Here is a 72,089-nt window from a genome sequence, read left to right on the forward strand (position 1 = left end):
TTTTGCAATTTTAGTAAGCCTAAAAGCGCCCCCCCCCTGCAAGATCTTGATAAGTCACTAACGTATTTTGCGGTTAAACAATCGTACAATACATTTTAATACAATTGATTGTTTTGATAAGTGGTAACGCTGAATGATCCACCAATCTAGTGTAAATTCTTCCGATTTTAGTCTCGAAAAAAGCGCCCCCCCCCCCCCGCCAACACACAATCTAGGAAAAGCTGGAAAGCGGTTTTGCCGCTCACTGCTTCTTAAGATTATATGTTTTACAGTTAATAATCAAGGTAGAAAACAGTTAAATCAGTATGTAAAGGCTCTTAGCCATTACATTGCTTAACTTAAACTGTTTATAATTCAAAACTGCAGCATAAAACCAGCTTTAAAAAAAAAATTTCCACCCCTTTTGGCGCCCCCCTAGGGTCGGCGCCCGGGGCGGCCGCCCCCCCCGCCCCCCCCCCTAGCTACGCCTCTGCAGGGGTATTATAACTGTACGTGTGTGTATTGCGATCAAAGACTTAATTTTAACATAACCGATGTATTATTTTATCAATTTTCAAACACTAAGAGGAGGGGTGAGGGTATGTGACTAAGTCACTAAATGCAATGGTTGAAATAAAAAAAAATATCCCGGTTCTTAAGTTGGAGTTTAAATAAACCTTTTGTGTCAATACAAGTTTTCTGTTACCACATGACTTTGAAAAATAACATATCATATAAAAGTGGCGTTCCATGTGGGGTGCAGGGGTGCGTACAGTACCAGGTGACACCTGCCTAAAAGACTCCCATCCAAAATACAGTGCTACGAAAAGCGATACAGTTAAAGTCCTAAGAAATCTGTTTTAGACGCACATTAATATTGTGTAGGCCTATACAAAATACTTGGTAACTAGCAATAATTTAAGTATCGTTAACTTTTTTTTTTCAAGTTATAGGTAAGTTGCAGAGCAAAGAAATAAAAAAATATGGACAGCATAGATACAACAAACGAACTTGAAACAGTACAATTTTTATTTCTCTATAATAAATATATTACCGTCAATGAATGTCATTGTAAAATCCAAGTAATGAAAGGATGTCATATAAAATATACGAATACATCTTTCACTACTGGTGTTTGTTCTCACATCATGTAATAAAATTATATTGTGGTAAATACATAAGACAATAAATGTTGATATTAGCTTGGGGACTTTACATTGAATATAAATAACAATAAACAAGACAATTTAGGAATTTGAATGTTATGAAGATACATAAAGATACAAGTAAAGCTCAGCAAACGATATCATTGTATACGTTTTAAAAAGTTTTTAAAACAATGTGTGATAAAAAAAACATAATGTCATAGACGATAGCAATCTGCTTGTCCATGTATTCAATGGAATATATAGATACCATATTTGTAATGAACATTTTAAGTAAGATTCGCCTATCTGTTACAAATAGACATGTTTATACAACGACAACGATGTAAATTAAGTCTATATACACTATATATATATATATATATATATATATATATATATATATATATATATATATATATATTCTTAAACATATACACAATGACAACACATATTTTAAATTTACATATTTAATTTTGATCCTTTCCCCAATCATACTTAACCGATATATTTAGGAATTTTTGTTATGGTACATTAAGTATTTTTAAAAATCATTATGTAACAATAATTATGCTTTATTCACAAAAATCATTTAAAATTTACATCAGGTTTCACTTCCCTTTTTTTTAATTCTAAATGAAAACAAAAATAATTTCTATGTTAAAGCAATGTTACATAATTTTAGAACATTAATTTAAAAAGTAGCACAAAAATCACGGAAAAAATATAAAATAAATTTAAATTAATTGATTAGATTGATGTAATTAGTAAAGCAAATTACATTAAGAATGTAATATTTGACCAGAACTGGTTGCATTTTTTAGAAATTCTTTCGGTACTTGGTCGAAATGGAAGAAGGCGTTGCCCCACGTGGCTGTAGCAAAAACAAGAATCGGCACACAAATAATGTTGAGGAACAAACCACTGGACACCTGAGAAAAACAATTACATTCAAGGTAGATTTTAATTTTGCACTTCGAAAACTAAATTTAGATTAAAATTTGATGTTGTCGAAGGTGATTAGACCCCCCCTCAATTTTTTATCGCCCGTCATCCCCCCCCCCCCCGCCACGGCAATAGCCCGTGACTATTACCCCCTGTATATTAACCCCCCTCCCCCTCCCCCCAAATAAAAAATTGAGGTGCACATTATTCTCCAACCCCTCCCAACAGTCCCTGTCGATTACAAATCGACCATAAACCTAATCCTGAGATTAAACGTAACCCTAACCTGCAAGTAATATTGGCGATTGGGTAGGGATGGGGTTGGGGTAATTTTTTAATAAGAAGGGTTGTAATAGTAAATGATAATTAAGGGATAATATTCTTTTCCCATTAAATATATGGCTGGTCTAGTCAAAGGGAAGTGACTCTAGAAAGAACAACACGGTTACCTACCATGTCTATAACACTACAAGGAAAGTTTATCAAGGGAGGCTATTCAGTTATCCTATCTTACCATGTCTATAACACGGACTGTGCCACTAGCGAAGACGATGGCGTTGGGTGGTGTTGCCACGGGCAACATGAAGGCGAATGACGTAGCAATGGCGGCAGGATACATGAAAAACAGAGGATTCACTCCTAGACTGATGGACTGAAATTAAAATTTATAATCCCTTTAAAAAATATTTAACTAAAATAGTTTCGATTACAGAACACTATTTTTATAGTTTATATTACAGAATAATATAAAAAATGAATGTAAAATAACATATAATTTATAAAGTACTAGCTGCATACCCGTGCTCCGTCACGGTAAATCTTTTTTAAATGTACCAACTTGGGAACAGAACAAAACTAACCTCAACACAAACACAATACAAACACAACACAAACACGACACAAACGTAACACAAAATAAGTTTAATGCTTGGACGAAAACACCGATTTATACTTTATAATTTATAAGTATCATTTCTTTTTCGTGTGAAGTTAAAAATACTTGCTATTGTTGTAACTATCTCTATTGTCAACATTTGTTAATGGTGTGACTATCACATACTACAACCGTCACTTTTGTAACTATCACTAAGCATCAGTCAACATTTATTTATTTTGTAATTATCATTGTTGTCAACATTTGATTATGCTGTAATTATAGCTCACCATTTGTGAAAGGATGGGCATCATTAACGTGGCTATAGCCGTGTTGCTGGTGACCTCAGTAGCGAAACACACGATGTAGGAGATGATGAGCAGGACAACCCACTGGTTGAGTGACTGGAACACCATCAGCTGCTCACCCAACCAGGTAGCCAGACCGGAAACCTGGGGAACAATACTCAAATCTAAAGGCATACGGAAATGACAGAGTTGATGAGAATACTTCCAGAGAATTAGATCTTTTACTTACATGTGAAATTTCATTTATCTATCTGAAATAGTACCCCTTCCCCCCCCCCCCCCCCCAATGAAATGGAATTTATATAGAAAATATATACTTTTACCAGTGTCCGTCCCCTCAGAAAATGTTGAGCGCCCCCCCCCCCCCCGAACATATCAAGCCCCCCCCCCCCTTCCCCCCTTCTCCCCCGAAGAAAAAAGTCTGGAAGAAACACTGGTGTTTATTGTTTGGAATTATATTTTCATCCACCGCCACCCGCGCCCTAATGTTGACTTACCGTGGCAGCCTGGGCGATAGCGTAACCACCCCCCAGTAGGAGGTACAGGGACCAGGGCATTTTTTCATGGACGTGACTCCACTTCAGCAGGGGCGTCACCTTCGTGTAGGTGTCTGTGGGTGTAAACATTGTTTACCTTCACCAAAAGTTTACTGTAAGTGAAGGAGAGGTCCCCATAGTTTTAATTAATGATAAGTTAGCGTTGCAACAATATTTCACATTTCATTCCAGATCTTATGCATATCTATCCCGCTGACTCAAAAATTAACGGGCATTTCTGTCCTGTTGACTCAATAATTAAACGACCCTTCTTTCCTATTTGCTCCTAAATTAAGGACATTTCAACCTTTTGACTTAAAATAAACGGTCATTCCTGTTCTGTTGACGCCAAAATTGATGAGCACATCTGTCCCCATGATTCCACCAGCACAGTTGTATCAGAGTATTGCACAACAGAAGGATCACATTTCATAAACTCACTGTACAGAGCCTACGTCTTCAATGAGAACATTGTCAGTATACCTTCATGTCACAAACTGTGACTAGTATTTTTAACGTGTATAAATAAAACGAAAAATGACATCATTTGACCTACTGGTTCCGCCTCTCCGTGAGTAAATGTTCGGCAGCGATGACGGTAAAACAAACATGAGAATACCAAACAAGATGGACGGGGTGGAGTCACTCAATCTAAGGAAAATAAAATGGAATTTATATAGAAAATATACTTTAACAGTGTCCGCCCCTCCGGAAACGTTAGTCCGTACCCTCCCCCCGAAAATTTCAAGTGCCCCCCCCCCCCACCTCAGGGGAAAAAAGTCTTGAAGAAACACTGTTGACGTAAGTTTTGTATTTGCAATTATTTTTGAGTGAGCATTTTCGCCAGTATTATTGTCAATAATTTTCATTGTTAGTAATCTTCATTGTTAGCAATCTTCATTGTTAGCAATATTCATTGTTAGCAATATTCATTGTCAGCAATTTTCATTGTCAGCAATTTTCATTGTCAGCAATTTTCATTGACAGCAATTTTCATTGTTAGCAATCTTCATTGTCAGCAATTTTCATTGTTAGCAATCTTCATTGTCAGCAATCTTCATTGTTAGCAATCTTCATTGTCAGCAATTTTCATTGTCAGCAATTTTCATTGTCAGCAATTTTCATTGTTATCAATTTTCATTGTTAGCAATCTTCATTGTCATCAATTTTCATTAGCGACTTGTACTGTAAAACCTTCGACTTACCCAGGAGGGAACCAATCCGCCCAACCACCAGCTCCACCAAGATCACGAGTGATCCAAGCAACAACAAGCAGTACGAACGTTACCAACACTGTACCTTGGGCATATCTGTTTTGTTAGAGTAACACATTTGGTGAGCTGAATCGAATTTAAGACAGCTGAGAATGCTGAATTGCTTTATTACTGATTTAATAAACACATCTTAAACTTATATTGGAAAATAATAAACATAACCTTAGCGTCTAGATTAAAAATCTATTTAGGTTATAAAAGATCTCACGTGATAGGTCCCAAGTTGTTGTACTCATCTCTGATCATGGCGTTGACCTTCTCCAGTTTTTTCTTGTTGGCTTCTGGAGCACAGCAACAACACAGGCACCCTCCTCTGTACAGACACACAGGGGACAGTTGAGTTTGGTTAGATCTTTCAAATGTTTGTACTACAACAACACAGACACACAGGGGACAGTTGAGTTTGGTTAGATCTTTCAAATGTTTGTACTACAACAACACAGGGGACAGTTTAGTTTGGTTAGATCTTTCAAATGTTTGTACTACAACAACACAGACACACAGGGGACAGTTTAGTTTGGTTAGATCTTTCAAATGTTTGTACTACAACAACACAGACACACAGGGGACAGTTTAGTTTGGTTAGATCTTTCAAATGTTTGTACTACAACAACACAGACACATAGGGGACAGTTGAGTTTGGTTAGATCTTTCAAATGTTTGTACTACAACAACACAGACACACAGGGGACAGTTGAGTTTGGTTAGATCTTTCAAATGTTTGTACTACAACAACACAGACACACAGGGGACAGTTGAGTTTGGTTAGATCTTTCAAATGTTTGTACTACAACAACACAGACACACAGGGAACAGTTTAGTTTGGTTAGATCTTTCAAATGTTTGTACTACAACAACACAGGGGACAGTTGAGTTTGGTTAGATCTTTCAAATGTTTGTACTACAACAACACAGACACACAGGGGACAGTTTAGTTTGGTTAGATCTTTCAAATGTTTGTACTACAACAACACAGACACACAGGGGACAGTTTAGTTTGGTTAGATCTTTCAAATGTTTGTACTACAACAACACAGACACATAGGGGACAGTTGAGTTTGGTTAGATCTTTCAAATGTTTGTACTACAACAACACAGACACACAGGGGACAGTTGAGTTTGGTTAGATCTTTCAAATGTTTGTACTACAACAACACAGACACACAGGGGACAGTTGAGTTTGGTTAGATCTTTCAAATGTTTGTACTACAACAACACAGACACACAGGGAACAGTTTAGTTTGGTTAGATCTTTCAAATGTTTGTACTACAACAACACAGGGGACAGTTGAGTTTGGTTAGATCTTTCAAATGTTTGTACTACAATAACACAGGGGGCAGTTTAGTTTGGTTAGATCTTTCAAATGTTTGTACTACAACAACACAGGGGACAGTTGAGTTTGGTTAGATCTTTCAAATGTTTGTACTACAACAACACAGACACACAGGGGACAGTTGAGTTTGGTTAGATCTTTCACATGTTTGTACTACAACAACACAGGGGACAGTTGAGTTTGGTTAGATCTTTCAAATGTTTGTACTACAACAACACAGACATACAGGGGACAGTTGAGTTTGGTTAGATCTTTCAAATGTTTGTACTACAACAACACAGACACACAGGGGACAGTTTAGTTTGGTTAGATCTTTCAAATGTTTGTACTACAACAACACAGGGGACAGTTTAGTTTGGTTAGATCTTTCAAATGTTTGTACTACAACAACAGAGGGGACAGTTTAGTTTGGTTAGATCTTTCAAATGTTTGTACTACAACAACACAGGGGACAGTTGAGTTTGGTTAGATCTTTCAAATGTTTGTACTACAACAACACAGACACACAGGGGACAGTTGAGTTTGGTTAGATCTTTCAAATGTTTGTACTACAACAACACAGACACACAGGGGACAGTTTAGTTTGGTTAGATCTTTCAAATGTTTGTACTACAACAACACAGACACACAGGGGACAGTTTAGTTGGGTTAGATCTTTCAAATGTTTGTACTACAACAACACAGACACACAGGGGACAGTTTAGTTTGGTTAGATCTTTCAAATGTTTGTACTACAACAACACAGACACACAGGGGACAGTTGAGTTAGGTTAGATCTTTCAAATGTTTGTACTACAACAACACAGGGGACAGTTTAGTTTGGTTAGATCTTTCAAATGTTTGTACTACAACAACACAAACACACAGGGGACAGTTTAGTTTGGTTAGATCTTTCAAATGTTTGTACTACAACAACACAGACATACAAGGGACAGTTTAGTTTGGTTAGATCTTTCAAATGTTTGTACTACAACAACACAGACACACAGGGGACAGTTGAGTTTGGTTAGATCTTTCAAATGTTTGTACTACAACAACACAGGCACACAGGGGACAGTTGAGTTTGGTTAGATCTTTCAAATGTTTGTACTACAACAACACAGGGGACAGTTGAGTTTGGTTAGATCTTTCAAATGTTTGTACTACAACAACACAGACACACAGGGGACAGTTTAGTTTGGTTAGATCTTTCAAATGTTTGTACTACAACAACACAAACACACAGGGGACAGTTTAGTTTGGTTAGATCTTTCAAATGTTTGTACTACAACAACACAGACACACATGGGACAGTTAAGTTTGGTTAGATCTTTCAAATGTTTGTACTACAACAACACAGGGGACAGTTTAGTTTGGTTAGATCTTTCAAATGTTTGTATTACAACAACACAGACACACAGGGGACAGTTTAGTTTGGTTAAATCTTTCAAATGTTTGTACTACAACAACACAGACACACAGGGGACAGTTTAGTTTGGTTAGATCTTTCAAATGTTTGTACTACAACAACACAGACACACAGGGGACAGTTTAGTTTGGTTAGATCTTTCAAATGTTTGTACTACAACAACACAGACACACAGGGGACAGTTTAGTTTGGTTAGATCTTTCAAATGTTTGTACTACAACAACACAGACACACAGGGGACAGTTTAGTTTGGTTAGATCTTTCAAATGTTTGTACTACAACAACACAGATACATAGGGGACAGTTTAGTTTGGTTAGATCTTTCAAATGTTTGTACTACAACAACACAGACACACATGGGACAGTTAAGTTTGGTTAGATCTTTCAAATGTTTGTACTACAACAACACAGGGGACAGTTTAGTTTGGTTAGATCTTTCAAATGTTTGTATTACAACAACACAGACACACAGGGGACAGTTTAGTTTGGTTAAATCTTTCAAATGTTTGTACTACAACAACACAGACACACAGGGGACAGTTTAGTTTGGTTAGATCTTTCAAATGTTTGTACTACAACAACACAGACACACAGGGGACAGTTTAGTTTGGTTAGATCTTTCAAATGTTTGTACTACAACAACACAGACACACAGGGGACAGTTTAGTTTGGTTAGATCTTTCAAATGTTTGTACTACAACAACACAGACACACAGGGGACAGTTTAGTTTGGTTAGATCTTTCAAATGTTTGTACTACAACAACACAGATACATAGGGGACAGTTTAGTTTGGTTAGATCTTTCAAATGTTTGTACTACAACAACACAGACACACAGGGGACAGTTTAGTTTGGTTAGATCTTTCAAATGTTTGTACTACAACAACACAGACACATACAGCAGGGGACAGTTTAGTTTGGTTAGATCTTTCAAATGTTTGTACTACAACAACACAGACACATACAGCAGGGGACAGTTTAGTTTGGTTAGATCTTTCAAATATTTGTACTACAACAACACAGGGGACAGTTTAGTTTGGTTAGATCTTTCAAATGTTTGTACTACAACAACACAGACACACAGGGGACAGTTTAGTTTGGTTAGATCTTTCTAATGTTTGTACTACAACAACACAGACACATAGGGGACAGTTTAGTTTGGTTAGATCTTTCAAATGTTTGTACTACAACAACACAGACACATAGGGGACAGTTTAGTTTGGTTAGATCTTTCTAATGTTTGTACTATAACAACACAGACACACAGGGGACAGTTGAGTTTGGTTAGATCTTTCAAATGTTTGTACTACAACAACACAGACACACAGGGGACAGTTTAGTTTGGTTAGATCTTTCAAATGTTTGTACTACAACAACACAGACACATAGGGGACAGTTTAGTTTGGTTAGATCTTTCAAATGTTTGTACTACAACAACACAGACACATAGGGGACAGTTGAGTTTGGTTAGATCTTTCAAATGTTTGTACTATAACAACACAGGGGACAGTTTAGTTTGGTTAGATCTTTCAAATGTTTGTACTACAACAACACTGACACACAGGGGACAGTTTAGTTTGGTTAGATCTTTCAAATGTTTGTACTACAACAACACAGACACACAGGGGACAGTTTAGTTTGGTTAGATCTTTCAAATGTTTGTACTACAACAACACAGACACACATGGGACAGTTAAGTTTGGTTAGATCTTTAATATGTTTGTACTACAACAACACAGACACACAGTGGACAGTTTAGTTTGGTTAGATTTTTCAAATGTTTGTACTACAACAATACAGACACACAGGGGACAGTTTAGTTTGGTTAGATCTTTCAAATGTTTGTACTACAACAACACAGACACACAGGGGACAGTTTAGTTTGGTTAGATCTTTCAAATGTTTGTACTACAACAACACAGACACACAGGGGACAGTTTAGTTTGGTTAGATCTTTCAAATGTTTGTACTACAACAACACAGACACATAGGGGACAGTTTAGTTTGGTTAGATCTTTCAAATGTTTGTACTACAACAACACAGACACACAGGGGACAGTTTAGTTTGGTTAGATCTTTCAAATGTTTGTACTACAACAACACAGACACACATGGGACAGTTAAGTTTGGTTAGATCTTTCAAATGTTTGTACTACAACAACACAGGGGACAGTTTAGTTTGGTTAGATCTTTCAAATGTTTGTATTACAACAACACAGACACACAGGGGACAGTTTAGTTTGGTTAAATCTTTCAAATGTTTGTACTACAACAACACAGACACACAGGGGACAGTTTAGTTTGGTTAGATCTTTCAAATGTTTGTACTACAACAACACAGACACACAGGGGACAGTTTAGTTTGGTTAGATCTTTCAAATGTTTGTACTACAACAACACAGACACACAGGGGACAGTTTAGTTTGGTTAGATCTTTCAAATGTTTGTACTACAACAACACAGACACACAGGGGACAGTTTAGTTTGGTTAGATCTTTCAAATGTTTGTACTACAACAACACAGATACATAGGGGACAGTTTAGTTTGGTTAGATCTTTCAAATGTTTGTACTACAACAACACAGACACACAGGGGACAGTTTAGTTTGGTTAGATCTTTCAAATGTTTGTACTACAACAACACAGACACATACAGCAGGGGACAGTTTAGTTTGGTTAGATCTTTCAAATGTTTGTACTACAACAACACAGACACATACAGCAGGGGACAGTTTAGTTTGGTTAGATCTTTCAAATATTTGTACTACAACAACACAGGGGACAGTTTAGTTTGGTTAGATCTTTCAAATGTTTGTACTACAACAACACAGACACACAGGGGACAGTTTAGTTTGGTTAGATCTTTCTAATGTTTGTACTACAACAACACAGACACATAGGGGACAGTTTAGTTTGGTTAGATCTTTCAAATGTTTGTACTACAACAACACAGACACATAGGGGACAGTTTAGTTTGGTTAGATCTTTCTAATGTTTGTACTATAACAACACAGACACACAGGGGACAGTTGAGTTTGGTTAGATCTTTCAAATGTTTGTACTACAACAACACAGACACACAGGGGACAGTTTAGTTTGGTTAGATCTTTCAAATGTTTGTACTACAACAACACAGACACATAGGGGACAGTTTAGTTTGGTTAGATCTTTCAAATGTTTGTACTACAACAACACAGACACATAGGGGACAGTTGAGTTTAGTTAGATCTTTCAAATGTTTGTACTATAACAACACAGGGGACAGTTTAGTTTGGTTAGATCTTTCAAATGTTTGTACTACAACAACACTGACACACAGGGGACAGTTTAGTTTGGTTAGATCTTTCAAATGTTTGTACTACAACAACACAGACACACAGGGGACAGTTTAGTTTGGTTAGATCTTTCAAATGTTTGTACTACAACAACACAGACACACATGGGACAGTTAAGTTTGGTTAGATCTTTAATATGTTTGTACTACAACAACACAGACACACAGTGGACAGTTTAGTTTGGTTAGATTTTTCAAATGTTTGTACTACAACAATACAGACACACAGGGGACAGTTTAGTTTGGTTAGATCTTTCAAATGTTTGTACTACAACAACACAGACACACAGGGGACAGTTTAGTTTGGTTAGATCTTTCAAATGTTTGTACTACAACAACACAGACACACAGGGGACAGTTTAGTTTGGTTAGATCTTTCAAATGTTTGTACTACAACAACACAGACACATAGGGGACAGTTTAGTTTGGTTAGATCTTTCAAATGTTTGTACTACAACAACACAGACACACAGGGGACAGTTGAATTTGGTTAGATTTTTCACATTTTTCTTATGTTAGCGTTTGTTGGTTGTTTTTGTAATAAACCAGCAACCCAAACATCTATTTGGAAGTTAAAAACCACAAACGCGACTTACTTGCACCTGAGGAACACCACCACCATCCACGCCCACATGGCAAGCACCACCAGTAACGACAGCGGCAGTCCATAGATCAACCACGTACTAAAGGTGACAGGTGATTTAAGCCCAACGTCCCCAAAGACTCTATAAGAAAAAAATATTTTCATTTATAGCAAGATATACTTGTATACCATCTAGTGTCAATTCTATATTATAATATTGTTTGTCTACAGATAGCTGTCACCGTTAGTATATCGGTTTTGATTTTGGATTTGATTATGTTGTGGGTATGGGACGGGTCTATCGGTAGAGAGCTGGACAGTTAACCCGTAAGTCACGAGTTCGAATCCGGGTTCTAGTCAGTAGACCGTCCCTGAGTCCACCCAACTCTGATGGGTACCTAACTCACGTTAGGAAAGTAAAGGCGGTTGGGCTTAGAGCTGACCACACTATCTCTTCATAAGCCGAGGTTACAGAAACAAGTGAACTCTACACTTGCCCCATAGACCGTCAGGTTTGAAAGGGAAACTACTTTATGTTGTGGATGGTGATTGTTGTGTTCAGTGCATTATGTTTTGAGCATTGTTACTAATATTTGTTTTAGCTCTGCATTGCTCTGCATTTTTATAGAATTTGTTCATCTGTTTCTTGTATATTCTTCCTACACATTTGGCATGTTATATTGATGATTATATTTTCCTTTATGATTGTTGATATAGGTGTTGTATGGTAGATAAATCTGTATCCTACTTCTCTTTCTTTAGGTGTGATGTGTTTACTGTGTAATTTTCTAAAGGTTTCACCAATGTCAGTTGTGTTTTGTTCTCTGGCCCATTTTATTCTTTGTATAGTTGTTGTAATTATTGTTTGACCAGAGTGTTATAATATTTTCTTTGTGTTTCCCCCCATAATGACGTTTTTAGTTTTGAAAATTGCTAGAGTGTCTGTGTAAAATTGACGTAAATCTGATCCTTCATAATGTCGTGTGGTTTGTCGCATTCGGGCAAGTGTCCATTCGGGCGTTTGTCGCATTCGGTCAAATGTCTATTCGGGCGTTTGTCGCATTCGGGCAAGTGTCCATTCGGGAAATCGGCCTTGAGGTAAACGACATTCGGGCAGGTGTTTTTCAGAAATCTGCCGTAGACTCGATACTAGATGTTCCTTCCTGGGATGCTGTAGTGTTGGTCTCAGTGATTTATATTTACTCAGGGGCGTAGCGAGGGGGGGGGGGGGGCGGGGGGTGCGGACCGCACCGGGTGACACCATTTAGGGGGGTGACACCAAGGCAAAAAATAGCAAAATATATAGAGAAAAACTTGAGGGGGGGTGCAAATCGAAAGTTTGAGGGGGGGGGGGGGTGCAAATCAAAAACTTGAGGGGGGGGTGCAAATCGAAAGTTTGAGGGGGGGGGGTGCAAATTGAAAACATGAAAGTTTGTCCCCGGGAAGGGTCGCAACGCCTCTGGGGGGTGACACCATTAAGTGCCGCACCGGGTGACACCCGACCTCGCTACGCCACTGTATTTACTATGTAGGGTTCTACTTTCCTGACTAGTGTTTTTGTCAATATTTTATAGTCGCTGTTTAGTAGGAATAGGGGTCTATAATTTCATCAACCTAGCTGTAACGGTACTCAAGTTATCGTGTTTACACACACAGACACAGACACACAGACATACGGACAAGATTGCAAAATTATGCTTTTCCGTGTCAGTGAGGTGTAAAACGTCGAGATTTTTAAAAATTTCTCGATTTTTTTTAACGATTACAAGACTTTCTCTATTCTTCGTATATACGAGAAAGTAAAAATATTAATTATTATTAGTTCTTTATTTTTTTATTTTTTTTTTTTTTTTTTATTTATATTATCTATTATGCATCACGTGGAGGCCTTTTAGACTTGAATTAATGACGCAATAGAGAATTCAGCTATCAATACATAAAGTGTAAAACAATCTAATGCTTTTATATTTAAGCTAGAGACAAATAATAATACAAATATCTATGAAATACGTATATTTTGTAAAAAATGTATAATCATATTAATAGCAGTATAATGATTTATAATAATTTTTATTTATACATTTTCTTCTTATTTTTATCAATATTTTACTATTTAGGAGACTACTAATAAAGGTTATTTCCCTTAGATGTTTTAAATGTATTTAACGTTAATTAAAACGGTGGTTCTTAACTTGGGTTCAATCAAACCCTAGGGGTTCAATTGATCAACCACAAGGGTTCGGTGGAGTTCCTTACATTAAAGATTTGGTAAGTGCGCACATGAAGCGGGTGGGGTACGGTAACTCCCCCCCCCCCTCCCAAATGGTAAGAACCAATGATCTAGAATGTAAATAAAAACGGCTACTATCATTTATTTTTCATTCAAATAGATAAAGTTTTAAAATTTTAACATCAGCATTTTTAAAACGACGCGACATTAAAGAAAATCTATATTTGGTTGTATTAAAATAGGTCGCGATTCGTGTAGACCTATATGTGGAATTGTATGTGTGGGGGGGGGGGGGGGGAGGGGGGAGTGTGTACACAGCCAAAAGTTATATATAGAGATGTTGTGGCCCAAGGAGATGTTACGTCATGTTACAGGGGTAGGAGGTGCTTAAAAAAGGGATTTATACATTACTCCCCTCCCGTTAATTACCCCAGGTTATTTTTACCAACTCTATACCCCTAGTTCAATTACCCCTTTTCAAGGACCCCCACCTTCCAGAACATTACCTGGACTGAAAAAATGCAGCAGCAAATTACCTATCCACTGACAGTTAGCCATAGTGCTGACCACATTATACCTTCATATGCCGAAATCAGTAAACATATGAACTCTACTTCATCTGCCCGATGGATCGCTACTTCTAAAGAGGAATCTATACTTTTTACTTTCTCGTATACGAAGTATAGAGGAAGTATTGTAATCGTGCAAAAAATCTAAATTAAGATTTTCACAAATCTCGACGTTTAACATCCTGAGTCGGAAAAACATAGTTTTGCAATCGTGTCCGCATGTCTATGTGTGTATGTGCATGTGTGTCTCTGAATGCAATAACTTGAGTACCGTTACAGCTAGGTTGATGAAACTTCATATAAAAGTATTATATCAAATTTGCAGTTCAGTTTAAACTTTTCAGCAATTTCCGGTAACCGGGAGTGTAACTAGTTCTACTTTTGGTTTTTAAAAAATCTATAACTTGAGTACTGTTTTAGATAGATAGACGGAATTTAACATATAAAAGTATTATATCAAATTTGCAGTTCAGTTTAAACTTTTCAGCAATTTCCGGTAACCGGGAGTGTAACTAGTTCTACTTTTGGTTTTTAAAAAATCTATAACTTGAGTACTGTTTTAGATAGATAGACGGAATTTAACATATAAGTAAAATATCTAATTCTCTGCCTTCTGTCAAATTTTGAGTAATTTCTTATGACTGAATTTAGTACTTTACGCTTTTTACGATTTCTAAAAAAAAAAAACAACCGCATATAAAGTACTAATATTCCGCACTATTATACACATATTATTTGCTGTTCACTGTGTGCGCAATTTTTCGTTTCTACGAGATTCTTTTCTACTTTTAAAAGTTTAATTTATTAAAAATTAATTAAAAAATCATTTCTATATCCAGAGTTGCCATCCCCCGTAGTGTTTTATAAGTAGGCCTATTTTCGAGAAAGTTTAGGGGAGATCTCTTTCACTTTATCTAAACGAGTTTCTATTCTATTGAAAAAAAAAGGTTAAGTAATTAAAAATTGATTAAAAATCATGTCTATATCCCGAGTTGCTTGCTATCCTCCGTAGTATTTTATAAATAGGTCTATTCTATAAAGTTTAGGGGAGATCACTCCCGCTTTATTTTTACTTACTTCTGTGCCGCTGCAAACAGGACAAGGTTCGGCCCAGTTCCCGTCAGGCTGGCGATACCTCCGATGTTGGCGGCGTACGCTGCCGTCAGAGACAACGCCTTGCTCAGTCTCAGAAACTCAGCGTCGGCCCGTTCCTGATCTCGTTTATGCTTGAGTGCGTCAGGTGATTTGGGGTCACTGGGGGATAAAAATAGATTTTAGTGCGAGCTCTTCATAAAGAGAGGGGTGAAATTATATATCTAACCCCCGCACCTCACCTGTGTAAATTTCCGTTAGTGATGGCTTTCTTGGACTTCTCGTTGATGTCCATGTCCTTGAACTGCTGCAGCAAGGCCTGAACGATGGTCATCATCATGGCCGTCGTGGCCGTGTTGGAGATCCACATGGACAGGAACCACGTAACCAGCATTATACCAAACAGCAGACTTCAAAGAGAAAAGATAGATTAATTAAATTTTTTTACAAATTAAAAATAAAAGGCGTGGTCGAGTTGGTAAAGCTTATGGTGGATAAACCGAAATGTCTCGAGTTCGAACCCTCGGGCAGATGAAGCTTGATAGCTAGAGACAACAACTTTTCTAGGAGAGACTCCAAAATCAAACAACTGCTGCCTTGTTTGCTCTTGGTTGGACAAAGGCTATGGAAGCAAAAAAAGAAAAGCAGGCTGAAATTGGAGTCTACGACCTGTATGACGCATGACATGTTGACACTTATACTTAATTGTGTTAGTGGGAGTTCCTTCCAACACTAAAATTAAGAACGAAGAAGAAGAAAGGTAACTTTTGTAAAGATGAAAAGGTTAGTATATTGTTCATAATTTTAAAACCATTAGGTGGACGAAATAGGTCTAATCTGTTGATAAAAAACAATTGTAATTTTCGAATTAGTAAATTTCTGCTCATTACATCTATTATTTTAAAGATTCATCAACGTTGGTTTGAGATAAGTAAAGTAAAAATTTCCCTGATCAGATGTAACCATCCATATGGTAGGTGAAGTAGAGTTCATTTGCTTTTTGACCTCGCAATACGGAGAGATGGTGTTGTCAGCACTTTGCCCAACCGCCTTTACTTTCCCCAACGTTAAGTCAGGTACCCATCAGAGCTGGGTGGGCTCAGTGACGTCCTACAGACTCAAGACTGGACTGAGATCCGAACCGGAGACCTTCACGTTGTTAGATTACTCAGGATACATTTTCTCGCATGTTACTTATTCTAACGTTAGCCTTTGGTCGAAACACGACACATTATGTACATTTTTTAAGACATTAGTTCTTTTTTTTTTTGTTGAAAAAAATTGGTCCGTGTTGAATAAACATTGGTTTGTAAGTGTGACTAATGCAGCAATTTAAAAAAAAATGAAACCCACCATTTGGGCTCGGCACCGACTATCTTCAACACCATCAGTGCTATTCTCTTGTGGACGTTCCAGACCTCGATTGCTATGGCAACCAGAAGACCGCCTATAAACAACATGGACGTGTCCTGTTAGGAAAGCAAATAGAGTGAACGTCCATGCTGTCTAAGTTTTGTATTAAAGGTAGATAATAAAATAAGTGACCGCCCTTGTTGTATTAGAGGCATATAGTAGGATAGAGTGACTGCCATTGTTGTATTAGATTCTGATTGACCGACCTTGTATTGTAGGCAGATAATAGATTAGAGAGACCGCCCTTGTAAATAAGGTTGTATTAGAGGCAGATAATCAAACAGAAAAAAAATGACACAAATTGTTTTTGAACATGTAATATCGACTGTTATCATTTTACGATTTATAGATTCAAAAAAGTAAATAATAAATTAAGTGTCTTTAGAACAGCGGTTTCTTGTGAACTGATGGCAAGTCTTAACAACAAAACAAAGTAATCTCCAAGCCTACATTGAAGTAAGCAGCTGACGTGTCTTTGGCTGACATGACCCCCATTGCAGGTAACAGGACGACAGGTGCCAATGACGTCACGGCGATGGGCAGCGCCTCTGTGATCCAGAAGACCGCCATGACAGCTATGACGTAACCGCATCTTGCCTGTCTCTGGTGCTGTAGGTGTGGGTTTAAAACGTTGACATTAGAAAGGTTGACATTAGAAAGGTTGACATTAGAAAGGTTGACATTAGAAAGGTTGACATTAGAAAGGTTGACATTAGAAAGGTTGACATTAGAAAGGTTGACATTTGAAAGGTTGACATTAGAAAGGTTGACTTTAGAAAGGTTGACTTTAGAAAGGTTGACATTAGAAAGGTTGACATTAGAAAGGTTGACATTTGAAAGGTTGACATTAGAAAGGTTGACATTAGAAAGATTGCCGTTAGAAAGGTTGACATTAGAAAGGTTGACATTTGAAAGGTTGACATTAGAAAGGTTGACATTAGAAAAGTTGGCATTAGAAAGGTTGACATTAGAAAGGTTGACATTAGAAAGAATGACATTAGAGAGGTTGACATTAGAAAGGTTGACATTAGAAAGGTTGACATTAGAAAGGTTGACATTAGAAAGGTTGACATTAGAAAGGTTGACATTAGAAAGGTTGACATTAGAAAGGTTGACATTAGAAAGGTTGACATTAGAAAGGTTGACATTAGGAAAGTTGACATTAGAAAGGTTGACATTAGAAAGGTTGACATTAGAAAGGTTGACATTAGGAAGGTTGACATCAGAAAGGTTGACATTAGAAAGGTTGACATTAGAAAGGTTGACATTAGAAAGGTTGACATTAGGAAAGTTGACATTAGAAAGGTTGACATTAGAAAGGTTGACATTAGAAAGGTTGACATTAGAAAGGTTGACATTAGAAAAGTTGACATTAGAAAGGTTGACATTAGAAAGGTTGACATTAGAAAAGTTGACATTAGAGAAGTTGACAATAGAAAAGTTGACATTAGAAAAGTTGACATTAGAAAGGTGGACATTAGAAAGGTTGACATTTGAAAGGTTGCCATTAGAAAGGTTGACATTAGAAAGGTTGACATTAGAAAGGTTGACATTAGAAAGGTTGACATTAGAAAGGTTGACATTAGAGTGGATGACATTAGAGAAGTTGACATTAGAGAAGTTGACATTAGAAAGGTTGACATTAGAAAGGTTGACATTAGAAAGGTTGACATTAGAAAGGTTGACATTAGAAAGTTTGACATTAGAGTGGATGACATTAGAGAAGTTGACATTAGAAAGGTTGACATTAGAAAGGTTGACATTAGAAAGGTGGACATTAGAGTGGATGACATTAGAGAAGTTGACATTAGAGAAGTTGACATTAGAAAGGTTGACATTAGAAAGGTTGACATTAGAAAGGTTGACATTAGAAAGGTTGACATTAGAAAGGTTGACATTAGAAAGGTTGACATTAGAAAGGTTGACATTAGAAAGAATGACATTAGAAAGGTTGACATTAGAAAGGTTGACATTAGAAAAGTTGACATTAGAAAGGTTGACATTAGAAAGGTTGACATTAGAAAGGTTGACATTAGAAAGGTTGACATTAAAAAAGTTGACTTAAGAAAGGTTGAGATTTGAAAGGTTGACATTAGGAAGGTTGACATTTGAAAGGTTGACATTAGAAAGCTTGACAATAGAAAGGTTGACATTAGAAAGGTTGACATTAGAAAGGTTGACATTAGAAAGGTTGACATTAGAAAGGTTGACATTAGAAAGGTTGACATTAGAAAGGTTGACATTAGAAAGGTCGAAATTAGAAAAGTTGACATTAGAAACGTTGACATTAGAAAGGTTGACATTAGAAAGGTTGACATTAGAAAGGTTGACATTAGAAAGGTTGACATTAGAAAGGTTGACATTATAAAGGTTGGCTTTAGAAAGGTTGACATTAGAAAGGTTGACATTAGAAAGTTTGACATTAGAAAGGTTGACATTAGAAAGAATGACATTAGAAAGGTTGACATTAGAAAGGTTGACATTAGAAAAGTTGACATTAGAAAGGTTGACATTAGAAAGGTTGACATTTGAAAGGTTGACATTAGAAAGGTTGACATTAAAAAAGTTGACTTAAGAAAGGTTGAGATTTGAAAGGTTGACATTAGGAAGGTTGACATTTGAAAGGTTGACATTAGAAAGCTTGACAATAGAAAGGTTGACATTAGAAAGGTTGACATTAGAAAGGTTGACATTAGAAAGGTTGACATTAGAAAGGTTGACATTAGAAAGGTTGACATTAGAAAGGTTGACATTAGAAAGGTCGAAATTAGAAAAGTTGACATTAGAAACGTTGACATTAGAAAGGTTGACATTAGAAAGGTTGACATTAGAAAGGTTGACATTAAAAAGGTTGACATTAGAAAGGTTGACATTAGAAAGGTCGAAATTAGAAAAGTTGACATTAGAAACGTTGACATTAGAAAGGTTGACATTAGAAAGGTTGACATTAGAAAGGTTGACATTAGAAAGGTTGACATTAGAAAGGTTGACATTATAAAGGTTGGCTTTAGAAAGGTTGACATTAGAAAGGTTGACATTAGAAAGTTTGACATTAGAAAGGTTGACATTAGAAAGAATGACATTAGAAAGGTTGAGATTAGAAAGGTTGACATTAGAAAAGTTGACATTAGAAAGGTTGACATTAGAAAGGTTGACATTAGAAAGGTTGACATTAGAAAGGTTGACATTAAAAAAGTTGACTTAAGAAAGGTTGAGATTTGAAAGGTTGACATTAGGAAGGTTGACATTTGAAAGGTTGACATTAGAAAGCTTGACAATAGAAAGGTTGACATTAGAAAGGTTGACATTAGAAAGGTTGACATTAGAAAGGTTGACATTAGAAAGGTTGACATTAGAAAGGTTGACATTAGAAAGGTTGACATAAGGAAGGTTGACATAAGAAAGGTTGATGTAAAAGTTTAATTGGAAAAAAAAATCTACATTAAAAATGATGACATTAGAAAAGTTTACAGTAAAGATTAAGAATGTCAGTAGTTTAGATAGCTAATACGCCTTGAGTACTTTGATATAGACCGTTGATAGAAACAAAATTTCACACAAATCTGCTCATGAAAGGTCCACTAATTAAATCAATTAGATAGTTACCTTATCATCCACAGATAGAAATATGGGTAGAAAGACGAGGGGCGTGGCTATGATGACCACGAGGTACCACCAGGAGGTCACGTGCTTTAGCAGTGAGACCTGCTCCACAGGTGATGACTCAACGGTCACTTCACTGTCCATGTTGTTGCTTGTGCTCACGCTGGGGCTAGGGTTGAGAGAAGGAAAAACATGTTGATAATACTTTAATTCAGACTTTATTGCAGATTAAAATAATTAACGCTTAGATTTATACTGTAGATAATTCTTGTAATTCTTGACCAACATTTTTTTCCTTAATCGGACGGCGTGGCCTAGTCATTGAAAGCTAACCCGAATTGAGTTTCTTACAGGCACCTCTTCGGGGGGGGGGGGGGGGGGCTCTGTCTCCCCCCCCCCCCGAAGAAAGTATACCGCCCCCCCCCCCCTCCAAATGGAATTTATATAGACAATAAATACTTTTAACAGTGTCGTCGACCCCCCCCCCCCCCCCACCCCGAAAATTTTAGTCCGTTCCCCCGAAAATTTCAAGTGCAAGAAACACTGAATCTCGAGTTCGAATCCGTGTTTAAGACAGTAGAATGTCCCTGAGTCAACCCAGCTCTCATGGGTTCCCCTCTAAAGGGAAAAGGCTAGTGTGCAACTTGTATTTTATGTGCGCGGTGTTTTAAAATCTTATGCAAGGATATACGTTTTTTACAAAATGACTGCGCGGGATATCCAAAACTACTGCGCGGCCGCGCTACCGCGCAGCTTAGAGGGAACACTGTTAACTAGCTGCTTTTATTCTAGACATATATACAATTATAAACGCGGTGTTAAGGGATAGAGGGGGGTCAAATTATTTCCCCCAATGTGCATTATCGGGGGTGGGGGCACTTGACATTTACAGGGGGGGGCGGACACAGTTAAAAGTATAAATTCCATTTCATACAGGGGAGGGGGGGGGGGGGTGGAGGGGGGGGGGGTATAGTATTTCTTCGGGGCTTCCCCGAAGAGATGTCTGGAAGAAACTCAGCAAGTGATGTGGTACGTATTGTAGACCAATACGATGTTAGCTTCTAATCTAGTCCATCGACTGGTTCTTTATTGAACTCTGAACCTCAAAGCTGACACAGTAGATATTAGAGTTGTGATTTCCCATTGGCTGTTCGCAGTGAGAGAGTAATACATTCTTATATCTACTTGTTGAGGAAGGCTGTTTGAGAAAAAAACTGTTGTGACGTCATTTCCGTTTGTCAACTTAAAATACGAGTGTTTTTTCCATTGGTTAGTTATAAGTTATAAAACAAAAGTCGTAACATACACTATGAGGTTATGTTAATAAGTTTAAATCATGCATGATATGCATAATAAATAAACTTTAATCCGCAATAATTAATAATACAACGAATTACATTATTGTTTTATAGGTTTTGACGATTTGAGATGTTGAAAAATAAGAATTATTTTGCATTGAATATCACTTTACATAAAATATAACATAAGGGAAATAACCTATTATCGTCATCTCAATTGTAGTTACAGTTAAACACATTTTTATTGTTTTATATATAAAAGAGTAATATTAATTATGAATTATTACTGATAACAAGTTAGATGAGACTATCTGTTTACTTTATATAATTCATAGATGTTAGACGTATCAACGTACTCTAGTTAAAACAAGAAAACATTATCTATTTTATATTCTGTTCTTGTACAGAAATGAGCATAAATTGTATCTAATATTCACATCATAATTCCTCCCTTTATCCTCTTTTCACGTTCGTAGGACTGATTAAGTCAGTCAGTCTTAAAAAAAAAAATTCCCCCTCTACCCCCTGTCCCCTCAGCCCACCACGCTGATAAAAAAAAATCCATTGAATCATCATTTAATTACACATTTGCATTTTCAGTTTCAGGTTTTTTTTTTTTATATATTTAGACGTTTTGTATTAGATCTAAGTATAAGTAAACCATCTTAAATGAATGAAAGTAGGTTTCAAGTAAGAAAGAAATATTACTATTGTAAATCTGTGTCAGTCCTCACAAGCCGGTGATGAAAACTGTAATACTAAAGCGAACACACACAACTGACGCTGTAAATTACATGTCTGAGGCCAATAAAAAAAAAAAAAAAAAAAAAAAAAAAAAGTTCGTAGGACTGATTTTTAATAGTTATAAGTGTGTGTCGAATGAACGACGACACAAATACACACAAACAGATGCACACACTCGCATATATATATATATATATATATATATATATATATATATATATATATATATATATATATATATATATATATATATATATATATATATAATTAGTACAACTGAATTTAACAGAGAAAATAAAATGGTCAGCATCTTAACAATTACAACTCACCCTGTTTCTGTTTTCTCTCCCCTCCCATTGGAAGCCGGAGCAACCTTTCCCACCGCCTCCGGCTTGGAGTCGGGCTCCAACTCCCCAACAGGATACTCCTGCTGTGTGACGGGCGGGCGGGGCATGTAGGAGGTGAGAGACACAGGTGAAGGCCATCTCGGTGAGCTGGACTTGAGGGGCTCGTCGTTGGCTTCCATGGCAACAGGGTCAAGGTGAGTTGCGGGACTTGTCACGGGTTATTTATAGCACGGGTCTGACGTTTCATCACGTGACTAGCATCAATGGACAGACGCCATATTGGAGGAAGCTCAAAAACTTTATTTCTGGAGAAGAAAGTTGTGAAAAAAATCAGAATTCGCGACTTATGGGTCAGCAGCCTAGGGCCCTACCATTAGACCACGCTATCCCATGCACCGACTATACAGACAATGAAATATATTTAAAAAATTACAATTACATGTATATGAAAAGTAAACCCGTGATAGTTAATTAATATCATTTAGTAGACGCCGTTACAGTGTGTGACCTGTATCCAGAGGCGCAAATAGGGGAGGGTGGGTGGGGCGCAAACCCTAGGGTGGGGGAGCCAAACACGGTAGAAAAAAACCTCAATTTGAGCTGCATTCATATTTCAATGTACGCAATCGAAGTCGAGAAAATAGACTGGGAAATGGCTTTACAGAATGATTTCAATGTTTTCTACATCAATAGTGTGATAAACAAAAAAAAAAATGATTGTGGCTGGTAAACATCGCCACTATTTAAAAAAAAAAGGGGTGGGGGGGGGGGGGGGTTCAACGTGAATAAATATATCAACATGGGAGGCGCAACAGTGATAGTTTGCCCAGAGAGCCGTAATGGGTCGCTACACCTATGCCTGTATCAGCCGATATTGATTGCTTTAGCACCTGGACCAGGTATAGGAGAAGACAACCATGCACTCGCATATTATTTATACTTTGTTTTTTTTTTTTGGATATCGCCGACACGTTATTAATTAAATATTAATTAGAACATTAGAGTTCAGCTTACACGACTTTAAAAGTCGGTGCATATCAGCGTGTAAGTGTAAGTAATGTTAAAACTAACACGGGGTGTAGTGAGTCACATTGATCCTCACACACACACACACATACACACACACAAACACACACACACGTATGCATGGATAGATGCACACATAAGCGCGCGCACACATACTCACGCACGTACACATACACACACACACAGATTAACACACACACACACACACACTTATCGCACTCATTCTTATTACCAGCCAGAACGTCACTGTGATACATATCTACCGAAAAGCATCTACCATCCCCCCCTTCCCCCCCCCCCCCCCCCCGAAGGAAATATAATTTATTTAGAAAATATATAGTTTTACCAGTGTCCACCCTCGGAAAATTTAGTCCTCTAAACTTTTCAAGTGACCCCCCCCCTCAATCTCGGAAAATAGAGTAAAAGAAATACTGGCCCCCCCACCCCCTCTCCCCTTCCCGTAATAAGCTTGTCCTCGTTTATGGACAGCCACTTGGCAGAAAGCCAAAACGTAATTTTATAATTACTTGTCACGTTGGACAATAATCAAATTTTTAATTAAGGTCAACATGACCTGTGTGGTGCGCCACGATCGTTGTCTGTTGTCGTTGTTGTATCCGTCATTCACTGGGAGTGATGTTGTACTGCTCGACAGTGGTACAACGTTCTTGTTGTACCGATCATTCACTGGGAGTGATGTTGTACTGCTCGACAGTGGTACAACGTTCTTGTTGTACCGATCATTCACTGGGAGTGATGTTGTACTGCTCGACAGTGGTACAACATTCTTGTTGTACCGATCATTCACTGGGAGTGATGTTGTACTGCTCGACAGTGGTACAACGTTCTTGTTGTACCGATCATTCACTGGGAGTGATGTTGTACTGCTCGACATTGGTACAACGTTCTTGTTGTATCAATCATTCACTGGTACAGTGATACAAGTACGCCAAATACATACCAACTAATCTTCCAGCCTTTATAAGTAAACTATCACTTTAATTCATTTACACCAACAACCTACCATGTGTAACAAAATACATCATGTACATAAACGACAACCCCTATATACAACAACTATTCTAAGCACCAACACCTACCATTTCTTCACAGAACACAGGTAGCTCCTGTCTACGAAACACTGTGCCATTTAAACAACCACACCGCTCTTGTGAAACTCGTATTGTCTTTCACAGTTGAGATCTGTAATTCAATTACTAGCTGCTTTAAAAGTACATTGCTACGGGCCACCGAAGCTAAACGCTCCACGAGAGCCCCCGTGTCATTATTGTTACTGTTATTGTTTTTTTGCATTGTTTTGTTATTCTAGTGTTTAGAAAGATACACAGTGTAACATATTTCCCTACATACATACACACATACCGGCGAATGACAGATGGTGCAAAATTAGAATACCATGACGTCATAATTCCATAACGCAGAAACAAAAACGGTAAATCCGATATAATAAAGGGCTTATTTTGTCTGACACGTATGTAAGTAACTCGAATTATTTTATAAAGATTTTGTATAGGAAAGCTGTAATCTCTTTGATAAAATAGGTCTTTAGATTTTATTGTATTATATTTTCTTTATTAGTTTGTTATATTTAAAAAAAAAAAAAGATTTTTTATTTACTAAGCAATACTTTTAAAATACTGTTTTATACATGTAATGATAATATATCTTTATATATATAAATGAAAGTATGTATATGGGTCTGTTTGTCTGTCCTTTATGCACTACAACACCGTTCATCCGATCACCATGAAACTTTGAGGTGTTGTTGGGAATATTCCTGGGAAATTAAAATTTCGGAGGGGCGGCGCCCCGGTAGGATGCGATTTTTTTCGAAATATACGGTATAAGGAAATAAAAGCTTGATGCGGCTTGACACCGTTCATGCGAGTGCCGTAAAACTTTGGGGAGTTGATGAGAATACTCATGGGAAGGTTTCTACGAAAATAAAATTTAAATTTTCCATTGCGCTCCGCACACGGGGTCAGGGGTACTACTTGATTCAATGGTACAAGTGCAACAGGCGCATACGCCGGCGCCTCGGCAGTTGAATGACCATGAGCACCCCGGGCTCCGCTTGAGCACTGTGGCGCCTACGTTCGTATTATAGGGAGCTCCGGCGCCCCAAAACGGAGACGATTTGTGGCCTTGGCCTCCCCAGAAAGCACTATGATGTCTACGTTCGTTTAAAAGGGTCTGATAACCGAAGGATACGATGGGGGTACTATAATAATTCACTAAATCGAATAAGGCGCGCCCGCAAGTGCACTGGTGGTCGGGTGACCCGGAGCACCCGGGACTCCATGTGAGCACTATTGCCTTACATTAGATTTAAATAGCACATTACAATAGGGACACAGTGGCACTCGACAGTCGATGATTAAACAGATCCAAGGGCCGTAACCGTCTCTCTTGCCGTAGTGTCACCGGTTGCTCCCGAGAGAACCCACTGACCTTTGACCCTTGGGCGGTGGCTGAGGTGTGTCCTACCTCACTGTTACAGAGCGTGATTAACGTACACTTAAGGTTTTCCTACAGCACGCCCTAGACATCTGGACGGTAATGTGGACAGTCCCACGCCCTGACAGATATGATACTAGAAACACAGCGCCCTCTATGTTTACATTTAATTAACTCAATTCTTGAAAGCAATGTCACACGTCTAATAATACACGATTTGTAATACGTTAAGTGTCGTCAGACTACTTCTAAAATAACTATTAGAGCCCCCCCCCGAATGACGCAATGCTCGTTTGTTTTTACATGATTTAATCAGAAGATCGGAAATTGAGTTCACGCGTCTAAAAATAGGGCCTACACGATTAGTAATGCATTGATGAAATATTAAAATATTGCATGAGCCTTTCGATTGAGACCGCAGCAACGCGCGGGACAGGTACGCTAGTAATATATAACTAATAACTTTCTGGTTAAAATGAAATTATTACCAAGATGAGTTCTTGTGTTTTTAAAAAATATCTTTAGTTTTTAATAAATAGCCACTGCCAAACTTATTTTGTTATCAAAGTATCACACAGATAACCTTTAATTCAAATGGTATACGGAGTGGGAATATAAAGAAAAAGAATATTTAAAGTATTATTTTTATTTAAACCATGCCTGTCGCCACATATACTGTAGAAAATGTCCCCCATTGTTGAAATGTGAGTGTTGCATATTAACACATGGTACATGGTCCATGTTGGTCTGAAAACAGGAATTCTCATGTGTGGTTAATGTTAAATGTTCAAATGACTTTTCCAAACAGTTTCATAAGGAGACCATTTCAAAATTGCTATGGTTATCTTCAATATCGATGCCGAGATAACGGTTGAACGGCAGTCGTGCGTAATAAAACATTAGATAATCGTTGGATGGTACCGCACTTTAGTGTGTATATATATATATATATATATATATATATATATATATATATATATATATATATATATATATATATATATATATATATATATATATATATATATATATATATATATATATATATCATTGCCATTTTAACGTTGGAATGTGTGCCTCTGTTAGTTAAGTACCCCTTCGAACCTGACGGTCCTTTCGGCAGGTAGAGTTCAAATATTACAGTGACCTCAGCTTGTGAAAAAGAGTATCGTCAGCTGGGTGGATTAAGGCACAATAAAATCGTTTCATTTTTAAACCATTTTTTCCCATCAAAAAGTATCCTTAGTAACTGAGCTGAAAAACTGGTGAATCTCACGAAGCAATCAATTTTTATGCCTGTCTTACGCCAAGCTTTGCAGCTAGTCTAAGTGAGAATCTTCAACAAATCAGGATCGAAAATCACTACATCAATTAGTTTGATTAAGAAATAAAAAAAATATTTCTTACAACACTACATTTTTAAAAGTTCACCAGCGAAAGTGAACTTCTATTCAAGGCATTGACCTCCTTAGTCTTGTATCGCATATTAGCTTTTACTTAAAAACAGGTAATAATTTTAATAATTGTTCCAATATGAAAGAAAACCGTTCAGATCCTAATTTTATTGTGGCGGAGCATGAAGTAGATGTAGAGAGGTTTCTACACATCAAAGACTCACGTATCATGTTGACTGTGTTACAAGGTGGACGGCACATGGGTATAGGGGGGGGGGATTTTTGTATCACACACTACTTGTGTTAAGGGTGGTGTTAAGAAGTTTGCAACTGGTGTGGTTTTTGTGTACAGATGTTATAGGTGAGCCTGGGGTTGGGGGGGGGGGGTATTATTGTGAATAGAGTGCTGTTGTAGTGTGTAGGGTATGCGAGAGTGGGGTTGTTATGGTTAGTGGTAGCTGTTAAACTGTGTTGGAGGTCAGGGGTGTGGTCAGTGTGTTGAGCGATGGCTGTGTTGGAGGTCAGGGGTGGGGTCAGTGTGTTGAGCGGTGGTTGTGTTGGAGGTCAGGGTCGGGGTCAGTGTGTTGAGTGGTGGCTATGTTGGAGGTCAGGGGTGGGGTCAGTGTGTTGAGTGGTGGCTATGTTGGAGGTCAGGGGTGGGGTCAGTGTGTTGAGCGATGGTTGTGTTGGAGGTCAGGGGTGGGGTCAGTGTGTTGAGCGGTGGCTGTGTTGGAGGTCAGGGGTGGGGTCAGTGTGTTGAGCGGTGGCTATATGAGTTGTGGGTAAGGTGTGTGTGTGAGTGGGTGTCATATTTGTCAATGGTGTATCTTATTGAGTATGGGTGAGGTGGGGTGGGTTATATATGGTGTGTGGATGGCTGTTATGATGGTTGTGGGAGGGGGAGTGGCTTATATAATACGGCAGTGGTGAGTAAGCCCATAGAAAGTACAGAATTGTCACGGAGGGTGCCTTAGTTTTTGCTGAATACTAAAAAGTGGGCAGCAAATACGGGCATATAATGACTGATAATGACAGTTTTTAAATTCACAAAAAGTAAGTAAATAAATGTAACTTAAATTTTTAACCTAACAACGAAAGCGTTGGTGGCATAATGTTATGGTTCATGTGAGTAAGGGGGGGGGGGGCAATAACTATTGCTCTCGTAAAAACATTTTCTTAGTTGTGACCTTAACGCTTCAGCTGGCGGAGTTTTCAGGCGGGTTCAAGTCAGTAGACATTTCTCTTTACAAGCCGGACATGACTGACCGGAGGATTTTTCCTCAAGACCTAAGCGGTGTCTCTGATTGGTCAGTTGAAGTAGACCATACCGACCACTCTAAACCTACCCTAACTAATCAAGATAACGACAGCGATATGTCTCTTCTAGTAGAGAGAGTACAAACTTGAGTGAAGAAAGTTGAAGGTTAGTCTTGTTTTCATGCTCGATATCCTGGTTTCCATAGTAAGGATAGAGAGGCGGGGTTGAGTGTGTATTTACTAATAATATAAACTAATCAGCCGTACACAATTTATTTCTTAAATTATAACAATTCAAAACGGAACAGAAAATTTTAAAACTGAATTATATTCTCCAAATATAATAAGTGTATGACTAAAAAATAAAATATTGATGGTACATACTCCGTTGAATTTAAACCATTAATCTAAAATAAATGTGTAAAAACCCAACGTGTTTTTATAATGTTAAAAGTTTGGTATAATTAAGAAGTCATCGTTACGAGTAGCATAAAACACGCAATGAAGTGAAAAATGTTGCAAACTTTAATCAAATCTAAATATTGCGTCGAACTGATAAAGTCAATGCATCCTCTTGAGTATGTTTATTTTCTTCTTGGTACCATCAGTGTTTCATTAAGACTTTTTTCTCCGGGGAGAGGGGGGGGGGGCATATTTTTCAGGGACAGGACGGGATATAAATTCCATTTCGTTCGGAGTGGGGTGGGGGGAAAGGGGTCGGGAAGCTTCCTTCGGGGGGACAACCCCCTCTCCCCTCACGAAGAGATGCCTGAAAGAAACTCTGGGTGCCGGGTGCATGTCCAACTATGCTACATGCACGTATTCTCGCCAGTTCTGTAACTGCTTGTCGTAATGAGGATTCATGTCCTCTACATTGAAAAATCGAACCTTCTTCACGCTGAATTTGTAGCTACATTTCGTAGTTTTCTAAACTAAAAATAGTTTTAGAAAAGTGTGCACCCTTCTACCCTAATTATTACTTATATACATACTATGCATATATACACCGTATTTAATACCTATATATATATATATATATATATATATATATATATATATATATATATATATATATATAATCATATACATAAACGTATGAAAAGGCAGGATGTATGCATTGTTGTAAACACGGAAAACACTTTTCCTAGAAACACCAAACAAAAAGTGTTTTGAACACAAAACCACTTCTGTTGAAAATCCGTATTTAGAGATCAGAAATAACCTATGAATAAAAAGCTTATCCATGCTACAAGGCTAAACGAACCTACCTGTGTTATGCTATAGCCTGGTGTCTCATTCAGTCTACGTTTGTTCAAATATTCCTAAGTATTCTATGTCAATGTTTTGTTCAGTGAAAACAACACTCAATACGCCATCCTGCTTTGATAAGCTTCAAGTTAACAGTCCTATTAAGTCAATAAATAACATTTGGAAATTATCACTCATGTCTCACTGACAAAAGCTGTTCGCCTAAAATCAACAACTTGTTTGTTTCACTGTACCTAAAATCTACACTTTCAACTGTCCTGCTCCCCCACCCCTCTTGTCCCTACTCTCCGCCCCCCCCCCCCCACCCCAAAAATCTAAAGGTAAATTTCTGTCGTATCCTGTTAAAGAACAAACACGTCCTATTTTCAGATTTAAAAAAAAAAAATAGCTTTGGCGTCTTTTATTAATGTCAGTCGTCTGTCAGTCGTCTATCAGTCACTGGCTTCTCCTGCCTTTCACTGACACACAACTGTCAGTTATAAGCAGTCAGCTGTCCTCAGCGGCATATTACTCTCTCCCTGTAGCAGAATACATCAACATTCTAGGGGGCGTAGGTTTATCAACTTTCTAGGGGCCGGACTTTTATCAACTTTCTAGGGCCCGGACTTTTATCAACTTTCTAGGTGGCCGGACTTATATCAACTTTCTAGGGCCCGGACTTTTATCAACTTTCTAGGTGGCCGGACTTATATCAACTTTCTAGGGTTCGGACTTATATCAACTTTCTAGGGGCCGGACTTTTATCAACTTTCTAGGGCCCGGACTTTTATCAACTTTCTAGGGGCCGGATTTTTATTAACTTTCTAGGGGCCGGACTTTTATCAACTTTCTAGGGGCCGGACTTTTATCAACTTTCTAGGGCCCGGACTTATATCAACTTTCTAGGGCCCGGACTTTTATCAACTTTCTAGGGCCCGGACTTATATTAACTTTCTAGGGCCCGGACTTTTATCAACTTTCTAGGGCCCGGACTTTTATCAACTTTCTAGGGGCCGGACTTTTATTAACTTTCTAGGGGCCGGAATTTTATCAACTTTCTAGGGGTCGGACTTTTATTAACTTTCTAGGGGCCGGACTTTTATTAACTTTCTAGGGGTCGGACTTTTATCAACTTTCTAGGGGGCCGGATTTTTATCAACTTTCTAGGGGCCGGATTTTTATCAACTTTCTAGGGGGCCGGATTTTTATCAACTTTCTAGGGGGCCGGATTTTTATAACCTTTCTAGGGGGCCGGATTTTTATCAACTTTCTAGGGGGCCGGATTTTTATCAACTTTCTAGGGGGCCGGATTTTTATCAACTTTCTAGGGGGCCGGATTTTTATCAACTTTCTAGGGGGCCGGATTTTTATCAACTTTCTAGGGGGCCGGATTTTTATCAACTTTCTAGGGGGCCGGATTTTTATCAACTTTCTAGGGGGCCGGATTTTTATCAACTTTCTAGGGGCCGGATTTTTATCAACTTTCTAGGGGGCCGGATTTTTATCAACTTTCTAGGGGGCCGGATTTTTATCAACTTTCTAGGGGGCCGGATTTTTATCAACTTTCTAGGGGGCCGGAGTTTTATCAACTTTCTAGGGGGCCGGATTTTTATCAACTTTCTAGGGGGCCGGATTTTTATCAACTTTGTAGGGGGCCGGATTTTTATCAACTTTCTAGGGGGCCGGATTTTTATCAACTTTCTAGGGGCCGGATTTTTATCAACTTTCTAGGGGGCCGGATTTTTATCAACTTTCTAGGGGGCCGGATTTTTATCAACTTTCTTGGGGGCCGGATTTTTATCAACTTTCTAGGGGGCCGGATTTTTATCAACTTTCTAGGGGGCCGGATTTTTATCAACTTTCTAGGGGCCGGATTTTTATCAACTTTCTAGGGGGCCGGATTTTTATCAACTTTCTAGGGGGCCGGATTTTTATCGACTTTCTAGGGGGACGGACATATCAACTTTCTAGGGGCCGGACTTTTGGCAAAAATTAAAAATTCAGAATCTGATTTTCCCCCTCCCCCTTTTTAAAAAGATCACATTGATAGAAACATACTTTTTAGTTTACCCACCCACCCCCCGATTGTGCTATTCTTTTATATTTGATGAGGGGGGGGGGGTTAATGTTAGTTGGAGATGATTTCGATATTTTTCCACCCATTTATGTTCATTAATGACGAAACGGCTAAAGAAAAGGCTAAAAAAACTATACTACGTAAACTATCACAGGATCTAGAGCAAGCTATACACTAATAATTTTCTTATAGTCGGCCTATACGTCAGTGCTAGTATGTTATTTGGTCACTTGGGCCAGTTGGGTAAGGGGGGGAGGGGGAGGTCAGTGGGGTCAGGCAACAGATGGGTCAGTGGGGTCAGGTAAAAGGTGGGTCAGTGGGGTCAGGCAACAGGTGGGTCAGTGGGGTCAGGTTAAAGGTGGGTCAGTGGGGTCAGGCAACAGATGGGTCAGTGGGGTCAGGTAAAAGGTGGGTCAGTGTGGTCAGGCAACAGATGGGTCAGTGGGGTCAGGTAACAGGTGGGTCAGTGGGGTCAGGTAACAGGTGGGTCAGTGGGGTCAGGCAACAGGTGGGTCAGTGGGGTCAGGCAACAGATGGGTCAGTGGGGTCAGGTAAAAGGTGGGTCAGTGGGGTCAGGCAACAGGTGGGTCAGTGGGGTCAGGTTAAAGGTGGGTCAGTGGGGTCAGGCAACAGATGGGTCAGTGGGGTCAGGTAAAAGGTGGGTCAGTGTGGTCAGGCAACAGATGGGTCAGTGGGGTCAGGTAAAAGGTGGGTCAGTGGGGTCAGGCAACAGGTGGGTCAGTGGGGTCAGGCAACAGGTGAGTCAGTGGGGTCAACAACAGGTGGGTCAGAGGGGTCAGGCAACAGGTGAGTCAGTGGGGTCAGGCAACAGTTGGATCAGTGGGGTCAGGTAACAGGTGGGTCAGTGTGGTCAGGTAACAGGTGGGTCATTGGGGGTCAGTGGGTTCAGGCAACAGGTGGGTCAGTGGGGTCAGGCAATAGGTGGGTCAGTGGGGTCAGGCAACAGGTGGGTCAGTGGGGTCAGGCAATATGTGGGTCAGTGGGGTCAGGCAACAGGTGGGTCAGTGGGGTCAGGCAATAGGTGGGTCAGTGGGGTCAGGCAACAGGTGGGTCAGTGGGGTCAGGCAATAGGTGGGTCAGTGGGGTCAGGCAACAGGGGGGTCAGTGGGGTCAGTGGGGTCGGGCAACAGGTGGGTCAGTGGGGTCAGGCAACAGGTGGGTCAGTGGGGTCAGGCAACAGGTGGGTCAGTGTGGTCAAGCAACAGGTGGGTCATTGGGGTCAGTGGGGTCAGTGGGGTCAGGCAACAGGTGGGTCAGTGTGGTCAAGCAACAGGTGGGTCATTGGGGTCAGTGGGGTCAGTGGGGTCAGGCAACAGGTGGGTCAGTGGGGTCAGGCAACAGGTGGATCAGTGGGGTCAGGCAACAGGTGGGTCAGTGGGGTCAACAACAGGTGGGTCAATGGGGTCAGGCAACAGGTGGGTTAGTGGGGTCAGGCAACAGGTGGGTCAGTGGGGTCAGGCAACAGGTGGGTCAATGGGGTCAGGCAACAGGTGGGTCAATGGGGTCAGGCAACAGTTGAGTCAGTGGGGTCATGAGGGTCAGGTGACAGCCGGCCAGATGGGTAATTTTGTCATTTTGTCAGTTTTGTCAAGTGGGTCAGGCGGGTCAGGGGACAATTGGGTCAGTTGGGTTAGGTTGGTGTGATAGATCAGGTGGGTCAGTATTTCAGTTGGGTCAAGTGGATCAGATGGGTCAAGGGGGTGGGGGGGGGTCAGTTTGTCAGTTGGGCCAAGTGGATCAGATGGGTCAGTGGGTCAGTGGTCAGGAGGTCAGGTGAAAGGCGTATCAGATTGATCAGTCCGGGTCAGATTGTGTTCTATAAAGTAATACTTGCTTTAGTGAGATACCATCATATCTAACACGCTATACTAACCAATAAAACACACAAATAGATCATCAATGTACCAAACACGTAACAAACAGAAGCACTTCAACTTTGAGAAACCACAGGTAATAATTGATGACCTTCACACCAAAGAAATCACAGGTAATAATAGATGACCTTTCCAAAGAAATCAATCACTGGTAAGTATACTAACCTATACTGGTGCTTGAATTAAGAAAATAATTTATAAAATAATTAACTAGATCTGTAAGTTTTGCCGACTGAAATTTCTATGTGTATAATAAAATCAAAAACGTACACCAAAATCTACGCGCATGATACATCACTCAATATTTCGAGAAGGATATAAAACCCGTGCACTCTAACATATAGGGCCTCCATGTCTGAAACATAATTATACAAAATAATTTTTGTGTATGTATTAACCCGATCCGGTTCAAGGTTAGCCCAACCAAACACATGACGTCATCGGTACACAGAAATCTGATACGTGTACACAGGCAGCATGTCGCATACGATCCAATTGCACGTTACTCTCTACACACAGAAGACCGTTTTAAATTAACAGAGAAATATTAAAAAACATAATCACGATATTTTTAACAAAAGAAAACAAAACAAAATACCTTCAGCTTCGCGCGAAGAAAACCACGAATATTACAACCACACTCGTGAAACAAAACAATGTTTTGATTACTAATTTTCCTTTTTTCCTAGCATGCACGCGATTATATTCGTAACAAAACTGTTTATAATTTTTTAAAAGTTGAGACCTGTGGGTGAAAGGGGAAAATGAGAGAATGCTCTCAATTATATACAAAAAGGAATTGTTTAACTAACCAAACGCTTAATTAAAGAACCAACAGTAGGTTAAACCCCCTTTTAACCGGCTAATAAAGTTTGATTAACCGAACCGCTAGTACAGGGACGGTCAACTTTAGACTGTGTGTATAATAGATAGGTGCTAAACAAAGGGCGGTTACCTGCTCATTCAAAGGGAGATAATCGTTACGTGCTTACGGCAAGGGAGATGACTCTATTTGGTTGAACAAAGTCAGAAGGATTGACAAATTTGAGGCTTCGTTTTGTTTTGATTTGAAATCTTTAATTTTTTGTATAAGAAAAAAATATCTCCAGTTAAGTCAAGTTTGAGACTTAAATAATTTTTTTTATCAAAGCACAATATTCCCTAGCTTGTCTTTTAATACTCGAAAGTAGTTCATAGTGTGTATGGCGGGTGATGCCGATCTACTAAAGTACAATCTTATTTTAAAGTAGATTAACGATTAGTTGACAATTAGATAAACGATTAAAGTTGATTGAAGATTTGTAGATTAAAGTAGATTTTTATTAAACCCACAGGAAATCAAGGGTTGTCCATACAACAATAAAAAAAAAATGAATCAGATTTTTTTCAACACGTTATTTCAAAAAATTACCCATCAACCCCCTTTAAAAAATAGCCAACTCTTTCCCACACAACTCACAGTTTATGATATCGTCAGATTTAAACTAAGTTTAGATTTCAGTCAAACTTATTTTAACAAAAAATTGTAGTCTTTCTACGCACAGTGGCGTAGCCAGGATCGTATCATGGGGGGGGGGTAAATTTTTTCCAGCATTATATATATAGGCCTATATATATATATATATATATATATATATATATATATATATATATATATATATATATATATATATATATATATATATATATATATATATATATATATATATATATATATATATATATATATATATATATATATATAAACCCCTGCCTACGCCACTGCAACAGCAACAAGCGGGTCACCAGATGATCCTAACATTTTTCTCTACAATCTTACTAAACAAACTCCGTACAGACAAAATGTTGACAGAGTCTAACGTTTACTTTTTGGGTCTCAGCTTTACTTTACTTACGCTGCAAACTTATGCAAGCACAGAAACGTATAAATAGATTATAAAAAATTAAATAAATATATTTAGCAGGACGAAACCACATATCAGGAAGTGATTTAAATATCATTAAGTCACTGGATTGTTGTTGAGCTTGTTTCTGTAGGCGGATTTAATTTTTATAAATTTAATTTAATTTTTTTTAAAAACAAAAACAATCGAAAAGTGTGCAGATTTTGAGTCGCAAATAGAAGTCGAATGTAAATGGTGTTTGTGAGGAAAATATAAAGGGGTATTAGTTACCGGCCCTTGTAGAACCAATAGTTACCGGCCCAAGTTGAACCTCCAGTTACCGGTCCTACTCGTACCATGAGTAACCGGCCTTAGTTAAACCGAGAGTTACCGGCCCTAATTTAACTGCCAATTGGCACCACCCGCCAGTTACATGCCCTAGTTCACCCCCCTGTTACCGGCTTAAGCTCAACCAAGAGTAACCAGCCCTAGGTGAACCGAGACTTATCGGCCTTAGTTAAGCCGCCAGTTACCGGCCCTAGTTGAACCAAGAGTCTTAAAATCATCACCAGCTACTGTAGACTCCACACGTTATGAATTCCCTGCGTGTCTGAGGGTATCAGCATCGTCAACGTATACTGTTCATGTCGTTACTTGGACGAGTTAATTAACTTAATTAAACTTAATTAAATAAGTCACGAGGCCCTCAGCAAAAGACTGGATTAGACATGCGCAGACACGCACAAACAAAAGCACAAACACACATACACATACCTGCGCTCAATGGACAGGTTTATAACAGTTTAGCCAGGGACAGCTTTATAACAGCTTAGTCATGAACGGCTTTATAACAGCTTAGTCATTAAGAGCTTTATAACAGTTTAGTCATGGACTGCTTTATAACAGTTTAGTCATGAAGAGCTTTATAACAGTTTAGTCATGGACAGCTTTATAACAGTTTAGTCATGGACAGCTATATAACAGTTTAGTCATGAAGAGCTTTATAACAGTTTAGTCATGGACAGCTTTATAACAGTTTAGTCATGGAGAGCTTTATAACAGTTTAGTCATGGACAGCTTTATAACAGTTTAGTCATGGACAGCTTTATAACAGTTTAGTCATGAAGAGCTTTATAACAGTTTAGTCATGGACAGCTTTATAACAGTTTAGTCATGGACAGCTTTATAACAGTTTAGTCATGGACAACTTTATAACAGTTTAGTCATGGACAGCTTTATAACAGTTTAGTCATGGACAACTTATAACAGTTTAGTCATGGACAGCTTTATAACAGTTTAGTCATGGACAGCTTTATAACAGTTTAGTAATAGACAGCTTTATAACAGTTTAATAATAGACAGCTTTATAACAGTTTAGTCATGAAGAGCTTTATAACAGTTTAGTCATGAAGAGCTTTATAACAATTTAGTCATGAAGAGCTTAAAACAGTTTAGTCATGGAGAGCTTTATAACAGTTTAGTCACGTTGTAACGTTAACCTATCTATCAGCCAAATAGAAGGAGAACGTCCCCGGATTCTTTTTTCGGGGTCATATGCAAATGCCTTACGGCCTAAGTGGATGAACACTTAACACAACGACCCACTAGGGCTCGAATTTAATGTCTAGGGAAGCTAGTGATACTATTGTAATTAACACTCATCCAATCTACATACGACCTTTTAATCAGCGAACACAGTTGTGGCAGAACACAAAGATGAACTAGATAAAATATTTAATGTATAAAATATCAAAAACCCAACTTACAAAATGCAGGAAAAAACACTATCACAGATTTCTACACTGTCTAAAGAACAGCTACAGGCCACACAACACTGCTGTAGCTTCAAGACTTACTTAGCGACAAGTAATATTAAACTAGAAGACTAAATCAACTGAAGAAAGCAAGGCACACACAGGTCTTAAGTACTCTCACGTTCAAATGGTCAGAGTCTATAGCCGGACAATATGGACGACTGCCTGATCAAGGTAAAACAGCCTCGTAGTCTGCGAGGTCAAGATAAACTGCCTGGGGTTGCGAGTGTGCAGTGCAATTAAAGACTTCTGTGACAGGGGAGGTTATCCTCAACTCATGTCGCCATTGGTTGGGATAATCATCTGATCAGAATCATTCAATCAGATTTTAATGGAAAATTTCTATGTCTCAAACACCTTAATAAGTCAGTGGAAAAACCCCAGGTGTTACACCATCATTCCATATAAGGAATTATACAATGTCAAAATAAAAATGACTCGACCTAAGTAGGTCACATCCCCTCCCTTTTTGGAAGTGACAGATAGGTTCCACAAAAACATACATAAGGAACCAATCTGGCAATGAAATAACAAAAATGTTTTACAAATGTAGGCAATCAAAATCATAACACCAGATGAAAATATCCCTGAACATAAAAGGGAAGTAACTCCACCTTTTACAATTGGTGAAAGGGGAGTAACCCTTCAAAAAGTAATTATACTCCAAAATCCCTCAAAAAAGGGTATTACAATATTTCCATGTGGATATTAAAAGTGGTAAACCCGCCAGGGTAAGACCTTTATTTCAATGACTAGCTACAATATCAATAGAGTCATATGAGACATATTATTGTAAAAGATTACATATAATCAAAAACCACCTTTAATTAAGGTTCACCTGAAAATAAACAAAATATTCAACAGGATTGGAATTTTGAAAAATTCTAACTCACACCACTCATTTTCATATGAGTGACACTCAAACAAAACCTGTTTATGGTCCTAATGAACCACAAAGCGTGTCACATGATCAATGTGTGTAACAAGATTTTACATCCTTGACAAACAATCAGCCACAACATTATTACTACCCTTAATGTGTGAAATTTCCAGATTAAAATTTTGGAAATATAAGCACCATCTCAATATTCTTTGATTTGTCTGTCCTAACTTAGAGGTAAATTTCAGGGGATCATGGTCAGAAAACACTCTGACTGGATTGGTTGAAGAAGAGACATAGACTTCAAAATGTTGTAATGACAAAACCAAAGCTAAAGCTTCTTTTTCAATAGTAGAATAATTCTTTTGGTTCTCATTTAACTTCCTGGAAAAAAAGGCAATGGGATGGTCAATTCCCATGTTGTCTTCTTGAAATAGGACTGAGCCAATGGCTAAGTTGCTAGCATCAATGGCAAGTTTAAAGGGCTTGCTGAAATTTGGTGCAGCCATAACAGGAGCATTTGATAAAAATGACTTAATGGTTAAAAAAGCTTCTTGACATTTATTTGACCATTTAAACTCAACACCCTTTTTCAATAATGCAGTAAGAGGTTCAGCAATAGCTGAAAAGTTTTGACAGAACCGCCTATAGTAACCAGCCATCCCAAGGAACTTTTTGATCTCTTTACAATTTTTGGGTGGTGGTAACCTTACAATAGCATCTACTTTAGCTTCAATGGGCCGAACTTGGTTCGTTCCCACTTGATAACCCAAATAGGTAATTGAAGCTTTACAGAAATCACTTTTATGTAAGTTTACAGTAAAATTAACTTCAGACAATTTTCTAAAAAGGTTAGTCAATTGAACAATATGTTCTTCAAAAGTATGAGAAAATACAACTATATCATCTATGTAGGCCTCACATTGGTCTATGTCAGCAATGACAGAGTTAATGACCCTCTGGAAAGTTTGACCAGCATTTCGCATACCAAAGGGCATGCGTTTGTATCTATAAAAACCATTAGGGGTTACAAAAGCAGATATTTCTTTTGCACGGTCAGATAAGGGGATTTGCCAGTATCCTGAAAGTAAATCAATTTGGGAAATTATCTTAGCCTGACCAACTTTATCAATAACGTCTTCTATCCGAGGTAATGGATAGGAATCAGCTTTGGTGAGCGCATTCACCTTCCTAAAGTCGGTCACAAACCTGAAAGATCCACCGTCTTTCGGGACTAGGAGACATGGGGAACTCCAGTTGCTGAAACTGGGCTCAATGATATCATTCTTGAGCATATAATCAATTTCATCTTTTATCAAAGCAGCTTTTTCCGGGTTAACTCTATAGGGGTGTTGTTTAATGGGTTTTGCGTCACCAACGTCTACATCATGAGGTGGAACCTTCGCTTCTTTGGGGACAAATGCATAAGGTGGACATTCAAATTATCTAAAAAGGAAGAATTTACCAATTTTGGGGGTTTCAATTTATCATGTATCACATCATCAGAAACATTTGAACATACAGGTAAATTAATTTTAGCTGTGGATTGAAAATTGTTACAATTATCATAATATTTTTTCAGTGAGTTAACATGATACACTGTCTGTTTCTTTCTTCTGTCGGGCGTATTGACAACATAGTTCAAATCACTTAATTTTGAATGCACTGTAAAGGGTCCACAATATCTCAAGGATAACGCATTGTTCAGATTAGGCACTAACACAAGAACTTTGTCGCCTGGATTGAATGTTCGTTTACAAGAACTCTTATCATACAGTCCTTTCATTCTCACTTGGGCCTTTCTTAAGTTCTTGTGAGCCATTTCGCACACGGCTTTCAGTCGAACGTGAAAATCGTCGAAGTTTTCCACTGGATGATCACTGGTACCTGTCCAACGTTCGTGTATCAGCTTCAGGGGGCCACGGACAGAATGTCCAAACACAAGTTGAAAAGGCGAGTAGCCTAAAGAGTCCTGGACACAGTCCCTCGCGGCGAAAATAATCCAAGGAACAGACTCATCCCATTGGGTGTTACTATTAGCGAATGTCCTTAGCATGGTTTTGAGGGTTTGGTGGAACCTCTCAAGTACGCCTTGAGACTGAGGGTGGTAGGCTGAGCTGGTGATGTGGGTAACGCCTAGCTTGGCTAGCGCTTCCTGAAAATGGTGACTGGTGAAGTTGCTGCCTTGATCTGTTTGCACGATTCTAGGTAATCCAAAGGTAGTGAAGAACCGGGTCATGGCTCTGACTACAGTCTTTGCCTTAATGTTCCGTAAGGGAATCGCCTCGGGAAAACGGGTACTTGAACACATAAAGGTAAGTAGGTACTCGTTGCCCGCCTTGGTTTTAGGCAAGGGACCTACACAGTCCATGACGATTTTAGAAAAGGGTTCTTCTAATACAGGAATCGGACTCAAAGGGGCCTTATGAATTGTCTGGTTTGGCTTTCCGGCCAACTGACAGTTCGTGCAACTTCTGCAGTAACGCGATACATCTTTTCTCATTTTGGGCCAAAAGAACAGTTCTTTGATCTTCGCCGTCGTTTTAGTGACTCCTGGGTGCGCTGACATTGGATGGTCATGTGCCAGCTTAAGTATTTCATGCCGATAAGGTGGAGGGACCCACAGCTGGTTTTTACCCAACCATGGTTCGGCTGGTGAGGCATTCACTGGTGTAGCGCGACGAAAGAAGAGGCCGTTCTCGGAGAAATATTCTCCATCGTCAGATGATAGAGATTTTTCGACCGTTGCTTTGAGTTCCGCGTCGACTTGTTGAGCTTTAATGATGTCTTCCTGAGATATTCTCAGGGGTAAGCCCAGGCTTGTGTTTTCTGGAAGCATAGACTCCAGTTTGGGAGTCGAATTTCTTGACGATGATGGTAGATGTGGTTCAGACGTTGTGTCAGCCAATTGTTTGGTCTGGCTTCTTGTCACCGCACATGCAGGATACAGTTCATTATCATTATCTGGAACTGTTGACAAAGGGTCTGAAACCGTACAGGGGTATACTTTGCTTCCCGCAAGGTCATTCCCAAGAAGTAGGTGTACTCCTGGGACTGGAATACTATCTATTACACCTAAAATGACCTCACCTTCGACGAGATGATGTTTCAGGGCGAACTTGTGTAGAGGGACGACAGTAGATTTTGTCCCTACTCCCTGGATAATGGAAATCCTTCCGGTGTTCGTCTCTGGTGAAATGTCCATTGAACTTTTCAAAAGGAGTGATTGTGACGCTCCTGTGTCTCTTAGGACGGTGATATTCTTCTGAGACAACGGATCACCTGGTTTGCTAATGATGGCTTCGGCAATAAAAGATGAAAAGTCAACTTTTCTCGATCCCTCGAGATCGGTAGACTCGGAACAAACTTGATGGTGGCGAGAACAGTCAAAATGTGACTGCACATAATGTGTGGAGACTTGACTACCTTCTTGCGGACACTTAGGGTTAGAGTCCTTTTGAATTCTAGAGTTCATAGTTGAACTGGCTGCTTGAGGGGATAGAGCATAGTGCGCAGAAGTACGCACCACCTCTCTGTTATATTGACGACGTTTGTAACAGTCCTTGACATGGTGACCAGGCCTTTTGCAGAACTGGCATACTGCTCGACGATTGAGAGTTGATCTTGGTTTCTCTCTGGACTGTGATGTCTTCAAATGTTGGCCAACAGGAGGATTGCTGCCAAAAAGGGGAAGCACGGGGTTGAGGCGGTTTCCTGACACTGGTGGTTTCTTATGCACCAACATATATGTGTCAGCCGACTCAGCAGCCTTCTGGATGTCAGTTATCTTGTTATCCAGAATGTGTAGTCGTATCTCTTCAGGCAGGGACGATAGGAATTCTTCCCTTAGGATAAGTGACCTGAGTTTCTCAAACTCAGAAACTCCCTCCGAGTGTAGCCACCTTGAGAATATTTTCTCCTTTTCAAAGAGAAATTCCACATATGATTGTGTGGGTAACTTGCGGAGTGTTCGGAATTTTGTCCGATAGGCCTCGGGCGTCAGTGCGTAGGCCTTTAAAATGGCAGTCTTGACCAAACTATAGTTATTTTGAACGTCGTGAGAGAGTGCCTGGTATGTTTTTGCAGCTTTCCCAGTAAGGACAGAGCTCAATAAAGCAGTAATGGAAGTTTCGGGCCATTCACATGTCTTCGCTAAACTCTCAAACGAGTTAAAGAAAACGACCAAATCTGTTTCATCAAATTTAGGAACTAATTTCCCAAATTTGGCAATCACTTGCCCTACCGACAACTTTTTTGGATCTACCAGAGAAGTGACATCACTAACTTGACCAAACTCTAATTCCAACCTCCTCTTATCTAAAGCAATTTTAGCCTCTAACTCCTGTCTCTCTAGAGCAACTTTTTCCTTCTCTAAAGCAATTCTAGCTTCTAATTCTACCTTCTCTAGAGTTTTCTCCTCGCGGAGCAACACACCAGCCAACAAACTTTCATCAAATACTCCTTCATTAATGAAATGAACAACAATTTTATCTCTCAACACCTCTGACTTCTGCGTAACAGAATAATCCAATTTCAATTCCTTAACAACACTAACCAAAACTTTTCTACTCAACTTTTCTACATCTTCAACAGTAGGATTAGCCAAAAAAGACTCCATAACACTAACTTGAAAATCACAACAAGCCTAGATCCTTTAAATTAATACACAGCGTTGGGCCGTGTACTTGACCTCTAAATGTAGGACGACACGTCTGCTTATTTGACCTAGATAACTCTAGCCTGAGCGCGCGTTGTAAGAACACTGCGCTACTGGATATAAAAACAACTAAATCCAACTAACCTTAGTATTCAACTGATATAACCAACAACTGGAACGACAGATTAAATCCCGGACGGGCCCCCACTTTGTAACGTTAACCTATCTATCAGCCAAATAGAAGGAGAACGTCCCCGGATTCTTTTTTCGGGGTCATATGCAAATGCCTTACGGCCTAAGTGGATGAACACTTAACACAACGACCCACTAGGGCTCGAATTTAATGTCTAGGGAAGCTAGTGATACTATTGTAATTAACACTCATCCAATCTACATACGACCTTTTAATCAGCGAACACAGTTGTGGCAGAACACAAAGATGAACTAGATAAAATATTTAATGTATAAAATATCAAAAACCCAACTTACAAAATGCAGGAAAAAACACTATCACAGATTTCTACACTGTCTAAAGAACAGCTACAGGCCACACAACACTGCTGTAGCTTCAAGACTTACTTAGCGACAAGTAATATTAAACTAGAAGACTAAATCAACTGAAGAAAGCAAGGCACACACAGGTCTTAAGTACTCTCACGTTCAAATGGTCAGAGTCTATAGCCGGACAATATGGACGACTGCCTGATCAAGGTAAAACAGCCTCGTAGTCTGCGAGGTCAAGATAAACTGCCTGGGGTTGCGAGTGTGCAGTGCAATTAAAGACTTCTGTGACAGGGGAGGTTATCCTCAACTCATGTCGCCATTGGTTGGGATAATCATCTGATCAGAATCATTCAATCAGATTTTAATGGAAAATTTCTATGTCTCAAACACCTTAATAAGTCAGTGGAAAAACCCCAGGTGTTACACCATCATTCCATATAAGGAATTATACAATGTCAAAATAAAAATGACTCGACCTAAGTAGGTCACAACGTACAAGTAAGAATCAACAACATGAGTGGAACTTGATCTTTTTGTACCAGAGTTCTTATAGAAAAACATCAACCTTGCACTACAAGGAGGGCTTAATGCAAGGGCCTGTGCAACGGGCATTCACTCTATTCAAAGTTTCATCATTTTAGCTACATCGAGCTAATCTATTTATAATACAAACACTTGGTGCGTGTGGGACAAAAATAATTATGTATGAATAATAAAGATATATATATATATATATATATATATATATATATATATATATATATATATATATATATATATATATATATAAGTATATATAGCTGTATATTGATGAATAATGTGCTTAATGACATATCTACAATAAGTAATGAATTGCCCTTACAATACATTCATTCCACAATTGTCTGATTATTGTCCTTTTCCTATCTAAAAACTCCATTCACGAGAGGCGGATCTATAACAACCCTAAACACGGGAGGTTGTTCTATAACAACCCGACACAATCGAAATGTAAATAAACTTCAATTCCAAAAATGCTAAAACAAAAAGGCGGGGAACCTTGTCCTTGATTGAACTTTACCCATTAACTTTTATTATCTACACCCCCCCCCCCCCACCCACCCCCAAACAACGGTCTAATTTTACTCGACTATGGAGGTCGTTGTGACAGGTAAGTCAAGGCCAAGAAACCGCTATTTGATCGGCTAGGAACTTCTTGGTTTAGAAAAGGGCCGGTAACCAAACAAGGGCACGTAACTCTATAGATAGTTGGCTGTGTTAAATCAGAGTAGTCCATTTCAATATTTGATCCTATTGTCGCCATAGAAATGACTTCCCCAACTCTTAAAAAAAATCCTTGACGCTTTTGTTCACACATTTCAATTTTAGCTCTCTGTGTTTTAATAAACGTAATTAGAGAAATTTCTTTCACAGAAATAAATAAAACAAACTTGCTTTTATTAAATACGGAATTTTCAAATTGTTTGTAATGATTTTTGCTTTTCTTACATTCTTTAAACGCATTTTTTAAAACTGTTTTCACCACTAAAATATTAATTTCATAAATTGTAAAGTTACTGTATTTTAAAATGTATTTATATTTTGTTAAAACATTAAAACACATTATTTGTCACTCCCCCCTTTTTTTCATTCAATTTTTCATATCAATACATATATAATTGTATTTTTAAAAATAGGAACAAAGCGTTAAATGCGATTATGTTTTCTTTCATACGCGTATATTACGAAAGATTATCAAGAATCTTATTTGTAAGTAAAACAAAATATTGTAGGTCTAGCGTAGAACATTAAATAAATCTATAGAATTTACATAAAATTGAAACAACTATTTGATAAATTATCTTTATTACTTGTCACGTTATCTTAGACCCGTCTACTGTACAACAAAACACATCTAGTTACATAATTAATCTAGTTATCATTTAATTAAAAAACCAGACAATAATTTTCTATATTTATCATCTTGTAATGCCTGTCATTGTGCATTAAATGTCATTAAATTAAATTATTGTGTTTGGTTTTCGTCGTCTGACATTTTCTTTTGCTACTTATCTCCCTTTATGTTACAATCGGTTAAACTAGTTTGGGGTCATCCATTTATGACGTCCACAAAAAATTTGCATTTTAGACCCTCCCCCCCCCCCCTCGTGTGGACGTCATAAATGGATGACACCTTTACCTACAGTTGATGGTGTATCACAAGATGGGCAGGTAATTACCAAAACAATAATAACAATACCATTTTGTTACATAAAAACAATAACACTTGTTACATGTAAATAAAACTTCATATAAACGTAGATGTTCATCTTTAGATATTATGGAATGCCTCTAATTAAACAAACAACAAATAAGAAAGTCAATAGCGTTTCTTTTAGCGGTTATAAAAACTTATTTTTCAAAACTATAAATAAATAATTGACAAGAATAAAATTCTATATTTGGGTGTGTTAAAAAGCCTCCAAATATGTCTAAAAAATGGTGGCCTTATTATACACATGCTTGAGTACTATGTCATGTGATCTGTTGTTGTTTATATCCTACATGGAATTGAGATCACGTGATTTGTTGTTTAACATTGTACATAGATTTTTAGATCCTGGTTGGTGTATACAGCTACACAGGTATTGTTGTAGACTTGAAAACACGGCCAAGTGTTAAAACGACCAGAAATGTTAGCGCTCAGGGTAGCAAGTTTTGTATCTGATGGATGAGTTGTATCATGATCTGTTGTAAATTTTGGTAAGAACTTGATTATTTGTTGGATAATATTTTTTAACAATCATTATTTATATATATAAATAAAAATAAATAAATAAATAAATAATATATATATATATATATATATATATATATATATATATATATATATATATATATATATATATATATATATATATATATGTATGTATATATATATATATATATATATATATATATATATATATATATATATATATATATATATATATATATATATATATATATATATATGAACCTCAAGAGTGGTTGCCTGCAATGTGCTGGTTGTCTCAAGGTTTATCCCGAGCTGGTTGACACATTATGGTTTAGCGTTGTCACTTGCTGGTTGACCAAATGTTTGCACTTAAATAGTTTTTCAATTTTTTTTTTATTTTCTTTTTTTTTTTTTCAAGCTTTTATTCAAATTGCCTTCTTGTGCTTTTGTATTTCTTGCCTAGATCTTAGTGGTGTGCCGGAACGGGCGAGCGAAATTTTGACCCTTTCTAACGGACCTATTTCTTTAAAACTTGGCACGTAGGTAGAAATCCGATGACAAAGTACAGGTCACTTTATTATCTAGTGATTACTGCTTCTAAAATTTAAGAAGCGACCCATGCTTTTCTTTATAGTTATTTATATAGTCGTGCATTTCTATACATTTAAGGACAATTTTCTATATAAGTACATTATGTATATGCTTGTTACAAATTTTTTTTATAAATGTTTAAAAAAAATGTGTCTACTCTTACCAAATTCGCATATTAAATAGAAATCTATAATGGTTTCAACAAGATGGTTTTCTACGTTTTAGTTTGATATATGGGTTATATTTTAAGGTGGCTTAAAAGCTTGAATTACGTCCATTAAATTGAATCTAACACGTATATTGACGCGTGATGCACTTACTCTGAAAGTTGATACTCATAAAAGACCACAACAAGAAAATAGAATTTTTAACACATACATAATACGTCTAAAACATGAAAATAGACTTTTTAATAACATACATAATACGTCTAAAACAAGAAAATAGACTTTTTAACAACATACATAATACGTCTAAAACAAGAAAATAGACTTTTTAATAAGCTATACAATATATCACGTTAACAAGAAAATAGACATTTTAACAAGTTACACAATAACACGGCCACAACAAGTAAATAGACATTTTAGAAAGCTACACAATTACACGTAATCAGGAAAATAGACATTTTAACAACATACAAAACACGTCTAAAACAAGAAAATAGACATGTTACTCAATAACTCGCCCATAAGAAAATAGACTTTTTAAAACGTAACACAATAACACGTCCATAAGAAAATAGACTTTTATCATGTCCACAATACGAAAATAGACATTTTAACAAGCCACACAATAACAGGTCAACAAGAAAATAGACATTTCAGCTACTGAACTAATTTCAGTTCATATCACGGAGTTTTTTACCCAGTTACCCACCCCCCTATGCCAAATAAACAGTAACTATCCCACCTCTTATACTTTAAGATCTGTGTCCAAGTAGCAACTAAAACCACGTGACATTTTAAAAAGATCTAATTACTTGCACCCGCTAAAATTAATTGGTTACGTGTTTATCTTAATATTTTAATTAACCCACAAAGCCCTGTATGACGTATGTTACACCTAGGCCGTCTCTTGTAGTGTGAAACAAAACATTTGATGCAGCTCCGTTTGGAATGTAAGTTTTGATAATTGGTATTTATATTTGTAAATTTTGATAATTGATATTTACATGTATACGTTTTGATAATTGGCATTTATATTTTTTAGATTTGATAATTGATATTTACATTTGTTAGATTTGATAATTCATATTTACGTATGTTAGTTTTGACAATTGATATTTACATTTATTAGCATTGATAATTGATAATTGTAAAACTGGATTTTAAATTTGTAAGTTATGATGATTGATTAATTTTTTTAAGTTATTGTTTTTAATTATATATAATAATTGAAGTTAAAATCATTAATGTTTACTTTTGTTATGTTTAAATATTGATAGTTTGATTTCAGAATTTTAAATGCGTAAGTTTCGATACCTGATGTTTACATTTTCTAAATACAAAACAAACTACCCTTTTGGACCTAAATATCAATAAAGCAGATGAAGTATTTTTTTTTCCGGAAATGAAAATGTTTACATTTACAGGTTTTGTCGATACATATTTACATAGGTACTTTGTTATACGCAGAGTAAATCAAAGAATACCAACAAGCAGCATCTCGGTGGTGTATTCCGTGTGGACGGGGTATGGGTGGATGAGATTACCACTCATCAATTCAAAGTTCACGTCTTCTATACGTCCCTCACGTGAACTCTTCAAATTTTACTCTCAACTCGTGCCCCGACCACCCACCCCCAACCACGGACTCTTAGTATATTGTCGAGAACACTCCCCTCCCCACACATATACATACATACGCACACGCTCAACCGTTGAGAAACCTACCCCCACCTCACACACATACAAACTAACAAAGTTCCTGTTCAGAACCCTCAACCCACACACATACATACATACACATACATATACACATACACACAAAGCTCCTGTAAACCGCTGAGCTAACCCTCAACCCACACACATACATACATACAAACAACTTTACTGTACTATGCAGAGATAAACTTACCCCCACACATACACTTCCTTCCTGCCAAAACAATCTTTACCACCAATCCCCCCCGCCCTTTACACACATACACACATAAACTTCCTGCCAAAACAATCCTGACCCCCCCCCCCCCCACACACACACTTCACACACACACATACACACAGACTTCCTGTAAACTGGTGAGATGGAACAAGTCCACAACCCCAGATCACAACAAACGGAAGAACACAGCGAGAGCCTTCTGAGGGACTCGACCTTGGAGATGACAGATCTAAAGGTCAATGGTTCTAGAGGAAGTGACGTCAGAACTTTGTCTGACGCAAGGTAAGATATTAACGGAAAACCCCGGGGGATATCCGGCTACAGGTTAACCTTAAAACAGGACAAAAACTTTTAAGATATCCGCATTTAGATTAGAAATAGATTCTTACCAAAATACAATCGTTGGACATCTTAGGGGTCATCCATAAACGACGTCACACATTTTTGACGATTTTTACCTTCCCCCTCTCCCTTTCCTCACACATCGTCACAAAAACTCAGAACCCACTAAAATGACGTCACACCTCAGCCTACAACCCCCAAAAAATTGCAGTTGAATTTTTCTTAAAATACGATATTTTTTCCAAAATCTTGTCTGATCTCTGTCGAAATAGAGTATTTTAATCAATTCCTATTGCAATTTATTAAAACAGTTTTCTAAAACGCGAAATAACAGCTAAAATTCCTTTTTTAACATTGCTTTTTTATAATGCAAAAGTGTGACGTCTCACCATCTGAACACTCCCCCCCCTACTCCCCCTCATCGCACACCGTCACAAAATTACGGACACCCCTCCCTCTTTGAGTGTGACGTCATTTACGGATAATCTCTTATGCTTTTCCAAGTAGAATGCGTAAATATATAACTTATAAATGGGCTATCCTAATCAACTTATCAAAATGGAATGTAGAATATGAATGCAATATAACCATCATTGCGAGCACGAACTTTTCGGGCTGATCAATTGTTCTAATGACGTCACTCAGTACTCGCAGCCTTGAACATAGTGATGACAACACTGTCCACATATAAGCAGAATCTGAAGAGTCTTGAAAGAATTTCGAAAGAATTCTTAATTGTTTTATGGTCGAGTCGGTAAAGCTCATGGTTGCTCAACCGAAAAGTCTCGAGTTCGATCGAACCCTCGGGCAGATGAGGCTCATTAGCTGGGGACTGCACTCTTCTAGGAGAGACAACTCCAAAATCATACAACTGCTGCCTTGTAGTTTGTTCTTGGTTGGACAAAGGCTATGGAAGCAAATCCAAAAAGAAAAGCAGGCTGAAATCGGACTCAATGGACTCAATGGCGCATAACCAGTTGACACTTTGGAGGCGTGGTCGAGTCGGCAAAAAGGTCATGGTTGTTAAAATTCGAAAAAAGTCTCGAGTTCAAACCCTCTGACAGATTAGGTTCGATCCATTCCTACACTAAAAATTAAGAACGAAGAAGAAGCAACATTTCAAACGACCAAAAGAAAGAAAGCCATAATGATAGAAACTTGAGTCTATCATGTAAGAATTGCATAGCTTGTTTTTTTTAAATCTTTCAACACTTTTATTAACTGTTAATTTTTTACTACTTGAAATCCAGCCAAAATTCAGTTACCAAAATAGACAGTGGCATGGACGTGACGTCATCAGACGTGGAAAAAATCTCATTGGTCAAACATCTTCTGTCTTTCTGGTACCTCGTGATCATCGTAGCCACGCCCCTCGTCTTTCTGCCCATATTTCTCTACGTGGACGATGAGGTGATTCGATTTTATCAAAAGAAACGTTTTTAACTGTGGTTGTTAACATTGTATAGTCACAACGTTATCACAAATACATTACTAACGACTGCAATACAAAGATACCTCATACTAAAACATCTGTAGGCAATGAATCATTTATATAATAGCATACATGCACACACTGTCTGTACTTACCAGCAGTAATAACCACTTGAACCAACAACCTGTAGTAGTCACCTGTAATAAACTACAAGTGATGAGCAACCTGTACCAAACATCTGAACCAACCACCTGTACCAACCACCTGACCTAACCACCTGACCTAACCACCTGAACCAACCACCTGAAACAACCAACTGACCTAACCACCTGAACCAACCACCTGACCTAACCACCTGAACCAACCACCTGAACCAACCACCCGAACCAACCACCTGACCTAACCACCTGAACCAACCACCCGAACCAACCACCTGAACTAACCACCTGACCTAACCACCTGTACCAACCACCTGACCTAACCACCTGAACCAACCATCTGAAACAACCACCTGAACCAACCACCAGACGAAACCACCTGACCTAACCACCTGACCTAACCACCTAACCTAACCACTTGACTCAACCACCTGACTTAATCACCTAACCACCTAACTACCCAACCACCTGACTTAACCATCTAACACCTGACTTAACCACTTAACCCCCTGACTTAACATCCAACCATATGTCCCAACTATCTGACCTAACCACTTGACCCAACCACCTGACCTTACCACCTGACCTAACCACCTGACCTAACGACCTGACCTAACCACCTGACCTAACCACTTGACCTAACCACCTGACCTAACCACCTGACCTAACCACCTGACCTAATCACCTGACCTAACCACCTGACCCTACCACCTGACCCTACCACCTGACCCTACCATCTGACCCTACCACCTGACCCTACCACCTGACCTAACCACCTGACCTAACCACCTGACCTTACCACCTAACCACCTGACCTAACCACCTGACCTAACCACCTAACCTAACCACCTGACCTTACTACCTAACCACCTGACCTAACCACCCGAACCAACCACCTGACCTTACCACCTAACCACCTGACCTAACCACCCGAACCAACCACCTGACCTAACCACCTGACCTAACCACTTGACCTAACCACCTGACCTAATCACCTGACCTAACCACCTAACCTAACCACCTGACCTAATCACCTGACCTAACCACCTGACCTAACCACCTGACCTAACCACCTGACCTAACCACTTGACCTAACCACCTGACCTAATCACCTGACCTTACCACCTGACCTAACCACCTGACCTAACCACCTGACCTAACCACCTGACCTAACCACCTGACCTAACCACCTGACTTTACCATCTAACCACCTGACCTAACCCCCTGACCTAACCACCTGACCTAACCACCTGACCTTACCACCTAACCACCTGACCTAACCACCTAACCTAACCACCTGAACTTACCACCTAAACACCTGACCTAACCACCCGAACCAACCACCTGACCTTACCACCTAACCACCTGACCTAACCACCCGAACCAACCACCTGACCTAACCACCTGACCTAACCACTTGACCTAACCACCTGACCTAATCACCTGACCTAACCACCTGACCTAACCACCTGACCTAATCACCTGACCTAACCACCTGACCTAACCACCTAACCTAACCACCTGACCTAACCACTTGACCTAACCAACTGACCTAATCACCTGACCTTACCACCTGACCTAACCACCTGACCTAACCACCTGACCTAACCACCTGACCTAACCACCTAACCTAACCACCTGACCTTACCACCTAACCACCTGACCTAACCCCCTGACCTTACCACCTAACCACCTGACCTAACCACCTGACCTAACCACCTGACCTAACCACCTGACCTAACCACCTGACCTAACCACCTGACCTAATCACCTGACCTAACCACCTGACCCAACCATCTGACCTAACTACCTGTACCAACCCCCCGACCTAACCACCTGACCTAACCACCTGACCTAACCCCTTGACCTTACCACCTAACCACCTGACCTAACCCCCTGACCTTACCACCTTACCACCTGACCTAACCACCTGACCTAACCACCCGAACCAACCACCTGTCATAACCACCTGTACCAACCACCTGAACCAACCACCTGCCTAACCACAAGACCTAACCACCTGACCTAACCACCTGACCTAATCACCTGACCTAACCACCTGACCCAACCATCTGACCTAACTACCTGTACCAACCCCCCGACCTAACCACCTGACCTAACCACCTGACCTAACCCCCTGACCTTACCACCTAACCACCTGACCTAACCCCCTGACCTTACCACCTTACCACCTGACCTAACCACCTGACCCAACCATCTGACCCAACCACCTGACCTAACCAACTGACCTAGCCACCTAACCTAACCACCTGACCTAACCACCTGACCTAACCACCTAACCACCTAACCTAACCACCTGACCTAACCACCTGACCTAACCACCAGTTACCTACCCCCACAGTTCCAGAGACAAGCGAGGTGCGGCTACACTATAGCTGTCATGGCTGTGTACTGGGTAACTGAAGCCATGCCTATAGCTGTCACAGCTCTGGCCCCTGTTGTCTTTCTACCCGCCCTAGGTGTCATGTCTGCCAAGGATACGTCGGCTGTCTATTTTGGTGTAAGTGGTTGGCACATTGGTGTTACGGGGGTTGGCACTTTGGTGTTACGGGGGTTGGCACTTTGGTGTTACGGGAGTTGGCACTTTGGTGTTACGGGGGTTGGCACTTTGGTGTTACGGGGGTTGGCACTTTGGTGTTACGGGGGTTGGCACTTTGGTGTTACGGGGGTTGGCACTTTGGTGTTACGGGGGTTGGCACTTTGGTGTTACGGGGGTTGGCACTTTGGTGTTACGGGGGTTGGCACTTTGGTGTTACGGGGGTTGGCACTTTGGTGTTACGGGGGTTGGCACTTTGGTGTTACGGGGGTTGGCACTTTGGTGTTACGGGGGTTGGCACTTTGGTGTTACGGGGGTTGGCACTTTGGTGTTACGGGGGTTGGCACTTTGGTGTTACGGGGGTTGGCACTTTGGTGTTACGGGGGTTGGCACTTTGGTGTTACGGGGGTTGGCACTTTGGTGTTACGGAGGTTGGCACTCTAGTGTAACGGGTATGCAATAGGGCGCGAGTGTTGATACTTTGGTATAAGTGCTTGGTACTTTGGTGTTAGTGGTTAGTACTTCTGTGTAACGGGTTGGTGCTTAGATGTGAGGGGTTGGTACTTTTGGAAGTTGTGGGGAAGTTGTTTGACAATTGTGTGGAAGCTGTGTGGAAGATGGTTAAAGCTCTGTTTACGTAGTGTCCAACGTTTTTTTCCCCTACTCAATAGGAGACGTCCATGTTGTTTATGGGCGGACTTCTGGTTGCCATAGCAATAGAAACGTGGAATGTTCACAAAAGAATCGCACTGTTGGTGTTGAAGGTGGTTGGTGCTGAACCCAAATGGTGACTCCAGATTTTATATTATTTTAGATATTCTGAACAAATGAATTTTTTTTTCGAAATCGTCTAAATAGTCTTTTCGTTTATATCAGACTTAATATTTTAATCAAATAAAAACAAACGAAAACACCTAAGAATGAGACGCACGATGATCAACAGTTTGAAGTAACTTTAAGACTCACTAACGTGAAATTTTGTTTTCTGATCAAAGTCTTCTCTTCGGCATCTGTATGGTCACGTGGTTCCTGTCCATGTGGATCTCCAACACGGCCACGACGGCCATGATGATGACCATCGTCCAGGCCTTGCTGCAGCAGTTCAAGGCCATGAGCAAACACCAGCTGAACCAGAACTCAAACGGTAGCTCAGACAGGTGAGAGAATTTGTTATCAACACCCCTCCCCCCGTCCCCCCCGTGCGTCTCACCAAAAGACTTAACCAATATGGTGTCCAAATTTTATGTAAAACGTTTACAGGTAGAGTATTTTTTTATTGTTACAAGTTTAGTTCACAGTCTGTTTTTTGTGTGTGGGTTTTTCGCAAATCTTGTAATTAAATTTTAACCCATTTATTTTGCAGCGATTTCGTTCAAACTTTTTGAGAAACGTTCTTCGAGAGCAATACATGAATATCATTTTAAAAAATAATAAATTAGAGAGACAATGTTATTTAAACATTACTGTATTCAAATTTAAAAGGAAGATAACAAGATAAAAATACTAGCCAGCTGTTGATTGATAAAATATGTAAAAGATGTCATCAGCAACCCAAGCTTTTATGAAAGAAAGCAGATTAGATTTTATTTTATTTTCAGTGCATTTAAAACCTTGCTATTAATACGTTTTTTAGGTTCGTTTTATTCATTACCATAAAATAACTGTCTACATTTTTTTTTAATAAGTCGATTTTTATGAGTTGGAAAAGTTAGTTCTACAAGTTAGCTCACATTAACCGTATATCTCTCACCACACAACCTATCACATTAAAACCAAAGCACTACCCACTATACAAACTATGTTGACGAATCTCTTCAAAGGCGAGACTCTACTTCACCGGAGCCACTCAAACGCAAACACAACCATGAACGAGCGGAAGCCGAGTTTCTGAGACTGAGCAAGGCGCTGTCCCTGACTGTGGCCTACTCGGCCAACATTGGAGGCATCGCCAGTCTAACTGGTACAGGTCCTAATTTTGTACTGTATGCTGCGGCCCAGAAGTAAGTGGTACACGGGGTCAAACCGTAGTGGTCAAACTGTTCTAGGTCAAACCAGAGAAGTAGCGATGGGGGGGGGGGGGGGGGCAGAGGGGGCATATGTCCGCGGGCGCCGACCTTAGAGGGCGCCAAAAGGGGTTGGAAAAAGTAATCGAAAGTTTGATGGGGGTGCAAATCGAAAGTTTTAGGGGAAGGGTCGCTACGCCTCTGGTTCAAACCGTAGTGGTCAAACTCTTCTAGGTAAAAATGCAATAGTTTAATAGATTTCACCCAAACTTACGTGAATCAGTTAAAAGAGTTGTAAGGCATGTAGCGAGCAGAAAGACTTATATCATTACAACGTCTCTGTTTCCGTGTTTACCCCACAGAGTATTTGAAGACGTGGGCCTCAAGTCCCCCATCACATTCAGCAGCTGGCTTATCTATGGCCTGCCTCTGTCTCTTATACTTGTCTGCATCATGTGGCTCTGGATGGCCGTCGTCTTTCTCAGATGCAGGTACGTCACTTTTCATGCCGTGTCTCCACCAGGGAAGTACGAAGCATGAATGAATAATCACATAATGTCAGCAGTGAGTTGTTCGTCATGGTTTATTTGATGGTGTTGTAGAAGGATGATCGTACGCTGCATTGTAACTCGATAGTCTAACGTTCGGATCAAGGCTCGTTAAATAAACTTCCCGTTAACCAACCCAACACGAATGGGTAACTAACATTAATCATAGATATTACTAGAAGCAGAGAATTGTATTCATCCCAACATACATTAAAAGCATCGTTTCTTTTGTGTGCCCAAGATGCACGGGCCGCCACAGAAAACTTCCTCCAGTTTGTCGGTCTCCAGCAATTTTCCTGGCAGTCCCCCATGACAGTCCTGCCTCTGCCAGCTGCTTCCCCGCCCTGCGCCTCTACGTCTCCCTTAGCCTTCCATGACTTTTTTATAAATGAGGCGGCAAGTTCAGCGCCATTTATGCAACATCAGGAATTTAACTAAACTAAACTGTGTTGTTGTAGTACAAACATTTGAAAGATCTAACCAAACTCAACTGTCCCCTGTGTGTCTGTGTTGTTGTAGTACAAACATTTGAAAGATCTAACCAAACTAAACTGTCCCCTGTGTGTCTGTGTTGTTGTAGTACAAACATTTGAAAGATCTAACCAGACTAAACTGTCCCCTGTGTGTCTGTGTTGTTGTAGTACAAACATTTGAAAGATCTAACCAAACTCAACTGTCCCCTGTGTTGTTGTAGTACAAACATTTGAAAGATCTAACCAAACTCAACTGTCCCATGTGTGTCTGTGTTGTTGTAGTACAAACATTTGAAAGATCTAACCAAACTAAACTGTCCCCTGTGTGTCTGTGTTGTTGTAGTACAAACATTTGAAAGATCTAACCAAACTCAACTGTCCCATGTGTGTCTGTGTTGTTGTAGTACAAACATTTGAAAGATCTAACCAAACTAAACTGTCCCCTGTGTGTCTGTGTTGTTGTAGTACAAACATGTGAAAGATCTAACCAAACTAAACTGTCCCTTGTGTTGTTGTAGTACAAACATTTGAAAGATCTAACCAAACTCAACTGTCCCCTGTGTGTCTGTGTTGTTGTAGTACAACCATTTGAAAGATCTAACCAAACTAAACTGTCCCCTATGTGCCTGTATTGTTGTAGTACAAACATTTGAAAGATCTAACCAAACTCAACTGTCCCCTGTGTTGTTGTAGTACAAACATTTGAAAGATCTAACCAAACTAAACTGTCCCCTGTGTGTCTGTGTTGTTGTAGTACAAACATTTGAAAGATCTAACCAAACTCAACTGTCCCATGTGTGTCTGTGTTGTTGTAGTACAAACATTTGAAAGATCTAACCAAACTCAACTGTCCCCTGTGTGTCTGTGTTGTTGTAGTACAAACATTTGAAAGATCTAACCAAACTCAACTGTCCACTGTGTGTCTGTGTTGTTGTAGTACAAACATTTGAAAGATCTAACCAAACTCAACTGTCCCCTGTGTGTCTGTGTTGTTGTAGTACAAACATTTGAAAGATCTAACCAAACTCAACTGTCCCCTGTGTGTCTGTGTTGTTGTAGTACAAACATTTGAAAGATCTAACCAAACTCAACTGTCCCCTGTGTTGTTGTAGTACAAACATTTGAAAGATCTAACCAAACTAAACTGTTCTCTGCTCTATGTGCCTGTGTTGTTGCAGTACAAACATTTGAAAGATCTAACCAAACTAAACTGTCCCCTGTGTGTCTGTGTTGTTGTAGTACAAACATTTGAAAGATCTAACCAAACTCAACTGTCCCCTGTGTGTCTGTGTTGTTGTAGTACAAACATTTGAAAGATCTAACCAAACTAAACTGTCCCCTGTGTTGTTGTAGTACAAACATTTGAAAGATCTAACCAAACTAAACTGTCCCCTGTGTTGTTGTAGTACAAACATTTGAAAGATCTAACCAAACTAAACTGTCCCCTGTGTGTCTGTGTTGTTGTAGTACAAACATTTGAAAGATCTAACCAAACTCAACTGTCCCCTGTGTGTCTGTGTTGTTGTAGTACAAACATTTGAAAGATCTAACCAAACTAAACTGTCCCCTGTGTTGTTGTAGTACAAACATTTGAAAGATCTAACCAAACTCAACTGTCCCTTGTGTGTCTGTGTTGTTGTAGTACAAACATTTGAAAGATCTAACCAAACTAAACTGTCCCCTGTGTGTCTGTGTTGTTGTAGTACAAACATTTGAAAGATCTAACCAAACTCAACTGTCCCCTGTGTTGTTGTAGTACAAACATTTGAAAGATCTAACCAAACTAAACTGTCCCCTGTGTGTCTGTGTTGTTGTAGTACACACATTTGAAAGATCTAACCAAACTAAACTGTCCCCTGTGTGTCTGTGTTGTTGTAGTACAAACATTTGAAAGATCTAACCAAACTCAACTGTCCCCTGTGTGTCTGTGTTGTTGTAGTACAAACATTTGAAAGATCTAACCAAACTAAACTGTCCCCTGTGTTGTTGTAGTACAAACATTTGAAAGATCTAACCAAACTCAACTGTCCCTTGTGTGTCTGTGTTGTTGTAGTACAAACATTTGAAAGATCTAACCAAACTAAACTGTCCCCTGTGTGTCTGTGTTGTTGTAGTACAAACATTTGAAAGATCTAACCAAACTCAACTGTCCCCTGTGTTGTTGTAGTACAAACATTTGAAAGATCTAACCAAACTAAACTGTCCCCTGTGTGTCTGTGTTGTTGTAGTACACACATTTGAAAGATCTAACCAAACTAAACTGTCCCCTGTGTGTCTGTGTTGTTGTAGTACAAACATTTGAAAGATCTAACCAAACTAAACTGTCCCCTGTATGTCTGTACAGAGGAGGGTGTCTGTGTTGTTGCTGTGCTCCAGAAGCCAACAAGAAAAAACTGGAGAAGGTCAACGCCATGATCAGAGATGAGTACAACAATTTGGGACCTATCACGTGAGACTTCTGTTTCTATAAAAATATTTCTTGTGCCTCAAACGGCCAAGACTAAATTACTTACACGATAGAGCTAGAGGGGGCCATCTTCGAAGCTCTAGTTTTACATTGGCCATGTCTATGAGCCTTTAAAAAAGCGTTACATAAAATGCGCAACAAATCCTGCGCACTTTAAATTCTCTATAAAAAATTGCGTTATGAGATATATGCGCCACGCGAAACATGCGCACAAGAAAATAAAATGGCCTTTCTAAATAAAACAAAAAGACAATTTGATTTTATTTTTCTAATTTCAGGTATGCCCAAGCTTCAGTGTTAATTTTATTCTTTTTGTTAGTTGTTGCTTGGATCACTCGTGATCTTGGTGGTGTGGGTGGCTGGGCGGATTGGTTTCCTCCTGGGTAAGTCTGGGGAGACGGGTTGATGGGACGTTAAGGGGGGGGGGGCTGGGCGGACTGGTTTCCTCCTGGGTAAGTCTGGGGAGACGGGTTGATGGGACGTTAAGGGGGGGGGGGGGGGCTGGGCGTACTGGTTTCCTCCTGGGTAAGTCTGGGGAGACGGGTTGATGGGACGTTAAGGGGGGGGGGCTGGGCGGACTGGTTTCCTCCTGGGTAAGTCTGGGGAGACGGGTTGATGGGACGTTAAGGGGGGGGGGGCTGGGCGGACTGGTTTCCTCCTGGGTAAGTCTGGGGAGACGGGTTGATGGGACGTTAAGGGGGGGGGGGGCTGGGCGGACGGGTTTCCTCCTGGGTAAGTCTGGGGAGACGGGTTGATGGGACGTTAAGGGGGGGGGGGGGGCTGGGCGGACTGGTTTCCTCCTGGGTAAGTCTGGGGAGACGGGTTGATGGGACGTTAAGGGGGGGGGCTGGGCGGACTGGTTTCCTCCTGGGTAAGTCTGGGGTGACGGGTTGATGTGGGGGGGGGGGGGCTGGGCGGACTGGTTTCCTCCTGGGTAAGTCTGGGGTGACGGGTTGATGTGGGGGGGGGGGGGGGGCTGGGCGGACTGGTTTCCTCCTGGGTAAGTCTGGGGAGACGGGTTGATGTGGGGGGGGGGCTGGGCGGACTGGTTTCCTCCTGGGTAAGTCTGGGGTGACGGGTTGATGTGGGGGGGGGGGGGCTGGGCGGACTGGTTTCCTCCTGGGTAAGTCTGGGGAGACGGGTTGATGTGGGGGGGGGGCTGGGCGGACTGGTTTCCTCCTGGGTAAGTCTGGGGTGACGGGTTGATGTGGGGGGGGGGGGCTGGGCGGACTGGTTTCCTCCTGGGTAAGTCTGGGGAGACGGGTTGATGTGGGGGGGGGGGCTGGGCGGACTGGTTTCCTCCTGGGTAAGTCTGGGGTGACGGGTTGATGTGGGGGGGGGGCTGGGCGTACTGGTTTCCTCCTGGGTAAGTCTGGGGAGACGGGTTGATGTGGGGGGGGGGGGCTGGGCGGACTGGTTTCCTCCTGGGTAAGTCTGGGGTGACGGGTTGATGTGGGGGGGGGGGGGCTGGGCGGACTGGTTTCCTCCTGGGTAAGTCTGGGGAGACGGGTTGATGGGACGTGTTGGGGACATTGAGGGGGGGGGAGGGAAGGGGGTAGGCATGATGTTGGTGTGTGAGCTTTGTTTTCCATACTGGACAAAACATGCCATATAATATAACTGGTTATCAATGGAGAAATAAAACTTAACCCTAGTCTTAACGCAGCGAGTTTTATCTGTATTTTAAATGCTATTAAAACGATTATGTACATTTTAAAAATATATTTTGAACCCCCCTGCCCCACCCACCAGTCTAAGCGATTCAACTCCGTCCATCCTGTTCGGTATGCTGATGTTTGTGCTACCATCTACGCCACCTACCTTCAGTATGTTTAAAAACAGAGATCGTTCAAGTAGGTCTACACAATTATTTCACAATTTACGAATCGTCTAATCTAATCTATAATAAACAGATTTTCTGTCAATACGAAATTATATAATTGCAAATTAGCGTGAAATTAAAAATTACATTAGGTTTACTATATTTTTCTGATACGCCTGTCTAAAGATCATTGTTGAAACAAACTTTAACTAAGAAACATAGTGTGTCATTATAGTCTCGCAACTTAAGTGTACGATGTTGCGGGGAATTGTACAAATGTCTTTTGTGTAAGATAAATGTGCCAAATTGTGTTATAGCCATTTATAATTGGCATTTTCTAATTAGATAACTACTATTCCAATTACAGTTATAATTATTACGTTAATAGTAGGCCTAATTGATGTGGTTTTAATCATGAGTGTATTTGAGTACAATAAAATTGCATTTTGAACTTTTAATTTATATTTTTTAATGTGGTATGTATGTCTGTGTTCCGCCAATTTAACCAATACAAAAAAATCTATGTAAGGAAGGCAACTAACAGCCTGTATGTTGATTGTTTATTTTCTTCCTACAGTGACCCACACAAAGGTCACGCCCCTGCTGAAGTGGAGCCTGGTCCACGAGAAGATGCACTGGTCGCTCTTTCTACTGCTGGGAGGGGGGTTCGCCATTGCTAAGGCTGCCACGGTAACTATAACTGGTACTAGAACAACTGGTACTAGAACTGGTACTAGAACTGATACTATAAATGGTACTAGAACTGATACATAAATGGTACTAGAAATGGTACTATAAATGTTAATATCACTGGTACTATAACTGGTACTAGAATTGGTACTAGCATTGGTACTATAACTGGTACTATAACTGTTACTATAACTGTTACTATAACTGGACCTATAACTGGTACTATAACTCTAGGCCAACGCGGTATCTTAAACCACATATTATATCGATTATATATATATATATATATATATATATATATATATATATATATATATATATATATATATATATAATACATACATACATACATACATACATACAAATGATGCACTTATCAGCACTTTTTGCAATTGTTGACAACTCAAACAAAAAAAACCCGTACATTTAATGAAGTAAAGGTTTGAATGACGTCATCTGACAGGTGTCCGGGTTGTCCAAATGGATGGGTGAGCAGCTGATGGTGTTCCAGTCACTCAACCAGTGGGTTGTCCTGCTCATCATCTCCTACATCGTGTGTTTCGCTACTGAGGTCACCAGCAACTCTGCTATAGCCACTCTCATAATGCCCATACTTACACAAATGGTCAGTGAAAATAAGCGAATGCTACTATATATATATATATATATATATATATATATATATATATATATATATATGTATATATATATATATATATATATATATATATATATATATATATATATATATATATATATATATGTATATGTATATGTATATGTATATATATATATATATATATATATATATATATATATATATATATATATATATATATATATATATATATATATATATATATATATATATATAAATGCAGTGTGCAAATATGGTTTAAAATGATCATGTACAAAATAGACACACACATTTTGTACACAAATTAAAGTTCACAGTGTATAGTATGCAAGTTATAGTGTATTATAACAACATTTTCAGCAGATTACAATTGTGTCATGAAAATAGGTTTCGGAAAAACACTACATCATACGTACAATTTAAAAAAACAATGTCTTATCTATAGAGTTAACTTGTATGAACCAAAAATCGTTTTGTATTCTTCACAGTCCATCAGCCTGCAAGTCAACCCTCTGTTTTTCATGTATCCTGCCGCCATTGCTACGTCATTCGCCTTCATGTTGCCCGTGGCAACCCCACCCAACGCCATCGTCTTCGCTAGTGGAACGCTAAGGGTCATAGATATGGTAAGAGTATAACTTGTTCGTTGTTTGAATTATGTTGGCTTGAATTGACTTAACGTGAACATCGTTAAAGACTTATTGCTGTAACTTATTTTTACCTTTTTAAAACTTTGAGACTGACCATATGAGTAATTGTCAATCTCTAATGACATATCAGTGACAACAGAATGTGAAGTGGCAGTAAATTCTCCATATTTCCTGCTGTCTGTTGTGTAACGGACACCAATCTATCAACCAGATAGTTGGCGAACGCTCCCGGATTCGTTTAAATTATTATACACAGATGGCGACAAGCCTAAATAAAAGAAAGCTAACACAATAGTTCACTAGGACTCGTACTTGATGTCTAGGGGAAACACTAGAGAAACTACTTATGCCAACAATACATTTAATCTGCATATAACTTTTAATGAGTGTACAGAACACTAGATTTAAACAGGATAAAATAGATTTACAGAATGAACAAAACCCAACTTACAATTCGTGGGAAAAAATAATATGATACACTATCACAGCTTTTAACACTTCAGAAAAATCACCACAGTTTACACATCACTGCTATAAGCATAAAGAATTACTTAACCACAAGTAATATAAGAATATGCTACTTAAACAACTTAGTATTACACAGCGACACAGAGGGCTTATTCTCTCTCAAAGACGTCTGGTCAAAGAACTGCCCCGAGAGACCTGTGCGCGGTCTATTTATAGACTTAGGCAACATGGAAGGTCACCTTCAAATCATAAGGCTATTGGTTGGGGTATCACCTGGTCCGCATCAACCAATCATCTCATGATGGAAAAATACTGAGTCTAAGACTTTCTTAAGAAAGTGGAAAAAACCAGTGATTATACCACAGACCATATATGGTAAGGTAACAAATGTAAAAATAAACATTACCGGACCTAAGTAGGTCACAGTTGATTCAGTAAAACCCATCCGCTCATACAACTTACGGATATCCTCGATCTTAAGCTAAAGAACCGAACGAGACTTTTGGTTACGGTTTACAAGCTCTATCACTGGGCCACGTTCATCATCTTTAGACGCAATGTGACAAATTACTCTCGATTTTATATTTTTTTATTATTTTTTTAAACTTTCTTTTCCCCAGGTCATGAATGGTTTGTTCCTCAACATTATTTGTGTGCCGATTCTTGTTTTTGCTACAGCCACGTGGGGTAACGCCTACTTCCATTTCGACCAAGTACCTGAAGAATTTCTAAGAAACGTAACCCATGTCGCACAAAAATTAGGTTCACAGTAAAAACAATTGGCTCCCCCGGATACCATGTAGTATATCTTCCAAATTTTAAGCATTTTGTTGCTGGTTCAATTACTGAGATTTTGTTTGAAGAACGCTGCCTAGCATGAATGTTTCAATATATATATATATATATATATATATATATATATATATATATATATATATATATATATATATATATATATATATATATAATTTTATATGGGGGTGTGTTTGTGAGCCTGTAAATGATGTAAGCATGTAAGCATTTTAAAATGACCACTTGTTTTAACTATGTTGATACAAATCGCTGATGAAATAAAGTTGTTAACCTACTCAAGTCATGTGTTTATATTGTTCCAGTAATTGTTTCATGTTCTCTCTGAGCTTTATCAAACTCAGCTGTAGGGAACTCAAAATTGGGTCTTACTTGGGTCACACTTGGTTTACACATTGGGGTCACACTGGGGTCACACTGGAATCATACTTGCGTTACCAATGGATTACACGGGGGTCACGTAGGTCACACTTGAGTCATACTTAAGTCTCGCTGGGGTCACACATGGGTTATTCTTGGGGTCACATGGGTCATACTTGGGGCTCACATGGGTCACACTGGGGTCACTCATGGGTCTTTCTTGGGCCAGTAGCCGGACGATTTCCCGAAAGCCACCAGTGGCGCGACCCATATAAACCCATTAATGAAACAAAATTATTCCATGACAACTTAACAAACATCTAAAACAACGATGGTACAACTTTAATTAATGTAATTAAGAAACTAATACACTTAAGAACACCCAGTTTATTAATGGTAATTAAAAATAAATAAATAAAATGTAATTTAAAACACACAAAAATATAAATAAATACTTGCTGAGACGCATACATGTTATGTATAGTAAACGTGATGTTTGAAGTGATGTCTAATATGATGTTTATAATAAAGTAATGCATTCAGTGATGTCTGTAGTGATGTTTATACAATCATCATTCCTGTGGACCACTCGTGGAGCATACACACAACCACGCCTCTCCATTGTCCTCGGTACTAGACTATTCCTCCAAGTTGAGTCCACGACATTGGCTGCATCTGCTTCACTGACAACTGATCTTTTCCAATTTTCGCTTGACTTACCTACTTTATCTGAATATTTCAAACTAATGTTTGTGTGAGAATATTATTTTGTTAGTTTATGTAGTGTGTGTCCCAGAGGCGTAGCGAAGGGGGTGGGGGGGGGGGGCAGGGGGGTACATATGTCCCCGGGCGCCGACCTTAGGGGGCGCCAAAATGGGTTGGAAAAACAAATTAAAATATTATTTTAGCTGTATTTTTGCTTTATAAATATAAAAAAATATATGAGGGGGGCTCGAGGGGGGGGGGGGGTGCAAATCGAAAATTGAAAGGTTGATCCCGAGAGGGGTGCCAAATTGAAAGTTTGTCCCCGGGCGCCGGGAAGGGTCGCTACGCCACTGGTGTGTCCCATCAATCGTGTCTACAGCCTAATTTAATGTTGATGGCTTCTGTAAGGTCAAAGGTGATCGAACCACCCAAAATATGCCATGTACAAGATCCCACAATAGTGGTTTAAAAAAAGGAAGACTGTGATGATTAGGTTAACTAAAAAAAAATACCAAACAGAAGGGATGAAAGGGGTGTATAACTAGAACCCCATAGGGCTAATCCCAAAAAAGGCAAACCTAGGCTCAGACAGCTTGCTGATGTGTAGACATAAATAAGGCAGCTTTAGAGTTCAGACATGATGTCTAAAGGCTGAGATGGCTTGCTGATGTACTTAGATCCCACACCTAGATTGAAGGACAGCGGGCTAGTTTGTGTAGAACATAGGAGTGAAGGAGGCCAAACCCCTCCATGGCTTCTATTGCCACAGAAAAAAAATGGAATAAAGAGTGATGTCTTCTTTAAGATCAACAGTAATAACAATATCTAGATTTTCTTCTTCTTGGTATTTTGTAACGTCATTAGTGATGTTTACGGCAATGACTGTAATGACGTCAGCAATGACGTCATTTGGACATGACCCATGAAAAATGAATGTAAGCGGCAGTGCATCCGCGGCCCACGGTACCATATCAACGACCGCAGCGAGCAAGAAGTTCATGTCAAGTTACATTGTCTTCTGCACGTTCCGCAATTAGCACCCAGCAATCGGTACATTTACAATTCATTTTTTTCTCATGGGGAACACGATTCAAACATAAAAAACTGGTGACATTAGTGTATGTGTGGGCCTAGTTTGATTGAGTTCACACAACACGAAGTGCAGACCCAGAGACATTGGGTTCACACGACAGAAATAACGCGGTGTTTTCCCCTGCAACAATGGCGGAGAAAAATTCTCAGGGCTCTCCGGGATGTGACGTCACAGCTGAGAAAAAAGAAACAAGGTAAGCGTTTTTAATTTAAATATTTAATTATATTATTGACTGATGATTTTTAATGGGTTGATATCAAAGGAGTTTGTGTGATTTTGTCTTCAAAGTTAGACCTAAAATAAAATAATATCAAACTCAACTCTGCGAAAATTTAATGAATTTTATGTTTAAAAAAAAAAAAAAAAAAAAAAATATATATATATATATAACTCAAAAAAATAATATTTTCTTTTTTTTACATAAATCAAAAGCCAATATGATTCCCCATAATGCCTGAAAATATTAGAGAAATCTGTAGGATGATTATTGAGATATAATCATTTGAACAAACCGCCTATTATTTCTAGCGCTAAAAATTCGGCGCAAAACGAATATCGCTTTATTTGTCAGTACACTTTTGATCGGGGACGCAGTCGCACGCCGTAATCACACAATTTTACAGCACAGCAGTCACAATACTTATAGGTAAGGATATTTGATTAATTATGTTCAGCTATTCTATTACATTTTATCATTTTAAAGAATAATAAACAAATAGTATTTGTTTAATATAGCCTATTTCCAGATTGTCAATAACCGAACTGATTTGTTTACATTTTTAAGGCTAACACAAAGCTTTTAAACTAGATCTTCATTCTAGAATCTAAATATCAATCAAAACATTATAATTCGAATTATATTTCCACAAGAATGTGCAATAAATTTAATAAGTGTTAATTCACTACTAGCTTTAGATTGAGGGTTTAGATACGTGTTAAGAAATGTTTATATGGTAGGTTACAAAATGTTTGGCGTACATGTTCAACGACATGGTTAGTTGTCTTTAGTAAATGCTTTTATGATTAATTTTTCAACAGACAAGCCTATCTCAACACACCAGCCTCTCCCAAAAGACAAGCCTCTCTTAACACACCAGCCTCTCTCAACATGCCAGCCTCACTCGACAGACCAGCCACTCTCAACAGACCAGATTCTCTCAACATGCCAGCCTCTCTCAACACACCAGTCTTACCACATAACAGACCAGCCTCTCTCAACAGACCAGCCTCTCCTAACAGACCAGATTCTCTCAACATACCAGCCTCTCTCAACAGACCAGCCTCTCTCAACAGACCAGATTCTCTCAACATACCAGCCTCTCTCAACACACCAGTCTTACCACATAACAGACCAGCCTCTCTCAACAGACCAGATTCTCTCATCATACCAGCCTCTCTCAACACACCAGTCTTACCACATAACAGACCAGCCACTCTCAACAGACCAGATTTTCTCAACATACCAGCCTCTCTCAACAGACCAGCCTCTCTCAGCAGACCAGATTCTCTCAACATACCAGCCTCTCACAACCGATCAGCCTCTCTCAAAAGACCAACCTCTCAACAGACCAGCCTCTCTCAACAGACCAGATTCTCTCAACATACCAGCCTCTCTCAACACACCAGTCTTACCACATAACAGACCAGCCTATCTCAACAGACCAGATTCTCTCAACATACCAGCCTCTCTCAACACACCAGTCTTACCACATAGCAGACCAGCCTCTCTCAACAGACCAGCCTCTCAACATATCAGCCTCTCAACATATCAGCCTCTCAACATACCAGCCTCACTCGACAGACCAGCCTCTCTCAACAGACCAGCCTCTCTTAACAGATCAGCCTCTCTTAACAGACCAGCCTCCCTCAACAGATCAGCCTCTCTCAACAGTCCAGCCTCTCTCAACAGACCAGCCTCTCTTAACAGATCAGCCTCTCTCAACAGACCAGCCTTTCGACATACCAGCCTCTCAACAGACTAGCCTCTCTTAACAGATCAGCCTCTCTCAACAGACCAGCCTCTTGACATACCAGCCTCTCTCAACAGATTAGCCTCTCTCAAAAGACTAGCCTCTCTCAACATATCAGTCTCTGTCAACAGACCAGCCTCTCTCAACAGACCAGCCTCTCTCAACATACCAGCCTCTCTTAACAGATCAGCTTCTCTTAACATACCAGCCTCTCTCAACATATCAGCCTCTCTCAACAGACCAGTCTTACCATACAAGACACTAGCATCTGTCAACTGACAAATCGTAAAGGCACCAGCATCTCTTAGCAGACCAGTCGTAATATACAAAACACCAATCTCTCTCACATGACCAATCTTACCCTCCAAGATACCAGCCTCTCTCAACAGACCATTCGTACCATACATTAGACCAGCCTCTTTCAAAAGATTAGTCTCATCCTACAATAGACAAGCCTCTCTCAACACACCAGTCTTACCATACAAGACACCAGCCTTTCTCAACAGATCAGTCGTAACATACAATAGACCAGCCTCACATAACAGACATTAGACACAGTAGCGTACGCAGGGGGGGAGCAGGGGGAGCGGCCGCTCCCCCTCTGGCCATTTTCAGCAAAGTGGCGCCTTTTTGGAAACTTTTTAAACAATGAATTTTGTTAAAAAATTATTTTTGGTCGGCACATCTATGTAAATCACAAGATTTCTTTCCATGCAGCAATTAAGCAGAATTGTACTATTCTAGTTGCGTCTACGTTAACAACACGTATTAACAGCTGTATCAAGTTTGTCATTCTAAAAATAACCATTACGATGCATTGCAATTTTAAAAAAACCTCTTAGTACCACTTGGCAAGATGGGGTGTTAATGTATTGTGTATTTGCTTAAGAATAATCTAGAAAATATTATACATAAATCTTCACACATAATTACTTTATATATACAGTTTTAATCGTGTAATTAATTTAAAAAAAAAAAATACAATACAGACACAAATACAACTGATGTGGCAACTCTATTTAAATTTACTTATGGGCAAACTACGTAGTGGTGGTGACATTTTGACAAGGTCAACAACGTCATCACGATGAAGTAGTAGTATTATGACAGTTTGGGCTATAGTGATTACGATTACAAATTATATGAAACAGTTACAACCACCCTCCCCCCATGGACCCCTCTGTAAAAAAATAGTGTCATAATACCACTGCATCTTATTTAAATCTATTTCTGAATCAGTATATATGTGTAATTGAACATGTATGTTTAGAACAATTCATCTAAAAACTGACGCTATGTTCACTCTGTTCACCACACACACACACACCTCACCACCTCAATTGTGTAGAGCGACATTAATGTCACACCTAGGTATACACTGGGTTGAATAATTGACCTAAAGTGACCGGACAGTGGTGAATGAAGTTGAATATTCCCCCCCCCCCTCCAACCCACCCCGAACTGATCTGTTAGGTACATTTGTGAAAACGCGTAACGATGTACCAAAGTACCATGCCGCCAGAATCATAGCTTTTGAATCAGGTAAAACTCTGTAAATATGGATTTTGCAATTACCAGTAAAAAGGTGTGTGATCAATACAGTGATCTAACCCATACCTGATCACTATGTTAAAAAATGATCTTTAAAAAACTTAAAAAGCAGTAGTTAATTAAAAGATGAATAATCTGAACTAAAACACCGATAATTTAGTTAAATGTAAGCTATTATTCCGGATGTTTTTCTATAATACCTAAAGCGTGTTTTTATACCAACTCTGATTTGAAAAACGTCCATTTTGCTGTAAAACTTTAGCATTGACGATGACAATATATTTAATTCTGATTGTAGACAAAAAAAACACGAATACTGTTAAACGACTATATTAAATTCTAAAGTAATTATTGATTTGTTTTGACATTTATAATTAAATATGTAGATATATTTACATATTTATATTAAGAGCGTGATTATTTCCCCTATTTCGCTTGTCTTAATTAATGTCCCAGGAATTATTATGTAAAATTTTTTTTTTACAAGAATTAGAAAACACATTGTGTTGCGTTGTTGCGTTTATTGTTTTTGGTTGTAGTATATATATATATATATATATATATATATATATATATATATATATATATATATATTGTTTACATTGATACATTTTTTGTTTTGTCGGCCTACATTGTGTGTTTTTTCTTATTTCTTCAAGTGCTAATAACAATTTATTTTACATCATAGCGAAGTAATGACATACAGCTAGCAATTATATAATATATATATATAATATATATATATATATATATATATATATATATATATATATATATATATATATAATATATATAATATACGCATATAGAACGTGTTAAAAATTCGGCGCCTTTTTTGCTCATTTCGCTCTCCCTACAACGAAAACCTGGATACGCCTCTGATTAGACACCAACCTCTCTCAAAAAGACCAGCCTTACCATACAACAGACCAGCCGATCTCAAAAGACCAGTCAGACATATCAAGAATTCAAAGCGACAGATATTCGTGCACTGCAGTACAAGCCTGATGCTACTGTCTACTTCAAAGTGAATTAGCAGATAGCTAGCAATTGCTAAGCTAGGGTCGTAACATTATGATCTCATCTGTAGCCCCTGTCAAGTTGTACAAGAGCAGAAAAAAAGCTGTCATATTTGAGCACCTAAAAGCAAGTCATAAACACACCTTTTTATGATGATTTCCCTGATTTTAAAAATATGTTGCCATTTTAATTTTTCTTTATGTGACGTTTATTCAAAGAATAAATTTTAAAAATAAACACATTTTTATGTGTTACATTTTTGTAAAATAAGTAGACATTAAGTCATTATTAATGTGATTAATGTGTTATGTCTCATTTATAATATATCTGACAATAAGGTTTCTGTTTTTACTATTATCATTCTATAATGAAGCGATGAAGCCATACTAAAACATCTCTACTAAAAATTAAACTGACCCCATAATGTAGAATAAACTCAAATAATTAAAATATGAGCCCAAAACTATAATCTAAATATTATGAAGTGTTAATTATAACTTAAAAACATAAACATAACTAAATCACGTTCATTGGACAAAACGAACGAACGCGGCTGAGACCGAAATTCTCGGCACAAAACAGCTAAGTCTGCGTGCGCACAGATAGACGGTTTGCACCGAGGATTTTAGACCGAGCAAACCGTCCATCTTTTTAAACCTGCTATAATTTTGTAAATATCAACAAAACCCATCTTAAAACGATACAGTATAGTCGGTAGAGAGTTTCTTCGGAGATATCATTTAAAAAATTTGTATTAGAGCTATCGAGAA

General features: G+C 38.9%; 2 protein-coding genes across 8 annotated transcripts; one reads left to right on the forward strand and one right to left on the reverse strand.

The window, feature by feature from the left end:
• Positions 1-1,576: 1,576 nt before the first annotated feature.
• On the reverse strand, positions 1,577-35,085 carry LOC131931002 (Na(+)/citrate cotransporter-like). 5 transcript variants are annotated; one of them, XM_059287679.1, is made up of 16 exons: positions 34,557-34,664; positions 30,440-30,577; positions 22,999-23,321; positions 20,631-20,796; positions 17,475-17,633; positions 16,965-17,080; positions 15,854-16,021; positions 15,597-15,773; positions 11,734-11,862; positions 5,270-5,374; positions 4,993-5,097; positions 4,344-4,438; positions 3,749-3,861; positions 3,234-3,395; positions 2,584-2,721; positions 1,577-2,056 (listed from the first exon to the last, which is right to left on the reverse strand). In XM_059287679.1, the coding sequence occupies exons 3-16, from the start codon at positions 23,193-23,195 to the stop codon at positions 1,907-1,909; spliced, it is 1,980 nt and encodes a 659-aa protein (XP_059143662.1). In that variant the 5' UTR covers positions 23,196-23,321; positions 30,440-30,577; positions 34,557-34,664; the 3' UTR covers positions 1,577-1,906. The 5 variants fall into 5 exon arrangements, with proteins under 5 accessions (XP_059143662.1, XP_059143661.1, XP_059143663.1 ...); XM_059287678.1 differs by having other exon boundaries at positions 30,440-30,641; positions 34,557-34,647; XM_059287680.1 differs by lacking the exons at positions 30,440-30,577; positions 34,557-34,664 and adding an exon at positions 34,990-35,085.
• Positions 35,086-46,785: 11,700 nt separating this feature from the next.
• On the forward strand, positions 46,786-64,711 carry LOC131930995 (Na(+)/citrate cotransporter). 3 transcript variants are annotated; one of them, XM_059287669.1, is made up of 15 exons: positions 46,786-46,871; positions 49,095-49,845; positions 51,156-51,315; positions 53,858-54,016; positions 54,724-54,839; positions 55,048-55,209; positions 55,873-56,052; positions 56,418-56,546; positions 59,421-59,525; positions 59,822-59,926; positions 61,296-61,396; positions 61,943-62,055; positions 62,519-62,680; positions 63,181-63,318; positions 64,431-64,711. In XM_059287669.1, the coding sequence occupies exons 2-15, from the start codon at positions 49,706-49,708 to the stop codon at positions 64,581-64,583; spliced, it is 1,923 nt and encodes a 640-aa protein (XP_059143652.1). In that variant the 5' UTR covers positions 46,786-46,871; positions 49,095-49,705; the 3' UTR covers positions 64,584-64,711. The 3 variants fall into 3 exon arrangements, with proteins under 3 accessions (XP_059143652.1, XP_059143653.1, XP_059143654.1); XM_059287670.1 differs by lacking the exon at positions 46,786-46,871 and adding an exon at positions 48,445-48,577; XM_059287671.1 differs by lacking the exons at positions 46,786-46,871; positions 51,156-51,315 and having other exon boundaries at positions 49,712-49,845.
• The last annotated feature ends 7,378 nt before the right edge of the window (positions 64,712-72,089 follow it).

Source organism: Physella acuta, unplaced genomic scaffold, assembly GCF_028476545.2.
Source record: "Physella acuta isolate Inbredline_101_S28 unplaced genomic scaffold, ASM2847654v3 ptg001874l, whole genome shotgun sequence".
Classification (NCBI taxonomy): Eukaryota; Metazoa; Mollusca; class Gastropoda; family Physidae; genus Physella; species Physella acuta.

Coding starts and splice junctions, on each gene's coding strand:
- LOC131931002 (XM_059287680.1), bottom strand. CDS start 23,195: ATGGAAGCCAACGACGAGCCCCTCAAGTCCAGCTCACCGAGATGGCCT. Junction 3,396..3,748: donor CTATCGCCCAGGCTGCCACG/GTAAGTCAACAT, acceptor ATTGTTCCCCAG/GTTTCCGGTCTGGCTACCTG. Junction 2,722..3,233: donor TGCCCATCCTTTCACAAATG/GTGAGCTATAAT, acceptor TTTTAATTTCAG/TCCATCAGTCTAGGAGTGAA.
- LOC131930995 (XM_059287669.1), top strand. CDS start 49,706: ATGGAACAAGTCCACAACCCCAGATCACAACAAACGGAAGAACACAGC. Junction 54,017..54,723: donor CGTCGGCTGTCTATTTTGGT/GTAAGTGGTTGG, acceptor CCTACTCAATAG/GAGACGTCCATGTTGTTTAT. Junction 59,927..61,295: donor GCGGATTGGTTTCCTCCTGG/GTAAGTCTGGGG, acceptor CCCACCCACCAG/TCTAAGCGATTCAACTCCGT.